The 69,346-nt window shown below is 39.3% G+C and overlaps 9 protein-coding genes across 11 annotated transcripts; 3 read left to right on the forward strand and 6 right to left on the reverse strand.

The window, feature by feature from the left end:
• The first annotated feature begins 2,392 nt into the window (after positions 1-2,392).
• On the forward strand, positions 2,393-26,730 carry LOC126372403 (nuclear pore complex protein Nup160 homolog). Its single transcript, XM_050018125.1, has 27 exons — positions 2,393-2,661; positions 2,750-2,855; positions 2,939-3,155; positions 3,793-3,898; positions 4,178-4,373; positions 4,741-4,913; positions 5,500-5,663; positions 6,186-6,279; positions 6,626-6,777; positions 7,324-7,469; positions 7,955-8,036; positions 8,427-8,556; positions 8,794-8,996; positions 9,286-9,412; positions 9,773-9,869; positions 10,609-10,749; positions 16,201-16,416; positions 16,849-16,967; positions 17,764-17,936; positions 18,552-18,647; positions 19,899-20,031; positions 20,752-20,913; positions 21,401-21,570; positions 22,318-22,399; positions 22,981-23,114; positions 23,567-23,773; positions 26,467-26,730. The coding sequence occupies exons 1-27, from the start codon at positions 2,568-2,570 to the stop codon at positions 26,569-26,571; spliced, it is 3,825 nt and encodes a 1,274-aa protein (XP_049874082.1). The 5' UTR covers positions 2,393-2,567; the 3' UTR covers positions 26,572-26,730.
• On the reverse strand, positions 26,597-29,097 carry LOC126372409 (peroxisomal membrane protein PMP34). The gene is made up of 3 exons (XM_050018132.1): positions 28,634-29,097; positions 28,490-28,550; positions 26,597-28,278 (listed from the first exon to the last, which is right to left on the reverse strand). Exons 1-3 carry the CDS (start codon positions 28,688-28,690, stop codon positions 27,557-27,559), a joined length of 840 nt encoding a protein of 279 aa, XP_049874089.1. The 5' UTR covers positions 28,691-29,097; the 3' UTR covers positions 26,597-27,556.
• A 1,438-nt stretch (positions 29,098-30,535) lies between these two features.
• On the forward strand, positions 30,536-35,361 carry LOC126372405 (WASH complex subunit 5). The gene is made up of 10 exons (XM_050018126.1): positions 30,536-30,832; positions 31,024-31,126; positions 31,524-31,715; positions 31,795-32,006; positions 32,077-33,766; positions 33,832-33,959; positions 34,055-34,456; positions 34,535-34,764; positions 34,901-35,051; positions 35,125-35,361. Exons 1-10 carry the CDS (start codon positions 30,711-30,713, stop codon positions 35,264-35,266), a joined length of 3,372 nt encoding a protein of 1,123 aa, XP_049874083.1. The 5' UTR covers positions 30,536-30,710; the 3' UTR covers positions 35,267-35,361.
• On the reverse strand, positions 35,274-36,434 carry LOC126372408 (leukocyte receptor cluster member 1 homolog). Its single transcript, XM_050018131.1, has 2 exons — positions 36,313-36,434; positions 35,274-36,235 (listed from the first exon to the last, which is right to left on the reverse strand). The coding sequence occupies exons 1-2, from the start codon at positions 36,333-36,335 to the stop codon at positions 35,374-35,376; spliced, it is 885 nt and encodes a 294-aa protein (XP_049874088.1). The 5' UTR covers positions 36,336-36,434; the 3' UTR covers positions 35,274-35,373.
• A 240-nt stretch (positions 36,435-36,674) lies between these two features.
• LOC126372406 (uncharacterized) lies at positions 36,675-43,935 on the forward strand. Its single transcript, XM_050018127.1, has 5 exons — positions 36,675-39,194; positions 39,276-39,451; positions 39,651-39,855; positions 40,071-40,211; positions 42,150-43,935. Exons 1-5 carry the CDS (start codon positions 36,930-36,932, stop codon positions 42,303-42,305), a joined length of 2,943 nt encoding a protein of 980 aa, XP_049874084.1. The 5' UTR covers positions 36,675-36,929; the 3' UTR covers positions 42,306-43,935.
• LOC126372410 (uncharacterized) lies at positions 40,483-41,911 on the reverse strand. Its single transcript, XM_050018133.1, has 3 exons — positions 41,798-41,911; positions 41,312-41,491; positions 40,483-40,972 (listed from the first exon to the last, which is right to left on the reverse strand). The coding sequence occupies exons 1-3, from the start codon at positions 41,897-41,899 to the stop codon at positions 40,532-40,534; spliced, it is 723 nt and encodes a 240-aa protein (XP_049874090.1). The 5' UTR covers positions 41,900-41,911; the 3' UTR covers positions 40,483-40,531.
• A 207-nt stretch (positions 43,936-44,142) lies between the features above and the next one.
• On the reverse strand, positions 44,143-54,647 carry LOC126372412 (chromosome transmission fidelity protein 8 homolog). Its single transcript, XM_050018136.1, has 2 exons — positions 54,508-54,647; positions 44,143-44,492 (listed from the first exon to the last, which is right to left on the reverse strand). The coding sequence occupies exons 1-2, from the start codon at positions 54,525-54,527 to the stop codon at positions 44,174-44,176; spliced, it is 339 nt and encodes a 112-aa protein (XP_049874093.1). The 5' UTR covers positions 54,528-54,647; the 3' UTR covers positions 44,143-44,173.
• Positions 44,355-54,646, reverse strand: LOC126372407 (general transcription and DNA repair factor IIH helicase subunit XPB). Of its 2 annotated transcripts, none has more exons than XM_050018130.1 (16): positions 54,508-54,646; positions 53,521-53,602; positions 53,222-53,366; positions 52,780-52,920; positions 52,181-52,375; positions 51,839-51,987; positions 50,950-51,098; positions 49,521-49,687; positions 48,348-48,518; positions 47,833-48,053; positions 47,407-47,590; positions 46,570-46,913; positions 45,934-46,076; positions 45,624-45,707; positions 45,260-45,449; positions 44,355-44,492 (listed from the first exon to the last, which is right to left on the reverse strand). In XM_050018130.1, the coding sequence occupies exons 2-15, from the start codon at positions 53,576-53,578 to the stop codon at positions 45,267-45,269; spliced, it is 2,334 nt and encodes a 777-aa protein (XP_049874087.1). In that variant the 5' UTR covers positions 53,579-53,602; positions 54,508-54,646; the 3' UTR covers positions 44,355-44,492; positions 45,260-45,266. The 2 variants fall into 2 exon arrangements, with proteins under 2 accessions (XP_049874087.1, XP_049874085.1); XM_050018128.1 differs by lacking the exon at positions 54,508-54,646 and adding an exon at positions 53,694-54,330.
• Positions 54,648-58,044: 3,397 nt separating the features above from the next.
• Positions 58,045-65,002, reverse strand: LOC126372411 (uncharacterized). Of its 2 annotated transcripts, none has more exons than XM_050018135.1 (4): positions 64,511-65,002; positions 60,669-60,769; positions 59,069-59,252; positions 58,045-58,454 (listed from the first exon to the last, which is right to left on the reverse strand). In XM_050018135.1, exons 2-4 carry the CDS (start codon positions 60,767-60,769, stop codon positions 58,179-58,181), a joined length of 561 nt encoding a protein of 186 aa, XP_049874092.1. In that variant the 5' UTR covers positions 64,511-65,002; the 3' UTR covers positions 58,045-58,178. The 2 variants fall into 2 exon arrangements, with proteins under 2 accessions (XP_049874092.1, XP_049874091.1); XM_050018134.1 differs by having other exon boundaries at positions 60,669-60,786; positions 64,511-65,001.
• Between the last annotated feature and the right edge of the window lie 4,344 nt (positions 65,003-69,346).

Consider the following 69,346-nt stretch of genomic DNA (forward strand, 5'->3'; position numbering starts at 1 on the left):
AGCTGCTGGGTTAGCAGCCTCATCTTGAGATTGTTTATGTTGCGAAGTTCTAAGAACGTCAGCAAAAGATTTGGAGACAACGGGGTGTAATTTGGAAGCCTCTAAATATGAGATGCAGTTTTGAGCCATTGACACTTTGATATTTTTTTGTCGGGAAAATTCAGGACAAGCCTTACTAGTGGCAAAATGATAACCAGAACAAAGACAACATGATCCATCCTCTTGTTCTACTGAACAAGATTCGGCAGTGTGACCTTGCCCGCATTTATAACAGCGAGGCTTGGAGCGGCATTGAGCCTTTGTATGACCAAAACGGCAGCAGCTGTAACATTGAATGGTTGGATAAATGTACAAGTCGACAGTCAATGGAGTATAGCACATAAACACACGTTTTGGTAGTACTTGTCCATCGAAAGTTAAAACAACTGTTTCAGTGTTAGTAAATTCTGGAGACCCATTTATAATTTTTTTACTTTTAATTCTCCTAGCTTTAAGAACTTTCCCACAACCAATGGGGACATTCACATTATCCAAAATCTCATCCTCAGGCCAATCAGCAGGGACACCCCTGACAACACCCATCCGTGTGATAATAAAGGTTGGAATGAAAGCTCTCAAACTATGGCTGGCAAGGCAAGGATTTTCAATAAAGGCGTTAGCATCAGAATATGTGGAAAAGGCCATGGATAGTCTATTTCTGCCGATCCGTTTCAAGCTACCGTTCACTATGTTTTTAATCATATTTTTCTTTAGAACGCTACCAAACTGAATGGGATGCAGTGAAACAGGATCGTCAGGAGTAGACTGCTCCTTTTGAATGTGCACCACATAGGGTGCTAGGTCGGAAGAAACATATTTCCTACCAACTTGCTGTTGCTGCTGGGTTTGCTGATTAGTTACTGTGACTGTTGGTGGTGGAGGTGGAGGATCAGGTATTGTTGATAAAAGAGAATTGTCTTCGTCAGAATTGCAATTGCACTTGTCTACACCCGAAACGTTTTTACTATTTTTACTTTTGCGCTTTTTGTTGCAATGTTTGCAAATCTTTCTCAAGGGTCTTACACGTTTTCTGACTTGAGAGGAGCACCCGTCCTCCGTATCCATTGACGAAGTATCGTCAACAATAACTTCCATCCCTACATGAGGGACACGATGACGATCCCGGCCGCCACCGGGGTCGTCGGGGGGATCAACCCCCATAGTAAAAAGAAAAACTCACTTACCACTACACAGCAGCAAGTATTTTAGAAGAATATATATAAATATGAATTAACAGATAAAATAATACAGAAATACTCCACTGAACCCACACGAAATCAATTAAATTAAATTTTCACTAAAAAACACGACCGCCAATTTTGGAAGTTTCCCGCGCTTTTTCAAAACAAAGGGGTTAAGATCCAAGAACGTTTTAAGAATTTGATGAATGAAACGACGCCATTGTGGTAGAAAGCGGCGAAACAAGTTATGATCAAATGATGTTTTATTTACGAGATATTGTGTTTGTTTGTGTTGAAATTCATTATAGAAAATGATTTTATGATTTATAATGTTGTTTACATTTATTTGTGTTCCCAAATGACGTGAATTTATGATTATTGGTGTGTAAACAAACTACACCGGAAATACTATTTCTGTTTCGCGAGAATGAGAGAGAAAGAACCTCAGTGTTGCTGTTTAATAAAATGATCCCGATAGTGGGTAAAATATTTACGAGTGGGTAAATAATACTAAGTTGAAGTTCATAATTTTGTATGAAATTCTTGGTTGTTGTAAATTGAATTACGTATAAATAAGAAGAAAAAATTGTGTGTATTATTTAATGGTATACGCTATTAATGGAGAAGTAATCAGTATCCATGAGGTGAAAGGAAAGGTGTAAGGAAAGCCATATTGAGGATCTGATCACTGACATAGGAACCTATGAGTGAGTAAGAGTTACATCCAATCTACGTCGTCGCGACAACTCTTTCACCTTGTGACTATGCTTGTACGTGATGACTTTTTGATTCACGTATAAGATTTACTATAAATAACTGGTGCAACATTATAAATAGACTTTTATAGGTCACACAACGAATTGAAAATTGAGTCGCGCGACTGTCAGCGATACAAAAAAAAAGCATTTATAAAATTCAAAAATAAATAATAAAAATAAAAGAATATTGTTTTACAATCCAAATATGTAAAACGACACACACTTTTAAACACACTTTTACAGCTACGAAATGTTGTCTTCCCTTACAAAGCGGACCGGGTGAGATTGGCAGAATTCAAAAACTATGAAATGCCAAATTCAACTCTTCCCCGTCAATATGCCTACAAAAATATCTATGGAAGTCGGTCGTCTGATAAGTAGTATCTGCCAAAGTATCTGCTTATTAGTCTGTGCTACTTTGACTGACGGAAGTCCTTTGGGCGCCGAAAAATAACCTAAAATACGTTACCTTTTGTTTGTTTTCGATGTTAATAAAATAAGATTTATTTGTATTAGGATTAAAGTTAAGCATTGGATTTAAAGTGAAACCCCCTGCGTTATCTCCAATATCACTTTCTGTAGTTTAAAAATGGAGTTCATTGACGCTATACCGGTTACTTTCAAAGAAATTACACCAAATTATAATGTTCCTGAAAAATGGAAGGAAATCATACTTAACACGGGTGAGTGGAACTATCTACATACATATTTTAACGCATTAGGTACCTGAATAGAAGATCTAATTAAACATAACAATTTACGTTGTTGTAGGTGGTACCCACAGTACATTACAAGATATCAAACTGCCGCATAAAGCTGGGGGTTATTGGTACGAAGACTCTAAGAAAGCCAACACTAGAAACCGTCTTATTTACTGGTAACTATTTTTTGTCATTGTGTTTGTTTGTGTTTAATTTATTTCTAATTCTTTGTCATTTCATAACATCTATTGTTACCCAGGCAGACGACTTCAGATGCTATAGAACTGTCGGAGGCGTCCTTAGATGTAAACCTTTCATCATGTAATCTAAGATGCAAGGTGGCTCCAGGCACACCACCATTGAACAACATGACAATATATGAAAGGCGTAGTGCACAGGAAGTGGTCATATTAGCTGCTACAGTTTCCTCAGTTCACAGACTAGTTTTTCCTCACCCAGATGTATTGGATAAGAAGGTAAGCTATTTATCTGTTATTTAATAATATTAATTATTTATTTATTAAAATAGTTTCAAGATACATTATAAGTAAATACTTAGAGACTAAATATTTAGAGAGTTTATGGTTTTTGAATAGGAATTTCCACCTTTACATTTTATTTTATTTTGGACAATGGACAGTCATAATACAGCATTTACGTGTTACATAGTGATAAGTGAAGACAAAGAGTGCCCACAATTTACTTAAATAACAAAGTGATGATATGATCAGATTAAGACGCCTAAGAACAATAAGTTATATAGATTTGTTCGAAAATTTACTTCCACCCCTGCCTATCCGCTCGGGGAGACATATGCATACATACATTCTGTATAGTTTATGAGTAATAATGATTTGTTTCTGTATTATACTTAAAGCTGTAAGATCAAATGTCCTTTTAAAACCCAAATGTGTATGGAAATCTCAGCCACATGTGGTTAAGTAGGTATGTATTTGTTATATGAGCCATGTTAGGGGCATAATAATAACCCTGATCCAAGAGTGGATGAGGTTGATCATCTGTCTCACAACCCTCATGAGAAAAGAAGAAGATCTGTATGCAATTTATATGTTATATGTTTTTATGAAATAAAAGCTATATTCTTCATTTCAGGCAACATTTGGATCAATGAGTACAACATCTCCATCAATATTCCACGATATCAGTGCTTTGAGCAATCCAAATCATTACTACATTCTCAACCAGTTTTCTAATGCAAGTAAGTACTATAAGATTGCATAACATCGTGCCTGTCCTTCTAGTTGAGATCATTGTTATTATTAAAGCTCTTCCTTTCAATGTCACAAACAACAAGTTTGATAAGAATGTTACATAAATACATACTTTTGTAAAAAAAATCCTGTGATTTTTCTGATAAATGCTAATTGGTACAATGCTTATTATTTAACAGCTATTGATGCTTTCTCAAATTTCTTGTTAGAAATAAGCTGACCCATTTAAAATGTATGTAAAGAAGAATATCCATAATGACTTTTAGCAACTGGAGTAGCACACACTTGTGCATCTCTGCTGCGCGACAATGGAGAGGCGGTGTTTGCGCTGGCATTCGGCCACGGGGGTGAGGGATCTCTTCTCCTAGTCAAGCTGCCTATTGCTGGCAGTGCAGTCACCACTATACTGAAGAGAGAATCCACTGTGCCAAGGTTCCTGTCGGGAATCACAGGAGCTCTCAGGTGTGTATGAACAAAATATTGCTTGAGGAATTACAGAGCTTTTAGAACTGTAGTGTAGATTTTGAAGATAAAAATAGAAGAATGTTGTTTACCCAATTATTTTTTGTCTATTCTTGGAAACATAAATAAATATATGTTTTTGTTTTAAATATTATCTATGGCCTGCTACTGTGGCAAACGTCTTTTATTGCGCGTGGTGTGAAGTTTATCTCGGGCTTCGAGTAATCGCCATACGACGTTTAACTACGAAGACACCATTTGCTTCACTTACTAATCGAAACCCGCGAAATTACGCGCGTAATAGCGGAATCCGTTCAGAGCAAACTCCTTATATGCTACATATAACATCTTCTATTTGTTTCACCAGAGGAAAAAGCGCAACAGATGGGGTAGAGATATACGGCGTGGTGCTGACTGGTGGGTTAGCGGTGGCCGTGTGCGGGGACACGTGCCTGCGCGCGTGGTCGGTCGACGAGGGCGGCGCGCCGGCCGCCGTGTCGCCGCCGCTGTCGCAGACCATGGTGCGACCTAAGCCGCCTCGTGAGTCGCTTGGGAAATTAAAGATACTTAATTAAGTAACCATATGGTCTTAAGGTTCCTGAAGCCGGGCAGCAGCGGTATCGGTACTGGTTGGAGGTCGAGCAAATGGATTTTGGTAGGGCTCTAGCTAGGTCATCACCGTTTGGGAAATAGGTCGGTGTACTGCGGAACGGAAGGCGATTGGGGCAACCACCGTTCTACACGCCCTATCTATGGAGTATTGAAGGCGATTACTCCACCGACAAGAGCGCAGCTCTTAAATAAAGACACCTTTAACTATTGTGCCTGGAAATTTGGACTGCAGGTGATGTAATTATATGGTGACATACAGTCTCACCCTTTGGAACAAGGCTTGGTGGCAGCGCTAACGTGGATACGATGAATCACAATGGTAATAAACTATAGCTTATATAGATACTCCATGACTTTGCAGCCACTTTTGAGAATGATGTCCAAAAATGGATAAAACGAAACCAGATCGCGACTGACACGTTATCTCCCCATCGCCCAGTCCATCATGTGGGAGTGGACGCGGTCCCTTAGTCCTTAGTTGGCTTGGGAAGTTAGCTTACTTTGAATGTTGCAGCACACGGCCACATGCTGCAAAAGACGACGGGCGCCGATGGCAGCGCGGTGCTCGTCGCTTACCTATCGTTCCCCAACGAGTGCGAATTCGTCGTCATGAAGATGCACGACGGAGGACCCGGCGTCGTCAAGTTCTCGCATATTTGCCGGATTTTTGGGCCCCAGGTATGAAATAGGGTTCCATACCCAAAAGGTGAAAACGGTACCCAGTTGCTAAGACTTCGCTGTCTGTTTGTCCGTCCGTCTGTTGTCACCAGGCTATACATATATCAAGAACCGCAACAGCTAAACAGTTGAAATTTATGTATTTGTGTTACAGCTATAACATAAAAACAAAATAAATATTTAAGGGCCCATATAACAAACGTGATTTTTTGCCCTTTTTTTCTCGATTTCAATAATGGCAATGGGTAGACAGTAAATTTATGTATCAACCTAATCATAATGGTACGGAACGCTTAGTGCGCGAGTCCGACTCGCACTTGGCCGAATTTTACAGCAATATTAGATTATGTAAGCATCACTCTTTATGTTGACAGTCACTGGCCAATCAATAAACGTTTTTTTTGCTCGAATAATGACTCTTAAAAAGGCATAAAGTTGCAATTACTCCTGTGAAAGGGAAACTAAGAGGAGTAGGAATGAATAGCTAAAGGAGTTAAATTTCAACTAGTACCCTTGTTTCAGCTGGACCTCCTGGATTACACAATAGGCTATAGCGAAGGCAACAATGTTATCTGGGCTCTATGGAGCCAACCTGATGGGGAAACTGTCATCACTAGTAAGTTATATTTCTTTCTTATATACATATTACTTATGTTAGATTAGATTATTTATTTTATTAGAGTATAAGTGAAGATACCTTGTGCAGGTTTTTGAAGTCCATACTTTTGCGACGGAAATTCCACTTGATATCAACTAAAAATCATGGTCTGAATCATCACTCGAAGTTTTTGTTACGATGACACTAACACCCTGTATATCTTTTTAAAATTGAGCCTTCTAGTTAGCTTCTAGTAAACAATCAACCGAGACTGTTTGTCTTATCTTAAAAAAGGCATACTTTAAGCCTACGAGCGAGCGAGACAAACTGATGAGACGAGGTCGCTCGCATATTTGTACGGCAGGCAGCGCGCTGGGCGCGGAGGTGTCGTGGCGGGCGGTGTGCGGGCGGGACGCGGCGGCGCCGCTGCCGCAGCTGGCGTCGCACACGCACTACCGCGACCGACTCATGGCGCCCGGGCTCTTCCCGCCCGCTGTCATCAACAAGGCGCTTGTGGTAACGAGTTGACACATATTTTTTAAATGTCTATCCATTTTATTAAATATTAGTTATCAATTTCTCCAAGTAGGTATATGATTTAGTAATATTCTTCTTCCGTGTAAAGATATTATTGAGCTATCGATTTAAAAGTAAGGTTGCCATCAATCGTAACCCTTCAGGCAGACTAAAAGTACACTTCAATTTTAGGCAGAAATCTTAAACAACATTTTCAAAAGATTTTCGTTGGCGTATAACCCTATCCTTGATTCGTACAGGTTATTGTTTCATTTACTCATTCATCTTAAATTACCAGCCTTAATCTTTTTCGACGGCTAAAACAATGATAGGTATAACTTAAAATAAAAAAGCGAGGTGCCTGCTAGAAGCAGCACCATTATAGAAGTAATCCTTTATAAGACTTGAGAACATTTAATTCCCATTACAGGACTTCAATAGGTCTCACAAGGTCGTAGTGTCCATTCAGGCAGTATCAGCTGGAGCCCTTACTATTTCATATGATAAAAAGCTTTCAAAGTACTAATAACAAAGTGACGTCCCCAGATATACCGTCGTACATGGGGCGGCGAGTGCAGCGGCGCGGGCGCAGAGGCGGACGCGGGCGAGGCGGCGGTGGCGGCCGTGCAGGCGCGGCTGCGGCACCTCGCGGCGCGCGCGCAGCCGCAGGACCACTCGCATCTCATGCACAAGTTAGTTAGCTATTTGTTACTCTACTACGGCCAAGCAAAAAGAAGGGATATGTGTTTGACCCCTGTGTGTGCGTCTGTTCTGTCCGAGGTGTCACTAGAAGCGTCTCGATTGTCTGGTTGTTGCGTTAGATTTTCCACCTATCACGTTGGTCTAAGAGAAAGCTCGATGAGTTGTGGCTACTTTTGCGATGGATGTACCTCTGACTACTCCAATTGGGATGTAGATGTGAGCTTATGTTATATGTCACTGCTCAGCTGGTCGGCAGAAACACATGATAGAAGAGATGCGTAGAGGAATTGACTGGAAGTCTGGCCTATTATATTATTCCTGGGTATTATGTTATACACAATGTAAACTACATTACATAGATAAAAAAAACACTCAAGAGTGCTTTTTATATGAAAGACTGCAGCGTTAGCTCTGTCAGCTCTACTTTATTCGCCATCGTAAAAACGGACAGGTGTTAACAATGTTTTTGTCGTAGATGCTGGTCAGATTTGTACAGTTGGTGCATGCAGTATATGGAAGGACTTCAGAAACCCCTTGGTCTCATGGTTTCGACGCATGTGAGTATTTTATTATATTGTGTTAGTGATATCGTATCAAATACAGAGTGGTATGATTCAGAAAAAAAATTCATGAAAAGTTTAGTGTTTCTTTTTTTTAGTTCCATACTTTTGCGACGGAAAATTCCACTTGATAACAACTCAGAATCTTGGTTTGCATCATCCCTCAAAGTTTTCGTTACAATGTCACCAACTTAAAGAATTAACTTGGGAATAAAATGGGTTTCGACTAAATAATCTTACGTTACGACGTTCTTCCACGGAGACAGCATTCGATGTGTTTATTGGCCAAAACTAGCGGTATTACCGCACCGTGCACGCTAGATTGACAACGCGTTAAAAGTGCGGGCGGCAGTTATACCTTGTGATTGGTATGTAATGTTGTTAAAGGGCGCGGATTTAGAAAACGGGTGGTGGTGCGCGGTGGTGCGGCGCGCGGGCATCTCGCTGGTGCGCGAGCTGGAGCCGCTCGAGCGCATGATGCTGTCGCCCGACTCCGTGCAGCTGGACAACGTCTCTGGTACGTAACCGCTGCGGCTAAATTACGTACCATCTGTACCCCTGTGTAAACCCAAGCCAAGCCCAGGTGATAAAGCGCGATGTTTTATTTATTAAAGATGTTGATGAAGCTTCTAATGTCCAGTCAGCCATTTATGTGTGACGCGCGCGCATATAATCCCCAAAAAATTACAGTTTTATTATAATGAAGGTAGATAGATAGATAAATGTTGTATTATATTTTGGATGCTGTGTATAGGTGGCGAGACAGGCGAGCTGTCGACAGACGCGGTCCGCGTAGTGATGGCCGGCGCTTTGTGGGAGCGTGCTGCGGGCGCGGGCGGGGCTGCAGAGTTAGAGCGGCGGCTGTTCGCGGCCGCCGCGCCGCAGCACCGCCTGCTGCCGCGCCTGCTGCATCTGCTGCTAGCGCCGCGACCCGACAACGCTGCAGCAGCCACGCCGGTATGTACAGAGGCTCACACTGCTGGAGGCCGCAGCACCGCCTGCTGCCGCGCCTGTTGCACCTGATAATCTTCGAGAGGGTGCATATACACTGGACCGAAACTAACAGTTCGACGCTGCTGATACTCGTCCAAGTATTGCTAGTAGATAAGAAGCGTTTCACGTGGACTAAGTGGAATCGACTTAGGGCAATAAAACATCGCATCTTGTGACAGGCCTCGCCTCTCTTGAACTGTCACTAGACCTTGATTCATTGACGTACTTTAAAACACATTCGCACAATTTACAGACTCTGACGCCTCAGCAGATCGATGAACTCTCGTCTATTCTGGAACCAATAAAAGACTTGCAAAGCGCAGTCTTGGAACTCAACGACGCTCTGAGACTGGATGTACCGGATATCGACGTCACTAAGAGTAAGTCGTTCATTATTTACTCTTTGCGTTTCAAGGTCAAAAATCCGTGCACATTTAAAATTTTAACGGCTTCTGTGGATCCAGAGGTCCCGGATTCGAATTCCGGTGGGGACATATCACAAAAATCACTTTACGAGTCCTGGTTGGGTTAGGATATTGATCACCGGATTGTCCAAAATTAAGATAAAACGTGCTTCGGAAGATACGTTAAGTCGTTGTACCCGGTTACTACTTAGTCGTTACATGAGTCACGTCTGGAGCTTTTGGGGGCTCAATAATAATCCTGACACCAGGGCTGATGAGATTGATCCACCTCATAACACACACGATAGAAGAAGATTTAAAATTAAACTATTGCAGATGAAGATGAAGACTACAGCGAGTACGACAATCTATTCGCAAGCGACCTGGGCGTATCTGTCGTAACTGAAGCAATTCGACAAATGGCTGAAATGAGGTAGAGAATTTGATTTTGAATACTTTTTCACTTATTTGATAATAATAGCGGTTTGGATAGCGTCGATATTGTAGGAGCTGATACAGCGCAGCGTTAGCGATCAGCTAGCGGCAGCCTCTTTTCCTTTTATTAAGAAACATACTACCGCCACTTTTTATATTTAGGGGTAACAAACAGCCCACTTTGTAGAGGCTGTCTGGATGCAGAAGAAACTGTCTCCCATGTAATCCTGGAATGCACGGGAGTGTCAGCACAACGGGTACAAATCCTCAAAGGAATGGGATCACTCCGCGAAGCTTGTGAAAACCCCAGGAGGCTTCTGAGCTTCTGGAAGGAGTTAGGTTGGCTTACGTAGTCAACAATAGCACGCATAATGGGCCATCTTGAAAGTCTAAATGCGGAAAACAGAGACCATTATACATTGTTTTAAGTTTACGCGGTTATTATCATAATTAAAACACATAATAACGGGTTCTTACCGCGTTTAAATGGGGATATGAGACTCCCGATATTTCGACACTGTTGCAAGTGCCATGATCACGGGATGACTGAGTCTCATATCCCCATTTAAACGAGGTAAGAACCCGTTATTATGTGTTTTAATTCAGAGACCACTAGCTAAGCACCGCCACTTGTGAATAAGTCGATTCTACGTAACTGAGCAACTTTTATTTTCATATTCATTTTTGTAACTTAACAGTGTGTATGTGTAGTGTTTTTGAGTATGAAACATGTGCAGGTCTCGCGTGGTCCGCGGGGCGCTGGCGGCCCTGGGTGCGGCGCGGGGCGCGGGTGGGGTGCCGGGCGCCGGCCACTGCGCCGTGCACTGGCAGGCCTACCGCGCGCTGCTCTGGCTGCGGGCGCAGACGCTCAGGAGACCGTACGTCCACCATACTACACTTTAATCATTTGGCCAAGTTTATTGGCTGGTGACGTCGTCATTTTGTAATAGTTTTCGTGCAAACTCGATAGAAAATTCTCACTTTAAATGACTCAAACTTAAAAATATTTTATCATGATGTAACGCCAATTTTTACACAAATATATTTTTTGTCGAACGTTTCATCCGCTTAAAACTACTGCAGCTTTACACGACCTGTATAGCCGAGGAAAAGTAGCTTAAGAAAATTTCGGCCAGTTTCGACAAAAGTATCTCAATTGACTTAGTTGTTCAGCAAAATAAATTGATGTTCTTGCTTGTTGACATTTGTTTGTTGGCATTGCGCACTTATTTTTATATGCGCAATATTGCTTTTGTGGGCTCATGTCAATGAACTTTATTGAGATCACAATCAATGTTAATATATTTACAATAAATTACTTCAGTCTTTCCTGTTCACTCATCGCAATCAGTTGTTTTATTCCAAACTCCACAGCTAGCAATTATCGATACACTTCACACATACATTCGTAGTTACTTATACTTAGTAGGTATACTTACCTATAACTGGTGACCCCGATATTTTTGTTCGCGCCGCGTGTTACCGTTGCGTGTGATTTTAGTGTCGCGGAGACTGCACTGCACAACCTAATCAGCCTTCCACAAGCGGAAATCCCTGATCTGGTTTTCAAGAGGCACATAGTCTCCTTCACGACACTATGCCAGTAGATTGCGACGGCGAAGGAAACGGTGGCTGTCCCGGTGCAGGCGCCGAACTGGCAGCACTAGGCATCACGTCGAAGCTCCCAGAGTTTTGGACGGAAATGCCAAGGGTGTGGTTCGCGCAGTTCGAAACAATTATGGCTCCGCAAAAACAAGGTGACGAAGCAAAGTACGGCCTTGTCATATCCAAACTCGGCAAGGATGCGGTAAAGCAAGTGACGGACATCATTGTCTCCCCACCGGCCACACATAAATATAACGCCATAAAGGAAAGACTCCTAGCTGTGTATGAAGAATCGGCTGAGCGGCAGTTCCAGAGGTTGGTTAGTGAAGTAGAGCTAGGCGATCAGAAACCGTCACAACTGTTGAGACGTATGAGAGACCTGGCGAGAAATAGTCACGTGACTGAGAAAGCTCTACATAACCTCTGGATATCGAGACTGCCAGATCACGTACGAGCTGTTTTGATGGTAAGCCAAGATCAGAAACTTGACAATTTGGCAGCCATAGCCGACAAGATAATGGAAGGAAGATCAGCCGAGGTATCAGAAATAGCCGCCGGCCAACCACAGATTATGACAGAGCTGCTGAATCAAATCAGTAAACTAACCATGGAGGTAGCAGCCCTAAAGTCAAACATGCACCGACGAGAGCAACATCGAGACTACGGGCGCAACCGAAGTCGCTCACGCCCTAGGTCCATCTCCCGCCCAAGGATAACGCCTGACAACCCCAAGTGGTTATGTAAATATCACCTGCGGTACAGACATCGTGCACGCAACTGCGAATCGCCGTGCAATTGGAGAAAACAGTCGGAAAACTAGGTTCGGCGTTGACAGAGGCGGCCGTCAGCGCTATTTTACCATCAAACCGCCTATGCGTTACCGACCGCAAAAGTGGGTACCGTTTCTTGGTTGATACCGGCGCTAATATATCAGCAATACCCAAAAAAGGAAACAAATCACTAGCCGATAATATGTACAAAGTATACGCGGCAAACGGTACACAAATCAAAACATATGGTGATAAAACGCTGACACTAAACTTGAATTTGAGACGGCCTTATACTTGGACTTTCATCGTCGCAGATATTACACAACCAATTTTGGGAGCCGATTTTCTGGAAAAGCACAACATTTTAGTGGATATTAGAAACAAACGACTGATAGACGGCACAACTGGGCTTCTCACAAACGCAAAGTTAATGAACTCAGGTGCACCGACACTCCGAACTGTGAAATTAACTGAACCATACGCAGACATACTGGAGCACTATCCAAACATATTGAAGCCACTAAACGCACTGATACAGCCAAAACACAACGTGGTTCATCAAATCATTACTGAGGGACACCCTGTATTTAGCAAGTCAAGACCACTACCAGCCGATAGATACATGAGAGTAAAAAAAGAGATAGAACACATGCTACAAACTGGCATTTGTAGACCATCAATGAGCCCGTGGGCCAGCCCATTACACGTTGCAAAAAAGAAAAATGGCGAACTACGATTATGTGGTGACTACAGGAGACTAAACACCATAACAGTTCCAGATCGCTATCCGATACCAAGAATTTTAGACTTCGTCAACCTGCTACCCGGAACAACTATTTATTCAAGAATCGACCTTCAACGGGCCTATAATCAAATCCCAGTACAAGAAGTTGAAAAAACCGCAGTAATCACACCATTCGGCTTATTCGAATTTCCTAGAATGCCGTTTGGTTTACGCAACGCGGGACAAACGTTCGTGAGATTCCTGAACGCAGTATTAGCAGGACTCGATTTCATCTTCACCTACATAGATGACATATTAGTAGCATCAAAATCGCAAGAAGAACATCGACGTCATTTACACGAAGTATTCAAGCGATTAGACGAGCACGGTATCGCAATAAATCGAGCCAAGTGCGAATTAGGTAAAAACGAAATAGAATTCCTTGGATATCAAATAACACAAGACGGCATCAAACCACTACCAGAGAAAGTTGAAGCGATAAACAAGTATCCGAGACCCAAAATTGTACAAGAATTGAGAAGATTTTTAGGCATGATAAATTTTTACAGAAGAAACATCCCCAAAGCAGCACAATATCAAGCACGCTTAAATAAATATCTAATCGGCTCAAAGAAAAACGACAAGTCAGAAATAAACTGGACACCTGACGCAATCGAGGCATTCGAAGGGTGCAAGGCAAGCCTAAGTAACGCCGTCACTCTGACGTCACCATCAATACATGCACCACTATCGCTTATGACAGACGCGTCACAGACTTGCGTGGGCGCTGTATTGCAACAGAAAGAAAACAGAACTTGGAAGCCACTCTCATTTTTCTCAAAAGGACTAAGCGAGACACAGTCAAATTACAGCACATATGATCGAGAATTACTAGCTATATACATGGCAGTAACTCATTTCCAGCCGTATTTAGAAGGGCGAGAATTGATAATCTACACCGATCATAAGCCACTATGTCATGCGTTCACAACAAAGCAAAACACTACCAGCAAAACGGCATCCCCGCGACGATTACGTCATCTCGAATTCATAGCGCAATTCACGACAGACATACGTTACCTAGCCGGTAACTTGAACCCGGTAGCCGACGCACTATCGCGAGTGGAACAGATAGATTGCCCGACTCCCATAGATTGGAGCGAGATGGCAGATAGCCAACAAAGTGATATTGAACTCACTCAGCTGTTACAGAAAAACAACCTCAGCTGGAAAACTATCAGATTGAATGAGAAAAAACAACTATTTTGTGAAGACACAAAAATCAACCCACGACCATACGTGCCGAAAACACTTCGAAAACAAGTTTTCGACACTATGCACAACATAACGCATCCAGGCGTCAGACTATCTAAGAAGATGATTACAGAACATTACTTCTGGCCACGAATGAACACAGATATAGGAAAGTGGGCACAAGCATGTGAGGCATGTCAAAAAAGCAAAACCAATAGGCACAACGTACTCCCCATCGGCACGTTTCCGCCGACAACACGACTAGATCACGTGCACATAGACATAGTCGGCCCGCTAACGGAATCAAACGGAAATAAATACATCGTCACAATGATAGACAGATCAACCAGATGGCCAGAAGCTGTACCAGTTTCGGATATTACCGCAAAAACAGTAGCAGAAGTCTTCTTAAATACATGGATAGCAAGATTTGGATGCCCAAGTACCATAACAACGGACCAAGGACGACAGTTTGAGTCAGACTTATTTAACGATTTGACCAAAGTACTAGGAATCAAAAGAACAAGGACAACCAGCTATCATCCACAAGCAAACGGTTTAGTCGAACGTTGGCACAGATCAATGAAAACCGCGCTCATCGCTCGCGGAAACACCGGAAATTGGTCAAAGGAATTGCCCATAGTACTACTCGGATTACGAGCAGCACTACGCTCAAAAGAAAACATAAGTCCAGCCCAAATGTTATACGGAGCAAATATTCGTCTGCCAGGAATGATAATCGAGCCGAAAAAGCAAGATTTATCACCAGATAGTTACGCCCAGACACTTCAAAACACTATGGCAAAAGCAACTCCATTCAACAGCGAACACAACGCCACCAAACATAATCCGTACATACATCCACATATGAAAGATTGTCAACATGTATTTGTCAGAACCGACGCCGTTAGAAAACCTCTAACACCTACATACGAAGGCCCATACAAAGTTCTAGAGAAACACGAAAAGTTCTACAAAATACAACTACCAACGAAAACTGCAATAATTACCATCAACAGACTAAAACCTGCATACATTATTACAGAAAAAGAGGTAAATGAACCTTTAGAACCAACAAAAATTAACAAAACTCGAGAAAACAACAACCAGAAAGTAGAACACACAGGCTGTAATAAGACACCACCGCTGACAACGCGATCGGGCCGGGTCGTTCGCCCAGTCGTACATTTCGCAATAGAACCAAATCCACAAAAAAGGCTGCGCAAAATACCATTACAACAAAATCCAGCCTAGCGACTACAAGTTTATCTTCGCACTAACTTTGCCACCATTGCTATCCTAGGAAAAATGGGAAATTGGGGTGGAAAGGAAGAGATCGTCGTGGCGCAAACCGCCGCTGGAGCGGGCGGATCAAACGCGTCAATAACCAACATCGGCATTGGAATAATGTTCGTAATATTCATCATCGTGTTGGCATTCCTTTCATACAAACAGTGCAGGAAGAGATTTTACAAAAAGGTACTACGTCACGTGGACAACCGGAGGGCGCAGGAAACCGCCCCAGCACCAACAATGAAGAAATGTTGCAGCAACCATGGCCATCAAACCGTATGAAGAAATTAACCTAAAAAGTGAACAGTAACATAGAAAATCCAGGAACAATTTTATAAAAAATGTTTTAGAAATAAGAATTACGTATTTTAAAGTGTTTTATACCTATCGATTGTTAGTTAAGTTGAATTTCGTATTATGATTTTTCTTTCTCAAAAGGGGGAACTAATGTGGGCTCATGTCAATGAACTTTATTGAGATCACAATCAATGTTAATATATTTACAATAAATTACTTCAGTCTTTCCTGTTCACTCATCGCAATCAGTTGTTTTATTCCAAACTCCACAGCTAGCAATTATCGATACACTTCACACATACATTCGTAGTTACTTATACTTAGTAGGTATACTTACCTATACTTTTTTAAAAGAATTGCTTCGATGTGACTTTTGTACCCGCCAGGTCGGCGAGCTCCGCAGAGGCGTTCCGCCTGAAGCTGTCGGCGCTGGGCGCGGAGCCCCGCTGGGCGGGCGGCGCGGCGGCGGGCGGCAGCTGCGTGCACGCGTACGCGCGCGCCGCGGGCGGCGGCCGCGCGCGCGCGCACCTGGCCGCGGCGCGCGCGCCCTCGCACTGGCACCACGCGCTGCCGCTGCTCACCTACCACCTGGCGCACCAGCTGTATCCTTTACCACTATCTAATCTCCTGTACAGGGTCACACCCGGACACTTCATACATAACACCTCGTTTTACACAGACGTTACACATGGACGTTATCGTATCGATGACGTAAGACCGAGAGGGCGAGGTAAACCTAGCTCAGCTGCTGGTGGGGAGCGGAGATTTGTCGTTCTATACGTAGTGTTATTGCTTATTCTATGCCAGTAGTGTATGTATCTTCTATACAGCGTGTGAGGGATGATTCAGACCATGATTCTGAGTTGAACAGAAAATAATCAAAAAAAAAACACAAATTTTCATAAATTTTCTTATTAATCACGAAATCTCAGATTAACTGATTCTTAAAATAATCTGAGTTTTGTAGTTAGACATTCGTTATAAGGATGTCATACATTTAATAGCCAAAATTAATTTCCTGAGCGAGCATTCAGATGGGCAGTGAGCGGCGGGTTCGAGTTCGGGTGGTGGCTGGCGAGCATCAACCAGCCGCGGCTAGTACAGACCTACGTCGCCATGCTGGAGCCCTGGTGCGAGTGGAATGCTTGCTCGCGTATGTTGTACTTATTATACAATAACGTAAGCTCACGACTATATCCCAATTGGGGTAGTCAGAGGTACATTCATCGCAAGATGAACGAAGTACCCACACCTCACCGAGCTTTCTGTTAGACCAACGTGATAGGTGAGCAGTAACGCCGTCTACAATGGTCGAGCCAGCTGTGATAGTGAACACTACAGTCATGAGCAATATCATGTACCCACTTTAGAACCCTGTCGCACTATCATGTTTGATATTTAATGAGACTTACAATTTAATTTGTCAAAAAGTTAATGTGACATGGTTTCAAAGTGTCTACATATTAGTACTCGTGACCGTACTTACTATAAATTAATAACTTATTGGTGCTAATCCGATACCAGGATTCGAACCGGCGCTCCCCGATTGAGAAGCAAGCCGGTGTACCACAGGACTACAGTGACGTTTATACAATGTAATAATAGGCTCCAATTTGGGAGGTGGACACATTATATAAATTCTATAAGCATATTTTGAAGCGTTTCAACGAACGTAATTAGATTGGACTACCCTAGAGTGAGCAACCAAACACTTCACACAAAAAACCACGTTTTACACAGACACTACACATTGACGTTATCGTACTTGCACACCTGTGTGTGTGGTGTGTGACGTTTGATGCCCATACGATTGAAGACTAAAGTAAGACCAGGGGGGGGGGGGGGTAGCTCAGCCGGTGATGGGGAGCGGAGAGTTGCCGCTCTATACGTTCGTAGTGTTATTCTCTATTCTATGCCTTGAGTCTGAGGCAAGGGTGACGTGATTGCAGGCCAGTTCATACTAGGCCTGTCCCTGCTGGAGTTGGAGCAGCCGGAGGCGGCGTACACTGCGTTCTGCAAGGCGGCCAAGGGCGTGAGCACGGAGCCCTTCCTGCGGCAGCTGGTGGCCGCGCCCGACGCGCGCCTCACTCAGCACCAGGCGCTCGTGCTCTACTACATGAAGGTAACATTACATGAACACAATGCACAGCCGTGGTCTAGTGGTTACAGCGTTAAACTCGCGATCTGGAGGTCCGGGTTCGATTTCCAATGGGGACATAATCGAAATCCCTTTGTGAGACTGTCTTTTGTTTGGTAAGGACGTTACAGGCGTTACAGGCTTGAATCCCCTGAACAGTAAGATGATTCCGTGCTTCGGAAGGCACGTTAAGCCGTTAGTACCGGCTATTAACTGTAAAGACACCACTAACCCGCAGTAGAGCAGCGGGGTGGAGTATGCCCCATACCCCCTCCGGTTGATTGAGGGCAGGCCTGTGTCCAGCATCTGTTTATGTTATGGGTACAATGCTTTGGGATTTCGTTCACCAACAGAATAACATAAGCTTACACTATTATCCCAATTGGGGTAGCACGATGTTCAAATAATGCGAACTACAGACACGGTGAAGCGGCCTGAACGCAGCGCAGATAGCGACGGCGTTTTAAGCCACTTTCTATAAAAGAACCCGTGCGGAATAACTAGAAATCTCGCTAGTATACAACTCCCTTGACACGAGAGGTGTTAATACGTACGCCATATAAATATTGAGTACATGTGACGCTAATGTTTGTCTATCAGGTGATAAAGCTGTTCGAGATCCACGACGCGGGCGCGTGCGTGGTGCGCCTGGCCGAGACCGCCATCAGTATCGCAGACAAGGATGACCCTAATTTGGTACGAACATTTATTTTTAATATGGAACTGAAAAAATAAAAAGAGTTGAAAACATGCAAGAAAATATATTGAATAATTTAGTCTTAAATTTTGTCGTTACACATCTATACTATAACTCCCGGTAAACTTCTTGAGCATCGAGTGTCGTAGTGGGGGAAAGTTCGCGCACGTACACTTCCGTGCAAAAAAAATGAACTTTATTTTCTTAACTTCATTAAAAAAAAACAATTATTATATTATTTAATTATGTAAATAAAACTAAACTTATATTATTATAGTTTATTAAAACTTATAATGGTGCTAATTCCTGTAAATACCATCTAATTTTATTTTAAGTTATATCTGTCATTTTCTTATCCGCGGAAAAGGAAAGGGACGGGTAATTGACAAGCATAAAATTTATGGAACACACGTCAATTTTAAGCACAAATCTAAACCAACCGTCTAAAAATTTTACATCAGTCAATAACCCGACACATTCATTTACTCATTCTTCCTAAAATTAAGAGCTGTGAATCATCCGTCCCTTTCCTTTTCGACGGGTATGAAAATGACGGATATAACTTAAAATAAAATTAGGCGGTGTTTGCAGGAATCGGGGCCATTATATTATTATATTTAATAAAAATCTAATCGTCAGGTAAGTATAATATTGATTAATGAAGATTAATATGAGGTTGAAACCAGCAATACCAGAGCTAGTGCTAGGTTTTGGATCTGTAGACATAGACCTCGTGCTAGTAACTAATTCTTAAACTTAAAAAAATGAGCAATAACAAAAAAATCCAACAAAAGAGCAATAACAAAAACATGACAGTTTCACTGCACGCAAGTGTATTCGGGAGTCAAAGGGACGAAGACAAGAGTGCGCGGGGGAAGTATCGACTGATCTACCAATAGCCGGTCGATGCGGGACTCACCCGCCCCCGCGCCCCGTACCGCACCACCAAAGAGACCTAAAATTCGGTTGTGCGCAGTCAAGGTCGATGCTCAAGAAGTTTGCCGGGACCTATACTCATGTTGAATAACGCCGTATAATAAGGAAAAATACTACGTATAGAACAGCAACTCTCCGCTCCCCACCAGCGTCTGAGCTAGGTTTACCTCACCCCCCATCAAAAATAGTTGAGTCGTCACACACACAGATACACGTGTACGATAACGTCAGTTCCTAGCCAGTCAGTTATTATAGTTACTCGGATACTCCAGTAGCGCCGTGTGAGACCGCGCTAAGTAGCACTTGTGTTGCAGGCCATGTTCCAGTGGCTAGTGTTCAAGTGGCACCTGGCCGGCGGGCGCGTGCAGCGCGCACTGAGCGCGGCCGCCGCTAATCCCGCCGCAAGTGCGCGCGCAGCCGCCGCTGCTACGCTGCTCACCACGCTCGGTATGTACTATAAGCTGCAAAAGTGCAATCAATTTATTGCAAAGTAATAAATTAACTGGTGTCACTTAAGACCTCCTGGTTACATGTCGTTTCTGTAATAGATAAAAAACAACTACAAAAACAGAAATTTTGTAATTATGACAACTAATGGTTCATAATTTGACCACTGTTTACAAATAATTCGTTGGGCTCAGTGACTGAACTTTTGCTCTTTAATTGTACACTGTGTACAATTGGATAGTTTCCTAGGTCAAAGATAAATTATGAAACTCTGATTATTATAAATAACGACAGATTTAAAACTGACGAAAAACATTTCCTTTTTTCTATTTAACTTATTTATGAATTTTAATCAAGAAAAACGTAATAATAAAGGCATTTTGCCACGTTTTTCTATGAGCTGTAGGATTGTAATCGGGTTGGTTTTACCTACTGGTTGGAAAGTCAAAACGGCAGTCGCTTTTATTAATAAACTCGAACCCTGAAGAGATGATTCTAATTAGGACGTGAACCATGTGAAAATGAGATTATGCTGGGTGGTTCATCATCTCTCAAGCATGGTAGTTTATTCAGACGTTTTGAAATTGAAGATTTGACAGGTTTTGTATGCTAGATAGCTGTGACATCGAAGTGAATGTTTTACGTAGTTATTCGTGTACCTATTTATGTTATTTCGAAGACAGTTTTCACGAATAAATAAATTGAATGTGTGCGTCCCAGCGTCGCGGCGCCAGCTGGGCGCGCTGCTGCCGTGCGGCGCGCTGGCGGGCGAGGCGGAGCGCGCGGCCGCGGCGCGGGCCAAGCTGCACGACGCGCATGCGCACAACCCCTACTACGACTTCCTCTACGCGCTGCACGTCTCCCGCCACCACTACAGGAAAGGTTTGAAACACTTTCGTTTTTTGAAACTAACATTCGGATGTAATTTGACAAGAAGCGAAAACGTCTGTACGACTTCTGCGAATCGAATAATCGCCTCGTCGTAATTGAAATGACTGGATCAAATATAAATTATAAAATGCTGATCTAGAAACAGAAGTCATTCTATGATGATCAAAATCAATATAATTGTTCTTTTTCACTTATAAATGAGTTACGACGTTTGAACACGTCCAATAAAGACGTAATGCTTTTGTTTTTTCATAAACATTCCATAGTCATGTTGACGTTTCGTAAAAAGGATCACCTACGCTACGAGCTTAAATCTGGGGTGCGCGAGGGAACTCAAAAGGCACCCAAAGAGACTAGGCGACGCTGGGTTGACCGGGAATGTTCATCCCAACAGGGGATAAAAGGATTAGAAGAAGTAACCTACCATCTTGGCTCGGTTCGTACGTTGTAAGGGTAATATTAATGTTAATTTCGGTAGCCGCGGCCGTGATGTACGAGCGCGCGGCGCGGTGCGAGGCGGAGCGGGCGGAGGGCGGCGGCGACGCGGCGGCGGGCCGCAGGCGCTGGCTGGCGGCCGCGCTCGTGTGCCTGCGGCTGGCGCAGCCCCAACACGCCTTCCTAGCCAGGCCCGGCCGCGGGAACCTGCAGGTAACCAAACGCCTTCTGTCGTGTGCCAACTGTCAGAATTATCATTAGGCCGCCGCCGCCGGAGGCTCGCGATATGGCTATCGTATCATGAGCCATCATGTAACGGTTACGTACTGTTAGATAAGTATGGCTATCGTGTCATAAGCCATCATGTAACGGTTACGTACTGTTAGATAAGTACGTGGCCGTTACATGATGGCTCATGGCACGATAGTCATATCGTGAGCTTCCAGCGGCGGCGGCCTAATGATAATTCCGTTACATGAGCCATCGTGTACGTAGCCGTAGCCGATGGCTCATGTAACGGCTACGTACTGTTAGATAGAATAGAATCGATCGACCTAATCTCAACTGATACATCACTATAATGAAGTAACAACACTGGCTTCTGTACATTGACAGATCTTATTAGCGCCGCGCATTGTAGCTAGTGTAAAATGTTCATCGTCACTAATTTAAGAGCCACGCTACTTTTTTGGGAAACATAGGGCAGTGGTTCCCCCCTTGCCTTCCACCTCGCAGTACACTGTCTGTGTACTGTGGGATGGCGCCCAGAGTAAACTAATTGTAGGTACTGAAGTAATCATAACGAGCTTTTGTCAGTTAAAGTCTGTAATAGTCCTGTCCTTTACTTAAAATAAGTGCGTGAAAGAGATAAAGCTAGATTTATAATAAAATTATGTTTGTGTCTGCCAGACTCGGTATCGATACGATCACGACGATTTAAACATATGAATCTTTGTTCAGGTGATCGGACCGGAGGAACTAGCGGCAGAGCTTCGTGAGGAAGATCCGGACTCGATGGATCCGGTGCAGCGGGCGCTACTGGGTGAGTTTTGTCTTAGCGACAGCTCCCCGACTTATTGTTAGAGGAGCACCGACCAGTCTACCGATATCATGGTCGGCGATGAGGTGGCAAAATTCGAACCCCGGTGGAGACAAATCACAAAACTCACTTTGTGATCCCTAGTTAGGACATACTTTGGAAGGGACGTTAAGCCGTTGGTCCCGATTACTACTTACTGATGTAATTACGTAGTCGTTACTTGAGTAACGTCAGTGGCCTTCGCGGCTCAATAATAACCCTGACACCAGGGTTGATGAGGTTGGTCATCCTCTTCAGAACTCACACTATTTATAGTTCTTATTCTAATAAGAAGTGGGCAAAAGGGCCGACTAGTACTAAAATGTAGAAAATACATAAATCAGACCAATGTACACAATTTAGACTAATTTATACTAAAATATGTGTTAGCATTCAGATTAAATCCGCACGAATTGAATTGAACAGGCCCTCAATGAAAGACTATTAGGAAAACATATATTTTCTGTCTCATCCACTCTTTGGGAAATCGTATGTTGTTTGTAAAGAAGTTAAACTATCTTTTTACCCAATTTCCATTCTTATAGGAAGTGAAAACATAGACTTCGACAGTTTGTATCCGAGGCTGAAAGAGGCAGACGCGGAGACTCTATTGGCGGTGACAAAGAGAGTGCTCAGTACTGACCAGTTCCTGCCGCGCTGGTTCCTCATGAGATATATGGTGAGTTTATTTATGTACAAGCTATTTGAATCTAAAAGTGAGTGGCATGCCGCATAGTAATATTTTCCGCCTTTCCTAGAAAAATACTTTATAATTTGTTATAATAATATATGGAGCATGCTCCACCACGCACCTGCACTGCGGGTTGGGACCTGAGAAGCACGGAATTATCTTTCTTTCGGACAGCCAGCTGATTCAAACCTGCAATGTTCTTATCAAAAAGGTTCCCCTGGTTGATTGAAGGGGGGCCTCCATGCATATAGGTTGTTAGTGACATCGTAACGAAAACTTTGAGAGATGATGGAGCCCATGATTCTGAGTTGATATTAAGTGGTATTTTCCGTCGGAAATTATGAAACTGAGAATAATAATAAAAAAAAACAATTTCATGAATTTTCCGACAGGTTAGCCGGGTTGTTATATAAATATTAATATAATTATTGTCGGGCCAGGAGGTGGACGGCGCCGGCTGCATCCGCGCGCTGCTGTGCGGCGGGCGCTTGGTGGAGGCGGGCGCGGCGTGCTGCGGCGCACTGCGGCGCGCGCTGCTGGCGCTGCAGCCGCACGCGCGGGCCGCGCCGCGCCGCGCGCCGCTGGCGCTCGCCGACCGCCTGCTGGCCGAGCTCGCCGCGCATCTGCAGCACCCCCCGCACAAAGAGGTCCCTACTACACGTCATACGTGCTTAACGCCCTTACTGTATTATATTGATAAGTCCAGCGATCGCAGCTTGATGACGCTGTGACGACCTCTCATGTACGACACGAGGATAGGCTCCAGAGGCGCGACAGCGCCTGCCCCGGCCGTACCAGAGTGGACATCCTCTCCCGGGCCGCGTAAGATAGCCGAATCGCCCCAAAATGTCAGTAAGGAGAAAAAATACAATACTTGGTAAACACCAAGACGAAAACACAGAAAACGTCGTTTTACTAAGCAACTGTTTATAGATAGTGATTATTATGAAAAAAAAGGAAACATGTTATGAATGTGTGCGTTACCCCAGCAAGAAAGTATCTCCTAGAGTTATATGAGTAGAACGTATAGTTGGTGCCTTATCTGCTGTAAATGTGCCCCACATAAAAAATGTGTGCCCCCTGTCGTTTCGAAAAAAAATCGAAAAAACGATTCTTGCTGGGGTAACGTTTTTCTAGCAGGAAAATTCTAAACGAATGATCGGAGAGAGAAAAACTGTGCATGGCCAGATAGCTTATATGTGTGCCAAAATGTGCCCCCAAAAATAAAATCTGTGCCCCTTCAGATTTTCGAGATATTGCATTTCCTGCTGGAGTAACGTTTTGATGAATAGTATATCTCTAAAACCATTGCATGTGCCCCTGTAGAATAAACATACGCGAGTAGCTCTTAATGTGTGCCCCTTTGTGCCCCAATTAGATTTTAGAAAATATTTATAGTTTTCAAGTTATCGCGGTTTTATGAAAACCCGAAAAAACATCGCAGCGCCTAAATGAGACAAGGCATAACTTCGCTGAAAACTGTATTCGGTCTTTCTTGACGCTAATAATAACCATACAAAGTTTCAAAAATGTTCATGCATGCGTTTTTGAATAATCTTGCTAAAAGTAAAAACGATGGTGTCATAACTTTGACGGCAAAATACAAGGAACTGGCACAATCCCAGATGTGTAGGTGTAAACCAAAATCTTGTGCCTTTAGTCAAAAATATATGGTGAAAATATTGAGCTTCAAATGTTACGCATTAAGTAAATATAAACAAAAAACCAAAATATGTAAACAACGGCTGGTTATCCGACCAAATCTGAATGACTACTAAAAAGCGACGGATTCATACATATCGATGACCTTCTTTACTTTACTCACTAACCGGTTCACACGTGTTGTGCCTGAGTACACTGAAGTAGAAAAGTAATAACTAATAAAATAAAGTTGTTATTGGATTATATTTTAATAGCTGTTTCTATGACCTTACACATGATTAAGTACATTTATAAGAGCCATTTTCAAATAAAATGTACATGTGACTAACATGCTCAAAATCGTGACCAAACTGTTTTGTGACATACCTGTATTTTTATACTAATGTAAATAATAATTTCCACATCAACAAGCTGTTTCATTTATATAGTCACAAGGTGCATTTAATATATTTTTTAATTAGCCCTCAAAACTTTTGAACGCGACTGTAAGGACAACAGCTTAGGTATAATACGTCCAATAAAGAAGGTCCTCGTTAAGTATGAATCCGTCGCTTTTTAGTAGTCATTCAAATTTGGTCGGATAACCAGCCGTTGTTTACATATTTTGGTTTTTTGTTTATATTTACTTAATGCGTAACATTTGAAGCTCAATATTTTCACCATATATTTTTGACTAAAGGCACAAGATTTTGGTTTACACCTACACATCTGGGATTGTGCCAGTTCCTTGTATTTTGCCGTCAAAGTTATGACACCATCGTTTTTACTTTTAGCAAGATTATTCAAAAACGCATGCATGAACATTTTTGAAACTTTGTATGGTTATTATTAGCGTCAAGAAAGACCGAATACAGTTTTCAGCGAAGTTATGCCTTGTCTCATTTAGGCGCTGCGATGTTTTTTCGGGTTTTCATAAAACCGCGATAACTTGAAAACTATAAATATTTTCTAAAATCTAATTGGGGCACAAAGGGGCACACATTAAGAGCTACTCGCGTATGTTTATTCTACAGGGGCACATGCAATGGTTTTAGAGATATACTATTCATCAAAACGTTACTCCAGCAGGAAATGCAATATCTCGAAAATCTGAAGGGGCACAGATTTTATTTTTGGGGGCACATTTTGGCACACATATAAGCTATCTGGCCATGCACAGTTTTTCTCTCTCCGATCATTCGTTTAGAATTTTCCTGCTAGAAAAACGTTACCCCAGCAAGAATCGTTTTTTCGATTTTTTTTCGAAACGACAGGGGGCACACATTTTTTATGTGGGGCACATTTACAGCAGATAAGGCACCAACTATACGTTCCACTCATATAACTCTAGGAGATACTTTCTTGCTGGGGTAACGCACACGTTATGAATTCCAAGAATAGGGGAAAAATAAATATGTAGATGAGTAATATCATGTACCCACTGTCACACTATCATATATTTAACATTTAATGAGACTTAGTATATCATTTGTCGAAAAAGTTAATGTGACATGGTATCAAAGTCACATGTCACGGTATACATATTAGTACTTGTGACCGTACAAAGGGATACCCCCTCTAGCCAATTGTCACAATCAGTTAATCACTTGTCGATTGATTCGTAATGGTTGAATTATATTGCGATTTTAGCGATAACTGGATGAAGCAATTACAAAGTAATTCTGATTTTTGATTACAGGTGTACGACGAGTTGAATCAGTTGGTAAAAGAATATACTGAAGTTGTTATCAGGACATCCGAAGATATGAAAGTGGCGAGAATCGAGCATGCTATTGTGAATTAAATTTGTATTTTAAATAAAAGTCATATTAAGTAAAATGTTTTTATTAACGTAACAATAAAACAAAAACCTCTTTGGAATGAGTTAGTGGTACCACACACCGCACAGCCGACACCATCACAATTTAAATTATACAAAACAAGAAAATATTTCTAATCGAAATCTCGGAAAATTGAGCAATTCTCATTGTATTCAATGGCCCCGATTCCTGTAGACGTCATCTAATTTTAAGTTATACCTGTCATTCTCTGATCCGCCGAAAAGGAAAGGGATAGATGATTGGCAGCTGTTAATTTTAGAATGAATGAATGAATAACCCGGACGAATCAAATATGTATCTCGCTCGTATGCAAACTGTTTGACGCGTGCCATCTATCAACTTAATTCTGTCGGGTTATCGACCAATTTAAACATTTTGGAGGCTAGTTCTAGATTTGTGCCTAAAATTAATGTGTGTTCCATAAATTTTATGCCTGTCGATTACCCGTCCCTTTCCTTTTCGGCGGATAAGAAAATGACAGGTATAACTTAAAATTAGATGGTGTGTACTGGAATTAGCCCCAGGTTCTGAATATTATAATTTAAACTACTCGTCGAGTGTCGCTGACATATCAATCAATGGACCAAATAAATAATAACAAATAAGAAAAAATAAATATCAATAATAATAAACTTGAATGTTTTGTCATGGCACTATCACTTACACTTATTATTAAAGTGTACAAATAATTTGGTATGAATTAATAATGAATGTCATTTTGTTCCAATCACTGTCCCATCACTGTTCCAATTGACTACAATGACATAAATAATATACCTATCACAAACAATTTTAATACTACCACCAATATAAGTTAGCTTATCCTCTAAAGATATCTTGTATCAATTTTATCAAGGACAAGATAATAATAAAAGTTACACACCTTGTTCACCAATTAATTAAATATAATTAGAGAATTATAAGTTCCTCTGCAAAAAATTGCATTGGTTAATGTTTAGTCAACCTAACTCTCATTATAGTCAATACTAAGCGAACAAGCTTCTCATAGATAAGAAACATGAGTGCAGCTGTCATGACAGTCTGCAGTAACTTGGCTTCCAGTCCTCTGAATATTGTGAGGGGATTAGATTTAACATCCTTCAACAAGGGCTTCATGCTAGTTCCAGCACGCAATCTGGACTGTATCAGTTGAAGTGGGTATGTGACTGTAGTTGCTACTGCTTTAGCTAATGCTCCTACCAAAAATGCTGTGTATGTGTCAAACCGCCCTCTAGCTACCAAATTCCTCTTCAAAGCTTCATAAACCATGAATTGTATGGCTGGATTTGACACAAGCAGAAGGGAGGGTACTGTGCCTGACCACAAACCTTTTGCCCCTTCATTTTTATAGAGAGTAAAAAGGCCTTGAGATAGGTTTTTGTATGAATTTTTTTCCAGCTTCATTCTAGTGTTGACAACCCATAGTGGAGAAGTGATCAGGACATTGATACTGCCAGCAACAATACCGAACATCAAGTCTTGAAGGGCAGATGTGTTTTTGGCACAAGATCTGCGAAGAGCATGGAAAGTATAGAAGTAAACAAAATTCGACACTGATAGTGACTGCAGAACAGGAGTCAGGCCTCGATACAAGGAATCAATACCTTCTTCGTTTGCCAGTTTAAGAAGCAATTCCCAAGATGATCCTTGCAGCTTCTTTGGGTCCTCCACTGAAAAGTAATATCACCTTTTATTTATTCAAAATAATTAAGTGTTTATGGTTTTTTCATTTCATTGTAAACAAAATATTGTATTGTTATTGACTTTGTTATATTTACGACTGTAGGATGTTAATATTACACAATAATGCATTTAGGTATGTTGTATTGAATTCTAAAGTGCAAGTGTGTTTTTGACCTATGACCAGTGTCAGTGACCCACCTTGTAATCTGGACCTTAATGTGTCCAAAGGATAAAACGCGGCCATTCCGACCACGCTACCCTGTAACGCAATCAAGATTTTTTATTGTAAATAGTTTTATGTGTATACTAAATTACGCTATGTATTTAATAAATATTACTTACCGTGGCACCGGCCAATGCATGTACAAGAGTTTCATAACTAAATAGAGAAGGAGCCATATTTGATATACAGCAAAGGTATATTAGATTGAACGTCTAACAAAGTTACTCTTCTTTATTGGATTATTACATTGCGATTTTCTGTAAAGGGCTAAAATGCGCTATCCTCTTAGTTTGCTCGCTTGCACATATTGAATTATCATCAAAGAGTAATACTATGGAATTATTGCTGAATGAATGAAATGAACTCTTTGGAATGAATGAATAAATATGATCGACGACAATTCAATTATCCATGCTGATACGATGCTGATGCTATGTTGCTACGAAATGAATACACACAAGTTAGTTTACATATTTGCACTTCTTTTGTTAAATTACTTTATATAATGCCGTGATCTACTACAAAAGCAAGCGCTAAGCCAAACAGTATAATTTGACAGTTGACAGCAGGGCTGCCAGATGAAAAAAAGGCATGATCGTACGTCAACTACAAAAAAATCGTATTCCAAGGAAATTTTAAAATGAAAAGATAGTACAACTTAAAAGTTCAAAGTTTTTATGAAAAATGAGAATAATTCTTTAAGAATCAGAAAAATAATGCAATAAAACTGTTTATTAGACTTATACTAATTTTCTGAGGTTAATTTTCTTTTTTTTTTTATTCGGAAAACTGCGCTATTCGTCATCTATCGCCTGCATCACTTGCATGTCCTCGGGTTTTATTATTCTTGGAACCAGTATCATGAGTGGCAGTAACGTCGGTACTTTTTACTGTAATTACTGGAAACAGCATTGGTAGGTTCAAGACAGTCCAGTTCCGATAGAATGGCGCCATCTAAATCGTATCTTTTTTAATTTCTTCTGCACTTGTGATTAAAAAATGCCTGCAACGTTGAAAAAAATCAAAGCTGCCGGAGTAACACATTTGTTTTATTACGAAATGATGCCAGGTACCGTAAAATCGTACATTTTCCGTACGATCGTAGTCTTGCGATCGCACATGAGTAGAAATGCCAAAAAATCGTACGAGTACGATTTAAATCGTACATCTGGCAGCCCTGGTTGACAGTAATCAGCTGGTTTTGGTTCTGTTCGTCTAATGGTTAAGTCGATTGAAAATGTATTTTATTACATTCCATGATAAAATCGCAGCAACGTTAGGTAAAATATAAAATTAATTATGTAAAATTGAGTGTTGAGAAAAGTCAAAGCATAGAACTATACATAATATATTAGAAAAGTAAACATGTAAAAAAAAATATATAAACAATTTAAACGAACGAGTTCTAATTCTAAGGGCCCGGTTACATCTATCAATCTTTCATGAATCATGAATATAAACTGCCTATATACGTCCCACTGCTGGGCACAGGCCTCCCCTCAATCAACCGGAGGGGGTATGGAGCATACTCCACCACGCTGCTCCACTGCGGGTTGGTGGAGGTGTTTTTACGGCTAATAGCCGGGACCAACGGCTTAACGTGCCCTCCGAAGAACGGAATCATCTTACTTTTTCGGACAATCAGGTGATTCAAGCCTGAAAAGTCCTTACCAAACAAAGGACAGTCTCACAAAGTGATTTCGACAATGTCCCCATCGGGAATCGAACCCGGACCTCCAGATCGTGAGCCTAAGGCTCTAACCACTATGAATCATGAAAATCAACCTTATTATTCTATGACCGTTATTTACATGGGCCATATTCTAATCGTGTTCAACAGTTCTTCGAACACCGGAAATAAACATCATTACCGTTAATGTAAAAATATCCTAGATCCTTTGGTGTTTTTGCAAATATCCAGTTAGAACTTTGAGGACGATTTTTTTTGAAGCTTGAGTTATGATATGACATGATTGATAGATAGATGTAACCGGGCCCTAATAATAAGTGGACGACTTGACGTTGACAGATGTATAATTTATCAAAGACCAACTTAGTCCTTGATATTTACAGTTTATAGGAGAGAGAGACGAGTTTACATTTTGTTGTGTTTACAATTTGTTGGCTTCCTTGTTCTTTCTTGCCCAATTCCCAAGTTCCCATGTCTTTTTAAAATATATTATAATCACATTCAAAATGAGGGTCTTTATGGCAGAAGATAATCTCTGTGCACAAAATTTGTTGAAATTAGTGTCTCACGGCAATGCCATTATAGCAGAGATATTGAGATTGAAGGATCATAAGCCGTCCGTTTATCTGTAAGTATCTACGAATAAATAATAAAAGTATACTTAAATTAAAATTCTACATGTACTTTGACGTGTTTTCACTTTATCTCCTATTATAAAAAGTCAATTTGCCTTTCAATATTTTATAATAAGTGTAGTACCCTTTCCACACTTTAGGCATAGGCATGGAAGCTTATAACATATTTTCTTTTCAATTACAGACTGGACACTAAAGAATTACAGCAAAAGTATCAAGATATAATTATGGATTTTAGCTATTTTAAAATTTCTGATGCTCAAGAAAAGAAAATCAGTATGAATATGGTAAGAAAGACACAGTCTTTTAATATTATACTGGTGCTAATTCCTGTAAATACCATCTAATTTTATTTTAAGTTATATCTGTCATTTTCTTATCCGCCGAAAAGGAAAGGGACGGGTAATCGACAAGCATAAAATTTATGGAACACACGTCAATTTTAAGCACAAATCTAAACCAACCGTCTAAAAATTTTACGTCAGTCAATAACCCGACACATTAATTTACTCATTCTTCCTAAAATTAAGAGCTGTGAATCATCCGTCCCTTTCCTTTTCGACAGATATGAAAATGACGGATATAACTTAAAATAAAATTAGGCGGTGTCTCCAGGAATCGGGGCCACTATAAATTGTGTTTATTATTGTGTAATGGACTATTATTTCTTTAAAATATTTTCAGAAACTTCAAGATCTTGATGATGACTTAAAAGAACAATACTTAGAATTAATTAATCGGTTCTATCTACTTTTCGAAAACATCTATCAATATATTGTAGATTTGAATTCATTTGTTGATCAACTAAATGATGGAGCTTTTATACAACAAAATATTGAAACTGTAATGAGGGATGTAGAAGGGAAACAACTTTTGGTAAGGGCTGTTGAGTTAGTGCCGACTGTGAATTTATAAAGAAAAAGTAAGTAATTAACTTTAATGGTTTATTTTTCAGTGTGAATCATTGTATTTGTATGGGGCTATGCTTTTAATATGTGATCTCTTTATCCCTGGCCCAATAAGAGAAAGATTATTGGTAGCATTCTATAGATACAGTACTAGCCAGTCTCAATCAAATGTGGATGATGTCTGTAAACTGTTGCGGGACACTGGCTATGATCAGCAACATGGGAAAAGGCCTTCTGACTACCCTACTGAATTTTTCAGGTAAGAAATAAATACATGAATTAAAATTTCGTAATTATTAATCTGTCTTTTAATGTGGGTTTTTTTTTAGTCGTGTCATAATTCGCCCCGACTTTATTGAAAAAGTTGTTGGAAAATTACGATCAGAAGACATTTACAATCAGCTTGCTGTGTACACCATTCCAGAGCACCAGGCGTCAGCGCTCGCCACGCAAGCCAGCATGCTTGTTGTCTGTTTGTTCTTTGTGCCACACTACTTACACACTGATACTTCTAAAATGCGCGAAATAGCAGACAAATTCTTTCCTTCAAACTGGATAATCCCAATCTATATGGGGGTAACATTAAATTTAATTGATTACTGGGAAAATTTCAAAGCTGCAAAACTAGCACTGGGAAATACATGCAACACCAAGATTGTCAAAGAACTATTTATGAAAAGAGGCAGCTCAGTTCCTATGTTGATAAGTAAAATGCACCATTTGTTGAAACAAGGCACATTAACAGATGATTTTGTCCTAGACAACATTAACAAAATATTAAATCTGCTTCTCAACTCAAACCTTGTGATAAGATGGCTGCTCTTACACAATAGTGATGTTATATTTTTTGATAACAACAAGAAAAGCAAGCAACTACGAGATATAGTATTGAAAGAATCTAATTATGATCCTCTAAAAATACTGGAGTTGCTTATAAGCACAGCAGAATTAGAATTAAAAGTAAGAGAAATTCTTAACAAGTTGTTAGAAACTCGAAATGATGTTTGGGATTCCAATAAAGCCCTTGCATTGGAAGGTATAAATAGTTTGTCAGAGCTTTTTTCTGGAGCGAAACCAGTTATAAAAGTTCAGGAAAATGAACAATTGAAATTATGGTTCGACAACATTGCAAAGCAGATATCTTCATTGAATGAGCCTATTACAAGCAAAACCATCAAGAAAATCACACAGCTCCTGCAGGCCTTAGATGAAGTTGAAGAATTTCATGGAATAAAAAGCACTTCAACAATTGTTCAGTTTCTTTCTGAAAGCAAAGATGCGTTAAAAAATCTTCTCAGAGCTGCGTCTTTGAAAGAGGATTCATTAGTTACTTTAGAAACAATAGCAGATGTCAGCTATGCCTGGTGTACGATTGATCTATATACCAAGTTTATGCAAGACAGTATCAAGGAAAACCCAGCTGTAACAAGCAGACTGAGAGCTTTGTTCTTAAAATTAGCAAGTGCCATGGAAATTCCACTTCTCAGGACCAACCAAGCACACAGCGACGATTTGGTCTCTGTCTCGCAATATTACAGTAATGAGTTAATTAAGTATATACAAAAAGTACTTCAAATAATTCCCGAGATGGTATTTAGTATAGTAGAAAAAATAATTGATCTTCAGACATGGACAATAAAGGAGGTCCCCACAAGACTTGAAAAGGAAAAGTTGAGGGAGCATGCACAATTAGAACATAGAATGGAAGTTGCTAAACTGACACATTCAGCTTCAACTTTTACTACAGGAATTTTGGACATGAGATCAACATTAGTTGGTGTTATAAGAGTGGACCCAGCAGAGTTGTTGGAAGAAGGTTTGTTAAAGGAATTAGATAAACATATAAGTAAAAAGTTTGTAGAATTTTTGGAACCACAACAGAAAAAGTCCCTTGCCACATCCAATAACTTACTACCTCGATTGCAAAAGTTAGCCGAAAGTATGGATGGCTACAAAAGATCTTTGGAATATATTCAGGATTACATAAATATTCATGGATTGAGAATTTGGCAGAAACAGGTAAGCAGGAAACAAAGCAACACAAATTTAAAATGTAACTATTTTACTCATCATAACTATTTTAGGTGTCCACCATAATCAATGAGAGTGTTACTAAAGAAATCAGCTTGCGTAAAGGTGTTGAATTATACAGTCCATCTGCTGGGTTCATGGGGAGTCTCGCCAGGCAAATCGTACAACTAACAGAGGCAAGGTAAACAAGCTACACTATCTAGCAAGTTACCAAAGAATGTTCTCATTATCAACTGTTATGCTATTTTAATGGCTAATTTGATGATTTTGTTTCAGAGTTTGCACTTATATCAGTATATGTTCCGCATGGTTTGATGTAAAAACTCAAAATGAAATTGTCAACACTAAAACGTTTGCTAAACTTAATGACGCCATCGGTGTCGTAGGTCTGCACGGACTAGACACGTTATATGGATTTATGATAAAAAATCAATTACAAAACATGCAACAAATATTTAGGAATGCACAAGACAAAATAGTTATGGTAAATACTAATATGGATGTAAAGGAAATTGAACAAATTATAACAAAAAACCAAAAAAGTTTGCAACAATTGACAGAAATGACTGTTCTTATTGGGAGCCTACAAGTGCTCAGGAGGCATATAGCATATCAATTGAACACCAGTTGCAAGTTTGATTCTGCACAGTTAGAAGCGTCTTTGCGAACTGTGAATGAGTAAGTAGTGCTTAGAAAATAATGTCGTCTCTTTAATTTAAACTGTACTTTAGTCTTTATAATTATCAAAATTTTTAGGTCGATTATAAACAAATTGAAAGTTTCAAGCAACTCAGAAGGAATACCAAAAGTTTCTTCAGCATTGATTCACCATTTAGAAGAATATTTGGTCAGATGTGGGATTTACGAGCCGTTCGACAAAATTTACGTAAAAAACGCTACTGAACTTCTGCATGCAGACATGGGTCGAATTATGGCTGTTCTTTTAATTTCACAATTATCAAGACTGCAGATATGTTATACTTCAGGTGCTTATGAATTGTTATTTAAAGTTACATGTAAGGACAACTACTGGAATTATATAATTGTGTTGTAAAAGTCCTGTTTAATAATACATAACACTCTAAACATACAGTACCTATTTCACATAACTTTTAATTACAGGAGATTTAATTACAAGAAAGGCTGGGGAGAATATTGATGGCTATCCACTTATAGTGGGTATTTACACTGTGTTACATCAGACTAGAACAGAAAATGTTGATGTATTTATTGATTTCATGTGCCATTATGTTAGGAATACTACAGTTTCAAAGTGAGTATTAGATAATATTACAATTGTGTCTTTAATAAGATTTCCTGTACTATATATTTTTTTTTATTTTTAGGACAAAATCATCTGATGTAACAATTGAAGGTGCATACATTGTGAGGATCATGGTACTCTTTTGTGAAACATTTAACATTCCTTTTACTAAACTGGAAGATAAACTACCCTTGGTTTTACTCACCCATACATTACAGAAATGAAACAATATTTCCGTAAATTATATTCTTAAGTTCTAATATATTGTTAAATAATACATAATATATTGTGTTTAAATAAATATTTACATGCTTAAAAATTTTTTTCTTCATTATCTGTAATTTTGTCTAGCTAATTCTGGATTAAATTGTGAGTTGTATTTGGGTTTCACTTTGTTAATATGCTCTTTTGGTTCGGCAGGGGTAGGTTCATGTAGCTGAGTTAGAAAAAGTTCAGTTTTACGTTTTTCTTCCATTTCCCTTTTCAGGCGAGCTTCTCTTAATTTTTGTAACATTTTATTTTTCTCTACCTTATCTTTTTTGTTTTTCTTAAGTATTTTTTTGTCCTTACATCTTTCAGTTGTTTTGAGGCTGTCACTTGTTGATTTTGTTGGTTTAGGTTGACTTCTTATCTTTTCTGGACAGTACTTTTTGAAAGCATTAAGGGGATCTAAACGTTGTTTAGCTTTCCAAGCAACTTCTCCATTTGTCACATCAAACTCCTTTGTTTTTGGCTTACCATCATCATCTTTTAAAACCAGCTTGTCATACGTGTCTTTAATATCATTTGATCGTGAAAATCTTGATGCTTCTGGTGCAACTTCATACCAGTTTTTCTTTCTGAGAGCTTCATTTGTATCTTGACCAAGATAGGTTAGATAGCCAATTTTCTTTTCATATTCTTCCTTTTTTTCTTTGACTTCTTTGTCATGTTCTTTATTGGTTGATTTAACAGCATGGTCAAGGTCTTCAAATAAATTTATATGCTGAGATGGAGTGGCACTTTGTTGAAGTTGATTAGTCTCTGTGATTCCCGATTCCTCAAGCTTTTGTTTGCTCTTTAACTTGAGTACATTAAGTCTAGCTTCACGATCTGCAGTCTCAATTCGCAATCTTTCCTGTCGCTCTTTCTCTGCAGCCTCGGCTTCATCTTTTCTTACTCTGGCGATGTTTTCTTTTGTGCGAACATGCCACCTGTAATACACAAGCTGGTTAGTTTTGTGAGTTAGCAAATAATAACAATATAATTATCACAGTTTTTCCAAAATTACCTTTTTTTGGGTAAAATATTCATGATATTTTATCAATCGCACAATTCGCACACCAAAACTTCGACTTCAAAACAACTTTTTTTTTAAGAATGAAAACAAATTGCCTACGTCATGTAATTCAATTCATTCGGTCAATCGGTCAATTGCTTTCTTTAGTTTGGTAGAATTGAAAAGCCGCTTTACACACGCAAATTAAAGAAAATAATTACCTAGTTAAACGTTAGTTAAATGATTTGATAGTTATTTTATAGAATTTAAAAATGTTTCATAGGTTTTAGTAATCATTATTATAATTATTTAAAGTGTAGTATATTTTTTTGGTAGTTCACAATTTTCACAAAGCAGTGTCCCGTAGTATTACTGTTTGGCTGTGTCATGTAAAGCGACCTTCATCAATGGACGCCAGTAAAGTAGAACGCTGTAGTAGGATTTTCAAGTAAAAGTTATTTTTTTCGGGAATTACTTAATTATTTACTATTATAAGTAGTAAATCAATCAGTTAAATAATGTAAGCGACTGGTGCAATAAGTACTTGAACACTTTATTTTGTGTTTATTTAATTTGTTTTTACATAGGTTATCCGTAGCTAAGTGTAACAACATAGAAATTGAAGTAAAATGGAAGCTGTGGAAGAGCCTCCAATGCAAAACCTAGTTGAGAGTGCAAAAGTGAACATTGTAAGCACAGGGGAACCTGTGTTGTTGGCAGATTCAAGCTTGTGTCACACATCAAATGGTGTCGCGGAGTCTCCTCTTGTGACGGCAGGCGCAGACTTCTCTGTTTCAAGTAGTGTTGTTACAACAACAGAGGTACCACCTGACACCGTGTCCGCCTCACAGACCCCCGACGTTGATACTACAGTCGTTGAAGCTAGTACTGCAGCTCCCACTACAGACATAGCTGCATCTTTTCCGCCTGAAGAAGAGCTCTTAGTTGAAATGGAGGCCACAAACGCAATAGAAAACTTGCTCGACAATAAAACAGAAGAAATTACAGAAGAGGTAATTGAAACATCAGAGGCTATCCTCTGTAGTGAGGTGGCTATAGAGGGAAATACTATTTTAGTGGATAATGTCGATACCTCTATTGATAAAGTCACTTTAAGGACAGAGATACTTGTAGAGAAAAGTGATAATGATGGCATTCCAGATCCAAATGACAGTGCCACCGAACATGATAATTCAAATAACATTTTAAGTCAATTAGGTCAAGGTATAGAACTAAGTGAGGCTCTAAGGTCTTCAGATACGACTGACAATGGTGAAAATAATAATGGCACTGGGAGAGAAGAAGTTTTCAACAAAGAGGAGTTGTTAGATATTTTAGAAGGAAATGATGAGGTCCCATCTAACAATGAAGTAGGTGAGATGTTGCAAATTGATGATCCACAAGTTAAAAAGATGATTGAAGCTCAGATTGCGCTAAAGCAGTTGACCAGATTGAAGTCTACTCGTTCCAAAAACAGATCCTCAGTTGAGCCTAAAAGTTCTGATAGAAAATCGTCATCCCCAAGGAAGAGAAAAGGTGGCAAATCTGAGAAAAATGATTCGGAACAGGCAAAAGAAAACAATAATGTCCAAGACAATAAAAATGACACAGTGGAAACTGTAGAGACTGAGAGAGCAGATAGTAATGATTGTGATAAGAAAAATGATAGCATAGTTAATGTTCTTGTTAAAGATTGGGATGATGATGAAGAGGCAGATCATTCAAGCCAACTATTAAGTGAGACCAGCAGCTTACTTTCAACCACTGATCAACTGATACAATCTCAAGAGTCTCTTACTAGTGGTGATGGACCTGCAACTAGAAAATCTACAGATTGTCCCCAAGGAGAAGGACAAGTAGTCAGCCAAAATAAAAGTGGTGATGAAGGCCAACCTCAACGGAGACTAGGGAGAGTTATCAAGAAAAAAGTTATTTTTGATCCTGACAACCCTGATACTTTTACAAAAGGTAAAGTTGCTGCTAAAACTAAAGATCCACAAACAGAAAAGGAGCAACCTCCACCTAAAAAACCCAAAGCTGAGCCATCTCCAAGGCGATCTACATCTAAATCTCCTACTTCAAAGTTACAGTGGAAGAAACCAACTCCAAAAAATACCAGTAAACAAAATAAAAGGTTAACTGAAATAGATAGATTACTGATGGATGAGGGGGCAGTTAACATGATATATCAGCTAACTCCGGAAGCACCCAAGGGCAAGAAAAATATGAGGACTAAAGCAGAATTTATTAAAAAGATTCAAAGTTCAACTCCTGACAGTAAAGAAATGAAGTTTCGGGAAAGGAAAAAAGAAATCAAATTGGAGGAGGCTGAGGCCAAAAAAATTTTAGGAGGGAAACAGAGATCGTCTTTGAGTAGCTCTGTGAAGTCTCCAGCTTGTGAGGATTTTGAAGCCCATAGCGCTGATGATTCTATTATTTATCGTCGTCACTCATCGAGTTCGTACTCAAGCGCATGCATGAGTCCGCGGCGGTTGAGCGACGTGGACCCCAGCGCCGTGCAGAGCGCCGCACGCGCCGCTCTCGCAGCTGAGAACGAAAATCTGCTCATTGCCAAAAACATTGATAGAGGAACAGATGTTTTTATGGCAGATGCCATTATCACTAGTAATGAAATAATAAATAAAGAGGATTGCTTGTCTCTGAAGGAAAAGTTAAATACAAAATTGTCCCTGGCAATAAGTAAGAGAAAGCGCGACAGCTCTAAGACTGATAAACCATCAAAACAAAAAAGGGTATCCAAAAATTCATCTGTAGACAAAGATAGTGCTGTAAAAGCTGAGAAAAATGATAATTTTAAATATCTTACAATTTCTTTTGACCAAAGATTGGCTGAAATATGTATTAGAAAATCTGGATCAGGTCTTAATGTTGAGGTAAGGAATTGCAATAATGAAGACAAATGTCTTTCTTGTTTACTAATGATGATAATTTGTAAATCACATCCATTTTTACAGATGCTAAAGGAGATAGAGCAAGCATTGTTGTTAATTGACAATAATAAAGAAATATCTGTTACATTGCTGAATTCGGAATGCGGCACTCTTTGTTCACAATTAGATTTGCAACCTCTATTGGGTGACGCAATGGAAACCAGGACCAACTATGCACATGAAATGGCAGAATCAGTTAGGTAATAACTGTACATTCCATATCCCTTATATTACTAGGTCAACTTAATTAACCTGAAGTAGTATTTGCATTCCCTTTTCTTTTTAAAATAGAGAACACAAATAATTTCATTTATCTTTGTGGCTCTGCCCACTCATTAAGAATTACGGATGTGACTTTATGTATGTAATGTTTTTAAAAGTGTTGTGTAAATGTTACAGGTCCCTATTAAGCTCAGTGGAGAGGCACAGAAAGTTGACAGTGAGCAGCGTGTGGGGAGAGTGTGGCGGTGTGGCACTAGCTTTAGTAGCACTGTCTGACGTGGGCCTGGCTGCCGAGAACGCCACGTTCGCGCTCAGCGTCGCGCCGCCGCTGCCCGGCGTGGCTGCGCTCACCACGCGCTGTGCGAGATTGTCTCAATCACTGGTTAGTATCATTTAAGCTACAAATAGCTTGTTTTTGTAGCCCTTATCATCACTCATATTCTTTTTACCTATTACTCACAAACTATGCTGTTATTCTTATAAATATGGAAAGCTGCAGTGTTAGATGGCATCTAACACTCCTTCTTCTCAAAGATTAAACTTGAAAGTTATTAGGACAAAAAAGGCCATACTTAATAAGGGAACTGTATGTTTCAGATTACTGATTTGGTGGTTTTTGGTCGTCGTCTGTCGGCGGCGGAGGCGCTGCAAGGCGGGCTGGTGAGTCGCTGCGTAGCGGGTGCGCCCACCGAAGCCGCACGCGCACTTGCTAAAGACTTCGCTGCACAGCCGATACAGGTAAACAGGACTTTATTTCTTAATGGACTGACGATCGAAAGACATCTCTACTGAGTTCTTTGCGATTTGGTGTTTATAAAAGAGTTGCTAGCAAGATACAAAGAGAAAATTAAAAAAAAAAACTGACTCAGATGAGACTTGAACCCGCAGTTCTTTGTGAGTTTCCTGAAGCAAGGGTAGGTGCTATAAAAACAAATCAGCTACATACTTATCCTTATAACAAAGGGTTGCTGTTACGGATCGATAAGGAGGAGTATACATACACATCTCGTTATACATAACTATGTTCAAATATATTTATTAAACAGCAGTTACGAAAGCTAGTAATAATCCTCGTAGCTGTCTTCTCCGACTCGTTGACAATAAGCTCTCCATCCTTTCCCTCGATACAGCAGTTCTGATATATAAAGATGTGTAATGCCGCCGTTGTGTACGCAGATGTGATGTTTCGGACATAAACACGATTGGTACAGTGTGTTCAAATCGTAGTTGAAATTGCCGCAAAAGTCTTCCGACTTACAGGGTGGCATGGAGGCACACTTGTATACTTGAATATTGTCAGATTCTACAGTGGTATTTTGTTTCCAATAGTTGGGTTCTGGGCATCGGCACTTGAATGTGATTTTCGGGGGCACCAGTTGTATATTTTTGTGATGGAGCTCGTCCAGTTGGTCGGGATCGATGCGGTCGTACGCTGTGTCCACCGTGAGCGGCGCGTCTCCGACGTTGCACGTCGACCAGCTGCTGACAGACTGGCAGAACTGTAATGAAAGATGTGCTGTTAGCATATGTTTAGATGTATGGTTTCTTTGAAAGTAAAAGTTAAATATGTACCAATGAATTCGACTTTATGAATTTGGATCAAAGATAATTGCTATCACGTAGTTTCTAGGATTTATGCCCCGTTAATGGCATTAAACTCGCCGTCTATTACGTGAAACTTAAACATAGCTGGTGAGAAGTGGGTGTATATACCTTGCAACACACGATGAATGTAAAGGAAGCAAGACATGATGTGTGTCAGGATCAAGGCAGATAGAATTCCATAGTTTCAGCTTAACCCTACAGTTTAGAGTTGATACATAAATGTGTAAGTTTACCTGGAAGTAGTCGCGGTTATTGATGGGTATGCGCGCGTCGAGCGGCGCGGGCGTGTCGCAGCGGCGGCGGCGCGGGCAGCGGCACAGGCGCAGCAGCGCCGCCGCGCGCCACGCCCGCGCCACCAGCGCCGCGCACGCCTGCCGCGCGCCGCACGCCGGCAGGCTGCGCTCACTCTCCTCCTGGGGAACACACGTTTCACGAATAGATGCCCTTTGTGACTTGATGGATCTGAGGAGTGTTATAGACTCTCAATCTGATAATGATAAGCCACTTGAAATGTACAGGACAGCTGAGAGTTCTTTACTTCTTGTTTTTGTGCGACATTGAATTGATTGTCTCTTCATTTTCAAAATGTGTAGTGTAAGTATGTTTTTCATTTCAATCAATACTTACTGCATTGGTTGATTATTCGTCGTATTCATTCGTTCTAAGTTAACGGTCCAAATATAAGGTCAGGTGTTAATAACAGTGGTATTCATACTTACTATACCATAATAATATAGGTCAGGCTCTACATTCTGATCACTAGTATTCGTAGTTGCAAAACTATGTGAAGCAAATAACAGGAGGATGTTAATGATCCACATTAGGAATAATGACTGAACTATTAAGGCGGCTCTGTTTCGAAATCGTTATTGGGTCGTGACCTACTGCGATAAGATAGCTTTATGTTTGCAGTAGAAAACTTATTAATAAATAGGTGCTAGTGTAGTTACTTATATTTCGTTTAAGACTTATGTTGGACCACAAACAATAGCATTTAGGTCCAATGACTTGTATGCAGATCTGAATGTGGCAATTATCAACATTTATTAACAGACTGTGTTATTGTTTCAGAGTGTGCTTCTGAAAAAGCAGTTATTGAATTTAAAGAAAAACAGCGAATCGGAGTCGACATTCCTGTCCGGTCTAGAGAGGGAGCGCGACCTCCTCGTAGAGTATTGGACCTCTGTAGAGGGACAGGAGGTGCTTCGAGCAGCTCTTACCACTTAACTCGCCATTCTGACGTCATCTCACCACGCTTGATGCGCGTAATACATCGGCAAAATACACGGGGACTACATCAAATGCCCCTGCAGACTACTAAACATTATCATTTATATTGTGCAATTTTAATCTGTTCAATCAACAATTTCACCGCAATATACCTGTCAGTTTTATTATGTGGCTAATAAATGAATATGAATATTTCAATGAAGACGAAAAAATATTCTTGTATCAATAATAATAGGACCTGTCGATGTAGTCACAAGGATGACAATATTTTAAAGGGAAATTGATAAAAATATAGTTCAGGAACTGTTGCCTGTCATGTGTAGATTCTTTAAAAACTGCTCTAAGATACGTATTTGTGACAGTTACATTCCCAACCAATTCGATGAAATGATTCAAGTATTTGTATAGATTTCTGCATATTTTATGCATATATAGAATCACCTTTTGCTCATTTTTCTTTTAGAAACCGAAATTAAAGTAGTTTTTAAAGAATCGGGCGTTGTTAGATTAGTTGTATATGATTATATTATGTTATAGATGAAATTGTTTATGTCTTTGTTTAGATGTTTATGAGTTTATAATTTTCTAGACTTAAGTTTTAGTTTCTATTTCCAGCCAAAGTTATCAGAAATGAAATATTCTCCTGCAGTAAAACACATTTGGTAGTTGAAAAATATTTTATGTTCAATAAGCACTGATTTCGTGATTAGTTTTCATTTCTGAAGTGATTTCACTGAAGTTTGTAGCACATTGGGGATAAGCATACCTAAATATTTCTTTTAATTTTAAAACACTAGTAAAAAATCACTTGTGACTGCTCTGTCCTTAATTTCTTTCCATATTTTTAGTAGACGATTTAGTTTTAATTCTTTAAGGTATATGTAACTATTTTTAAGTGTAGTAATAATTTATTTTCTTTCATTTTGTTAATTAAAAAGAAAGTGCCTTTCATGTTTTTACATATTAATAGTCATTTTCTGTGCAGTGTAGTGTATTAAACTATGTGTGCAATCGATTGTAGATGAAGAAAAGTAAATTCATTTTTTTTTCAAAAATGAAATCATATGAAGAAATACTTACCAGTTTTTAAGTTTTGGCCACTTAGTACAAAATGTTTGGTAAATTAATCACACGCGTAAGTTTAATTAAAATTTGGACGCGATGATTAGTAATTTTTAAATTATATTAGATAGCAATGGTAATGAAACGGATAAAATAATATGGTATGTGTGACTGAACGAATTAAACGATCGAGTGCTTTTTCGTTGGTAATGTATCAGAAAGTTGTCTAAATGTATCATAAGATATAAAATTGCGAGAGCTTAACAAAATTTTCTCACTTCAATGAGAGAACCAAATTGATGTAAAAAATATTTTATATAGTTTAACACATGCATTAAGGTTCCTACAGGCGTTAATTTTCTATACTGAAATGTAGTAACAGATTATATTATTTGGCACATTTATAAGGTACTTGGTACGAATTTGAAATTAAACTCCTGTAAAAACTTGCAAAGAGGTTCTTGGGTTAAATAGTTTTAAGACACAAACAAATGTGTAATAAATAATATTGTCATATCTCACATTGTGAATTACTTTATGTAATAATAAATGATAATAAATTTAATGACGAGTTATTTTTTATTTATCGATTTATGTCATGAAATACTCAATTCATATGCAAATGATGATGGGTGAAAAGCTGGCTGGAAGCCTGTATTTAAGAACGGCTCTACCAAATGTCTTAGAATGACTTATGGCTCTATTCACCTCTATGGGGTTAACCGGCGTTAGTAGATGTATTTTTGTGTGTTTGTGTCAAATAAAACAATGATTTACAAACTTACATAAATTTTAATCAAAAATCAGACTCTCTCAGCAACATTAGATATTATGGGCTTAGGTCTAGACTTAAACAACAATTTCTTCTTAACAATAGCCTTCACTTTGTATTCAGTTTTATCGTCTTTCGTGATCTTCTCGAGGACCGCCATTGGCTGTTCAAGTTTCATTTCTTTGCCGTTGAGGACGTGGTGTCCAAGGATGAGGACGGGGTGACGGTTCCGGTTGAAGTAGTGAAGGTCACCAACGACAGTGGGACCTGCTGCGCCTTCTTTTTTCATCTGAATGAGACCCTGTAGTTCCACAATCGCCCACTCAGGTATTCCCTTCTCATCTTGTTTACTGAAAAAGAAATAGAATGTTAAGTTGATTTTAAATTTAGATAATGGGACAGGGATAGGTAGGTTTAGGGTGTTGCCAAATAAAAAGAAGTTTGAAAAACATCAAATTTAATATTTATATATTCTTTATAACTCATACTTTGATCTATTGTAAACCCTGAAACATACAAAATTAATGTTAATTACGTACGAAAAAAAGATTGCATTGGGATTTTTTAATTTTGTGTTTTCAGTATCTAAAAACGAAGCTTAATTGCGGGTAGTAATTATTTTACATTGTAGGACATTTAATATCTTTAGGGTTCCATTGGATAGAAATATGCTACGCGCAATTTATGTTTGCTTGTTGTATTTATAACGCAAGCAACAATGCTTGCTGTGTGGGTGTCTCACAACAAACGAGGAGTGCTCAAGTCGATTACCATTGTCTATCTACAATCTGATCGAGAGCTAACATTTTAACAAGTACAAGAGCATATAACATAAACGGAATGTATACGTCCCACTGTTGGACACAGGCCTCCCCTCAATCAACCGGAGGGGGTATGGTGCATAATCCACCAAGCTGCACCACTGTTTGGGCTAGTAGCCCGGGACCAACGGCTTCGCGTGCCTTCCGAAACACGGAGTCATCTTACTTTTTCGGACAATCAGGTGTTTCGAGCCTTCAATGTCCTTAACAAACAAAGAACAGTCTCACAATTGATTCAAAGTGAGTGTTGTCACTCATACAAAATACAACAACATACAATAAACAAGCATACTTACAATATATTTAGTATCGGAACTTCTTGAAGAGCGGGTGCTTGTTGTGCTGCGCGTTGCGGCGGTGCTCCAGGTAGAGCGCGTCGTCGGCGCCGGCCAGCGACGCCAGCGAGCCGGCCGCGCGCCGCGCGCCGCCCGCGCCCGCGCCGCCCTCGCGCTCGTCCTCGCAGTCCGTCTCCGACGCCGCCAGCACCTGCCACCAGCTTACAGTTACCACTCAGACAATCCACCTACACATTGCTGCTGATTCCCGCAGACAGCTCATTTTACTTAAGATATACGTCAGTTTCTTATCCATCGAAAAGGAAAGGGACGGTTAAGAAGAAATAAGCACTGAGATTGATATAATAATTGTAATATATCTTACTTGTTGTAAAAGCATGCCTTGCTCCTCGCGAGTTCCATAGAACAAGTCCGCTTCCTGATCCATGCCCTTCAGTTCTGTGATAACCTGCAAGATAACTCTTGTTCAATTTTACTTACTCTCTGTTGAAGAATCTATTTAATTAATTCGCCGATAAACTATTTTTAGAGGGATTGTGACTTTTCTAACCTCATGGACCATATGAACAATGGTTAAGTCAAGAGTGTAGTCGTAAGATATTGTCTGATTACTTGTGTCTCTGTTCACCCCATTAGGCATTATGGGCGTGAGTCTGTGCATGTAAATGTATTACCTTGTAGCTGTAACCCTGGTTGACCAAGAACCGTTGTCTCTTCCTACTGTACGCCATTTCCAGCGTGTCTTGTGACACGAGGGTGTAGAAGAAGGCATTATATTCTTCGGCCAGGGCTCCCTTCTTCGCTCGTAGGATACGACCTGTGACGGATTCATAGTTATAACTATCAAGGAAACAAATGCCTAGGACAGTGTGCGAGAGAATACAGTGTTATTTTGTTTTGAGATAAAACGGATCAACAAACAGTACTGTGTAGTGTGCTACGCCTCGGGCATCAAACTGCACCTTTGTTGGTAATCGGTGACTTTTATCTCTCGTTGAATAAAGCCTCATTACCAAAGTTGATAAACGACGTTTTTTAAAAATTCATGCATTTCAAATGAAAAATATATAAAAGAACACTCCATACAAAAATCTCATACTTACCGTGTGCTGCCTATTGCGTAAATGCGAGCGAGTCACAGCCGGCGATCTTTCCTTACTCCTTAGCGGCTTACGGCCATTTAAGACTAAAGTGAGATCCTGAGGGGGGTGAGGTCAGCGCACCATACGAATTGGCGCGAGCGGACTGTTACCGTTCTATACGCAATATTATTCTTTATTCTATGGTTAAGTGCAAGTTAGGTATCTTACCCAATCTTTGCGCCTCTTGTCGTCGCGAGCCACCGTGGGACGATATCTGAATCAACACGTTCGCTTCAGGCAGATCGAAGCTGGTGTCCGCGACTTTGCTCACGAATATCGTGTTCACTTTCGGATTGAACTTGAAGTTCTGCAGGATCTGTATCCTTTCACTCTGAGACGTGGGTCCGTAGATGTAAGGCTTGTTCATTTTCACCGCATAGTGCCGAAGAGCGAAGACGTTGTCTGAGAATACTATGGTTTTGTCACCGCGCTTCTCATGATAGCGGATCAGGAACTGGCAAGCTCGGAACTTCGATGGGTTCATTACGTACAGCAACATCTTTTTGTTTATCCTGTGGAAGATCTCATAAGTATTAAAAAATAATTAAGCCTAAACATTATTTCATTAATGATTTCATCGAGGGCAAGCAATTTACATCGAGACCTAAGTTAGCTTGTGTCATTTGGCCTCGTAAAGGTTCTATCGAACGGCCTCCGTGGTCCAATGGATGAGCGTTGGGCTCACGATCCAGAGGTCCCGGGTTCGAATCGATATATCACTAAAATCTCTTTATGATTCCTAGTTTGGTTAGGATATTACAGGCTTATTACCCGATTAACATAAAGCAAGATGATCTGTGCTTTTGAAAGCTTGTTAAACCTCCGGTCTGTCCGTCCGGTCGTCCCTAGGCCCCGGTTGCTACTTACTGAGTAAGTAGTCGATACATGAGCCATGTTAGGGGTATTTGGCGGTTAAATAATAACCACCACAACCGGGTTGCTGAGGTACCAACCACAATCCACTTTGCAACCTACAGGGTAGAAGAAGCTTCTATCTGTACTCACTTCTGTATGAGGTACTCGCGGTAGAACTCGGGCGTCATAGGGCACCACACCTCCGCGCACTGTACGCGCGCGATGTACCCGTTAGCCTGCAGCTCCAGCCAGTTGGCCTCGTATAGCTTCGGCCCGATCAGGAAGTTCAGGTCCGCGATCTTGTCGTCTTCGCGGAGCAGCGTCGCTGTCAAACCTGGAATAACCAAAGCACCTCATAAGATGAACCGAATACCCACACCTCACCGAGCTTTCCGATAGACCAACGTGATAGGTGGAATGACCAAATATGCTAGGTAAAGTGACTTCTCCGCTCAAGAGCATTATCTGAGATGATTAAGCTGGTGACGTGCTGGAGAGAAATGGCGAATATAAGAAGATAAGCGCTGAAAGAGGGAACTACATCGAGTAAGTTTATGCAAGTACGTGTGTACGTACCGAGTTTGCTGTGCGAGTGCACGATGGTGAGCACGCGGCGGAACATCTTGGCGGGGATGGTGTGCACCTCGTCTAACACCACTAGACCCCACTCCTGCGCCTGCAACCACTTCATGGTTTGCTCCGCTTCCCACGAGCGCCGTTGTCCGTGTGTGATCATGGAATATGTCGTGATGAGAATGCCTGCACCCATCGGCTTGTCCTTTGCTTCTGATGTGAATCTGGTTGGGGAAAATAACATTTTTGTAATTCAGGATCTGGAAAAATTTGTTTGTAAATCTGAAAAGGAGATCATTGTGTTATAAAATCAGAAAAAAGGTGTTAATTTATATTTAAATGACCGTTGCCGTTACAGCGCATTCAAATATATATGCGAAAACATCCGCTGATTGGCAAATCATTATACTACGTAGACAAGTGCAACCTTCCAATGACATACATGTCATCTATAAAACAGCTGGAACAGTTTCTTTTATTTGAATATTAGTTATTATAGAGATACTGAGCCATGTTACCTGCAGATCATGCTGTCATCTGCGGTGGACCAGCACTTGAACTGCTGCTTCCACTGCTCCACGGACACACCCGAGTTGCAGAGCACGAGCGCGCGCTTCCGCACCGTGCACACCGCCGTCACACCCACCAGGGACTTGCCCGCGCCGCACGGCAGCACTATCACTCCAGATCTGTGGAGTTTGAACAGGCCACATTGAAGCTTTGCATCTAAAAAAGCAGTATTGCAATTTGACATTTGCGCATATAAAAGTACCAATATTGCTTTTTAGATTAATTGTTTTGATGTGGCTTTTGTAACCGCCCTGTCCAGTCATGAGCAATATCATGTACCCCATGGACGGAACGGACGGTTACAAAGCACACGACCTTGGCTTGACTTGTTTTCTGAAAAGACATAGAAATGAGAGAGCTGTTTCACCATATATGCTATCTAACGACCCTTAGCTAAAATACCAGTCGTGCGGCTGCTGCTGCCGCATTGGACTTTTAAAAGCTGTCACAAGAACGCTGTTTAAGTCATCTGACAAAGACATAAAGCCCTGAGAGGATGAGCTCGATTAGAACAAGATAAACTTTTAAATGCTGTTAAAGTTTACTTGATTATGATGACAGCTATCAGAACAGTACATTTTCATGTCTTTTTCGCACTAGGCTGTATACTATATTTCAGTCCTGCTGTCATTTTAATTGACTTAGTGCCTCCGTTTCCGAAAATTTCCTGTACTCTTCTCTTGGTAGGGTTGCAGCTTAGCGGTGGGTTTGAGATTGATGTCGATGTCCGGATTGATACTGTTATTTAGTAGCCTATCTATATTATTTTTGAGGTCGCAGGTTCGAATCCAGCACATGCCTAAACCAATGATTGTCGAATTTGTTTTCGAATTCATGTTTGGATCATAAATGATTATCACGTACTTAGCAGTGAAGGAAAACATCGTAAGGAGACCCACATTCCCAAGAAACGCATTTTCGGAGGTATGTGATCTAACCTGTATTGGGCTGGTTTTCCCTTCACGGGTTGGCAGGTAAGACAGGCAGTTGCCTCTGTAAAAAACCGGACTTGTCAAATCTTCAGGTTAGGTAAGCAGACCCTGTGAGAAACGGGATAATGCTAGGGAGATAATGATGATGTAGTGACATATATTGTTATGGTATGAGTGATGGTGACGTACCTAGCGCGTCCATTTCCGAACATTTTTCGCAGGCTTTTCTCCTGATACGGCCGGAGCACGGCGGTGGGCTTGAGGTCGATGTTGATGTCCGGGTTGATGGTGTCGTTGCGGAAGTCATACTCCGCTAGTAACGGGTGCTCCAGCTCGATGCAGCGCTTTTGTATCACCTGATATTATAGCAAGGTGACACTGTCAAAAGCTTTATTTATACGTTTGTAAAAAAAAAATAATAAGTTTCCAAAACATTATACATATCGAAGGACAGTAGTAATTTTAGTAGGGTAAAGTATGGCGAAATGTATGTAGAGGGATTATCTAAGAACCTTCTGCAATAGGTATAATCTTTCTCGAGCTCTTGAGGAGGTCGGTGGCGCATCGGTAAACGCGCTCGGTATGCGATTGTTGAAGTTAAGCAACTTTCGCAAAGGCCGGTCATAGGATGGGTGACCACAAAAAAAAAGTTTTCATCTCGAGCTCCTCCGTGCTTCGGAAGGCACATTAAGCCGTTGGTCGAGGCTGCATTAGCAGTCGTTAATAACCACCAATCCGCACTGGGCCCGCGTGATGGTTTAATGCCCGATCTCCCAATCCATCCATAGGGAAGGCCCGTGCCCCAGCAGTAGGGACGTTAATGGGCTGATGATGATGATGGTATAATCATACTCCACATTTTTTTTTCTTTAATATTTCATACTTTCTCAGTAAAGTAGGAAATCATTTATCCTTAATAGACGTTAGTGGGCGCATCAGGTTTTATTTCTGTTGGCAACCCAACAAATTTTATTTTTTACTAATATTTTATAATGGCAATTTTAGTGGTCTCTTCTAAGAACTATACTAGCGACTGTTTGTGTGCTCCTCAAATAAGTAATAATATGCAAGTCGCATGACGCCAGACAAAGAAAAAAAATATATAAGTAATAAAAAAATATTAATCAGTAAAAATGCATTAGTGGAACCACAATATTATAGTACTACAGAACAAAATATACAAATGAGGTGCACTCTGTACCGACAATTGGGTAGTTTCCTAAGACAATGATAAATCATGAAATTCTGATATAACTAAATAAAGACAGATCTAAAGGTGACAAAAACATTTTCTTTTTTCTATTTAACTTATTTATGAATATTAATAAAGAAAAATGTAATAATAAGTGCGAAATTTTGTCACGTCTTTCGTCTTTTGTTTTTTTTTTCGTCTTTTGTCTTTTTTTGTCTTTCGTTTTTCGTAATTTTGTGACGTAACAGGGTGCTTTTTCATACACATAGTAATTTCGTATTTTCACGTTTATTAAAAAGTAACTGATTTGACTAGTTGGAAACTAGTCTTTTTCTGTAATGACTTATAAACCATGACTCAAAAAGGGGATAACAAAGGAACGAATTAAATGAGATACTTAGTCTAAAATTAAAAAGATAAGTTTACCTCAATTTTGTCAGGGTCCACTTCGAAAGCGACGGCGGCGTTCGCGGCTATCTCTGTGGCTTCGTCGTCGTCGTCCTCCTTATCCAGTTGTTGGTAGAACTGACTGATATCCTCAGGCACTCCTGCACTCGTTCCTGGTTTCTCTTCACCTGTACACGTGAAAGTATAATACTGAATATCTGTTTCATTTGTGGAATTCTATAGTCTCTGCTTACCCCGGTGGGAAATAGGCGTGAGTTCATGTATGTATGTTTCATTTAACTTTTACTAAAGGTTATTATGTTTTTTTAAAGTGTCTATGCGGGCCTTATTTCATGTACTTTAACACTGCGCCGTAGAAGATTTATTGTGGTCGCCGCTTTGTACTACTGTTCACCTCTAAGCCCTACCCTCTCTAATATATAGTGTTATATTTGCGGGTGAGATGTTTGAGCGCCTCTGAAGTCATTAGGTATCCTCCAAAGGTGACACAGCGTTTGCTCAATGGGCTTACACTTTCCTAGAAAACAAAGGAACTTTTTAGGAAGTTTTTAAGGGGGTTTCAGCCTCCTTTCAGGGCTCCTTTTAAGCGGGTATTTCATAAAAGCCTGAAATCTACTGCTACTGTTGAAGACGGGCAGGCATTCGGTCAGATAAATAACACGAATTTTATAAGCGGCTTTGTTTCAAACGCGTAGTCGAAAATGTATAATGCTGAAGGGCCTGATAGGCAACACAAAACTTTAAAACTGACAAGAAGGCTATTATAAACCACAACAACGAATAACAATGAAGAGTACTCACCCACAACAAAATCGTACGCATGTTAGGCAGGCAAGAAAACTGTGTGAGAATTCATATTTCTGGCGTAAGTTAAAAGTTTATAAATCGATATAAATAATTATTTTACCAGGTTTAGAAGCGGATGCAACAGGCTTGTTGGGTAGAGCTGAGGCCAGTAGTTCGTCATCGCCATCACGCCTCAATCGGCACTGTTGTATCACTGGATCTTTCAGTAACTTTTGAAGAACTTCCACATGCTTGCTTTCTACTAGATATCTGAAATGTAAGATAGATTTATTTTACGACTGGTCTTCAAGTCACGCATGAATTACTATTAGATAAAAGCATTTATTTAATGAAAGAAAAATCAATATTAAAGTGGTTTGATGATTTGATAATTAATTAGACAATTAAGATAAATATCTGTCATAAAAAACGTAATATACTGGAAAAGTAAAAATTAAATTACCGGTTATGTTTGAGTACAAGCTTCACCTTTCCATAAGACAATGTGCAAAGCTGTATGAACTCAATAATGCCTGCAGGCACCGCACACTTGCTCAGTCGTTGTAGGTACTCAATTATGTCACCAGTTTGTAGCCCCACCGACACCGCCGCGTACAAGCTATATGCTGTTAACTTGTACTCGTGTATGTGTTGTGGTCTGTGAAATTGTTTATAAAACTATATAAAAAGAAATTGTAAATAGTGCAGGCGTTGAAAACTGCAAAAAATATATAAATTTTCATTGTATACAATACACAAACTAATCTAATCTTGCCTACAAGATCCCGCTGCTGGGTAAATAAATACCTCCCCTACCACTTTCCATTTTTCACGGACCTGTGTGTACTCTGTCTGACCAGTCCCTCTGGCAGGCGTCCAAGTCGTCACACCATCACTTTTGAGATCCACCACAACACACATACCCACACAAAAAATAACAATTACAAATAGGACAGAAGAAACACAATCTCAAATGAACCAAGTAAATTGCTGCCTGGTGTGCAAACATTGAAGCAAAATTAAATAGTGTCATCAACATGCAAATAGGCCAAAAGGACGTACCTGCAGACAGGTTCAGCTATGGCTATCAAGAAGTCGTGAGCGTGTTTATATACAGGAGAGAAGGCCTCTAAAAATATGTGTCCATTGGGAGCTACCCACAAAGGCCGGCTGGTATTATCTGGTTTCAATGCCATCTGACTCCTGGAATCAATATCATGAAAGAATTATGATGGTCTAGATGTGACACCTCAAAACTATGTTGTTCTGGTAAAATTAGATTTCTATGCCTTGTTAAGACTCCATGAATTTCAATTCATTTGATTATTTATTACAAAAAGCAACATACAGTGATCTCTCATAACAAGTATTTATGTATAACAAAAGTTAAGGAGTCTCATCTAGACTGACAATTCCTATTTTAATCAAAAGGCAGCTTGGTGAAAAAAGGAATTTTCATTCTTCTTTGCAACCGTTTTGTTTTTGATTATAGTAATTTGCATACCTGTAATCTTTGGCACCAAACTCATCCTCAGGCACCTGGTCATTTTTCTCAGCATCCTGCATGGCCGCTCCAGGGACACCCACATTCTCCGTGTTGTCATCATCTACCAGGTCTATTGTCTCTTCCTCTATTTTTTTTTTCTTGCCTAATAGAATTAAATGAAATAGAGTTACAATTACAAAAAGCACTTTTTTCACATTTACAATGTGACATTGTAACATTATGAGAGAAAGAAAACACCAAATCATTATTATGATGCAAGGCAAACTCACTAATATTACAAATTGTAATGCACATACCTGATCTATCACTTCCGCCTTTCGAGTCATATTTCTTTAACTTTTTAGGCGGTCCCATTTTGGAGCTGGCGTTTAAACAAGTCTGAAAAGTAAATATAAAATGAAAACACTGTACCTATTATAATGAGAAACAGAAATATTATAAAGAATATTTATATATTTTTGCTACTTACCTTATCTGTATAACTCCAGTACTTTCATTATTTTATATATATGTATACAAATGCTGTTACTATTACACAGTAAAATAACTCGTGTTTTTGTGAAAAAATGTGACAAATAAAATAAAATCACTACAATACGTTTAGTCACTGACAAAGTATTTACTGACTGACTGAAACGAAATACGCGAGTCGCGAAAAATCGCACTGCAATACGGCTAGTGAGTGTTGTCAATCGGTAGTCGACTATCGATAGTATCGAAACTATCGACATAAAATAAAGAACGTAACTCGCGCACTTTGTATCGGGAACCGAATTAGATTTGCCTCACCACCCCCTCTGGGTCTTACTTTGGTTGAAGGAATAACGGCACTGAAGTGGCTGTAGAAATTACGACGGGAATTGCATTTGGGCTAATTTTACACTACTTTTACGGTCTATGTCGCTCGAACTTACGTAGTAAGGCGACACACGTTAAGAATGAGATTATTATATGAAGTGTCCGAGGTGTGGTATCGATGCGATAGAACCTCGTAGATCCAAAACATTACAATAACCAAAACTTCGAACTACAGATAGGATTATCATTTTTAGATGAGAACTATCGATTATAAAACTGTCGACATCTCGCGACCCTAAATACAGTATTAGGTGACACTGACAGTTCATCTGTCATACTGCAAAACTAAACCGGTTGTTATTATTCCCAAATTCCCATGGATTAGACCGATTAGACGTTAATGTCTTCAAGCGCTTTATTGTGAAATAACGAATGCGCGATTCATAACCTAAAAGCTGAAAAAAAAATATATATATAATGCTTACCAGTCAACGTAAATCTGCATTTTATTATACTGTTATCTTGTAGATATATTTATTTAGCTAGTGGTCACTCGATATAACAACAAGTCGTTTTACTATTTTGGATTAATTAATTTTAACACTGTTCTTAGTTATAAGTTAGCCTCGCTCTTTGTTATTTACTTTGACAGATAGAGCAGCGAGCGAGCGCTTGCAGCGCTGTACGTACGATACAAATCTCTTAGTAGTCTGTGGATACGAAACGAATATGAATGCGGGTAAATTTCACCGAAATAGCACCAAGTGAATATAATTTAGTGTCAATTTTAAAGGTCTTTGATTTCAAATATCTTGAGCACAAACAGGAAAAATGAAAAGATTTTTATGCGGTGAGATGACACGAATGATATTGACTTCCGGTGTTCTGAAACTTACCCGCCTATGTTTAATTTAATTTCCACTACTGCTACTGCAAATCTTGGAGGAAGAATTAGACTATCATTTCTTTTTTCTAAGATTGCAAATAGTTACCTGCAAGCTTCGGTCCACCCGAAGCGTGCAGGTAAGTAAGGGTTTAGTTAAAGAATAGTAGGTATTATGTTTAAAGGGTAGACAGAGCCATAAGAATCAGAAGTCCTAAACTTAGCATAGAAAGAATTTTATTGATAAAAGTCTACTCCTTCGGGAATACAGGCGTGTTGCTGATGTTAGGGACGAGCTTTTTGATTATATAGGTAGATCATAAACGTGTGCCTTTCTATTAGTGAAATATATTTTCAATTATGTTATGTAATAGCATTAGATAACAACATTATTGTATTGGTCCCACTTCACTATTCTTTGAAACTAACTTCTTTGTAATAGAATATTATTGTAGATTACAGCTAAATACTTTTTGCTGTGAACTTTTTTCTTTTTTGGAGGAAAACAAACGACGACGATATTGATTGGGAGGGAAAATAAAACTTTGGATGGCGCAACGTGATTGCAACTTGCAATGAAAGGGGACTTCTCAGTTAGCGGCATTATTACAGTATCATTGAAATACGTAAATAAATTCACAGTAACAAGTTATCAGATAACTACAGAAATATTTTAGCTGATCTAGAGGGATTGTTCTTTCTAATAATGGTCGGCGGCCTTCAATATGTCTCAGTGGCTGTAAACTTTCCTTTGATTTCTTGTAGAGCCCACTCCATTAGGCGAATTAATAGAAAACTAAAATGAATTAGGCAGGTATATAGAAAGTGTTAAAGATAAGCAACAGTGAATTAATTTCCACGGCAAGTGGCAAAAATACGACGTATTTCGAGAGAAAGAAGAAAATAAAAATCAAGTTTTTCATTATTGGTAGGTCATAATTTAATGCGGTTTTTTATTATTAAACATTGGCTTCTGCTTTTACTTATTAATATGACAAATGGAATATTGTTTGATATCTAGATTAAATATCTATTCTGTGATACTATTTTAAACAACTTTTATATTTTTATTAGCATTTTGTACAAGGACTGCTACGTCTCGGAAATGTAATGAGACTATAATAATAATAATAAGGTACTACAAGCGAACATTCTCACGATAAATATCGTTGAAGGGTTTAGGAAAATAAATTAAAAATGTTGCACAATTTGCACAAATCCATGATAGCGACCACTCGGCAAAAACTTACGCAAAGTAGTTTACGCGTTACTTGTACTTCGTTAGTGATCAATTTTGTTATCTCTAAATCTTTGCTCTTTACGTGTTCCATTGTAAACGCTGCATCGATATATTTAAGTAGCATGTAGCCATAATAATACTTTCTGTTTTGAATGGAAATGTGCCCCATTTTTGTAAGCCATATTTATATGCTAAAGGACAGATAGTCGATTGTATATATAATGAGTAAAAAAAAAATTGAACTCTATTTACCCGATTTACAAAAAAAAAGGAAAATAGAATAGGTACTGAACTAGCTGCTAAAATTGTAGAAAATCTTAACAAAGTTTATTGTTTTTCATGTTGTATTTTAGTAAAAAATAATTTCAGATTGTTTAACCATCAACAAATCAAACAATATAACAACTCACAATGAACTATCTGCCAATCACATGACAAAATAAAGTCGTGACATATGAAGGTATAAATGTAAATGAACATTGCTTTTCCTGGGCAGACTCCAGGTTTCTGTCTATCTTATAATAGATTTACTTTAAACATAATATGCACTTGACGTAAATATTTTCAACAATGAATGGCGCATTTCAGTCGTGTTGAGCATGACTAGCCGCGTTTAGACGCTGTAAGGTCGCGCGCGCTCTTATATATTATCAGTACAATATCATCGATATTTTTAAGTTTGAGTTAAGCACAATAACGTTTAGCGTAATCAAACCACATTCTCGGTTGTTATTTGATTACGACAGCATTAAGTCACAATCTGACGTCACTGGTAGTGTGCTAAGAAAAGCAGAGGCTAAACGCGGCTAGCAACAATGTGATGGTTTAAATTCCGGTCACACACATCCTGCAAAATATGTCAGAATTTGTAATTTTTCTATCTACATTGAATTGGAAATTTGTATTGCATTGCAGGGTATGGGTCACCGGCCTTATAATATAAATAATAAATATCTAATTTAAAACTAAGTCAATCAATATTTTTCCATTTAAACAATGTCTATTCGCTAATGAGATTTCTATTCATCTGCTATACATCACTCACTAATCAATTATTGTCAGCACGACAATCGTCAGCGGCAGTCCGGCGGCGGCCGGGCGAGGGCGAGGACGCGGCCGCCCGGTGGGTGGAAGCAGCTCTACACCAAGTATTGACAATATTTCAACATAAATATGGAATGTAGCAAACACTCAATTGAAAAGACCCACGGATTTCGGCATTTGGCCATCATTAATCTAATATTAAATTAGAGACAATATTTACAATAAAATAGAAACTATGCTTTGTAAATTATATTTCCTCGCGATTACTGTACTGATATGCATTCTTTTATATCATTACAAATAAATATAAAAGTTGTTTAAACACAGATTAATAGCTGCTGGATAGAAATTAAACTTTAAAATAGGTTACTTAAACATGACACTGTACACTGCAAGACATCAGCTCACTATTGACTGACCTTTTTCATAATATACAATATCATCGAAGGTTACAATCGAAAGATTCATTAAATATTATACACTTTAATTGTTTCTATTTGAATTAATTTTACCTAAGACAACATACTTCAATGTAGACTTTATAGTGTTATATCTTTTTTATTTTATTTCAGTCTTAGTTTTTGCGAAACTCAAAGACGGTGCGAGGAACACGGACGCACACTTGCAGCGCCATACACACCTCCAACACACTAGCGGGCAGTAGTGATACCTCGTCTCATTTCTTCTCTTCAATAGAAACAATTACCTTTACGTCTAAACCGATTAAAATATCAAGACTAGCAACGGTCGCGGCGGCGGCGGCCCCGCCGTACACTCCACACTGTCCGAGCTGCACTGCACTGCACCAACACGACCCATCGCACATATCACAGAGTGCGCGCGGCTCCGCGCGGCGCCGGCGCGAGTCCCAAATAAATAAATACCAAGTCTATAATACTTCGGGACGCGCGTGCACTCCGGCGAGTCTGATCGTCCCGATAATGGAATGTAAGCGTGATATGGTAGAGGGGTGCTGCGGCGCGGCGGCGTCACGCGTCGGGCGGCGGCGAGGGCGCGGCGCGGCGCGGCACCATGACCACGGGCGGCGGCGGCGCCGGCAGCAGCGCGGGCGCCGGCCGCGCGCCCATGCGCACCCACCAGCGCGTCGCCTTCTGCAGCAGCCCGTCCTTCTTGCCCGCGCCCCCACCGCCGCCGCCCCCGCCCCCGCCGCGCCGCGGCGCCTCCGCCGCGCCCGCCCACTCCGGCACGTCGCTCACGCACTTGTTCGGTGGAGGCTGCACGCTGCTTCTCGTCAGCTCGTCTTGCTGGAAATGGACAAGTCACGTGTTTAGCATCTCGTGTCTAGTAGTTAATTACAGTAGGCGATATGATAGAAAGAAATATCTTCCTGAAAATGTTGCCGTTCCATATGAGGTACAAGAAAACGGATTGTATTAGCCTTCACAGAAAAAAAAGCTAGGGTGGTATATACTGTTAGTGATTCAGCCTACAATGTTCTAGCTAAACAAACAAAATGACAGTCTTTCTAGTGATTTTCAACAACATTCCTATCTGAAATAGAACCCGGTCCTAGGTCGTGACCCCAATGCTCTAACACTATACTACAGAAACTGTTCGATGGTATAATTAGTTTAGTTTTATAGTTCAATGTTTAAAACTCATTCGACTTTGGATCCGGAACTTTCAGAGGAGGATTTCAGATATTAGCATTTGGCAAACCTATTATTATCGCCAATATAATTAATTAGCAGATAAGGATAAGAAATTGGAAGAAAATGTCCCGAGAAGAACCAAGAGCAGTAATCATGTCAGGGGCTTTTGGCAGCTCAATAACCCTGACACTAGGGTTGGTGTTCGAATGAACTCTTTGGATAAAAATGCCTACCGGCTTTGATGAAGAAGTAAGTGAGTAATGTACCTGATAAGGTGCCCGTAACTGCAGATGGGCGTCCTGTCCATATTCTCCGTCGGGCAGCTGTATACTGGGAGGCAGGCCGAGGCGCTCGGCGGCTGCGGCGGAGCGCGCGCGCGTCTCCTGCTCCACCATCTCCTGGAGACGCCCCACCACCATCGCCTGCAGTCTCTGCTGCTTCTCCCATTCCCTGAAAAGCCACACAAAAATAATATCAGTATGTGTGTATATTTATTCTGCAATGCTACAAAAACATTTATGATTGTATGCATCTTAATTTGACGGAAATAATATTCCCTGTAAAGCCACAAGGGATCCTGTTTTAGGTTTTGGTAAAGGTTGGGAGTGTTTGTCGTCACAGGCCATTCATTATCAAGTCATAGGCTATTGTGACTTTAGATATTGTTTGTTATAGTCCGTAAAATACGTATATTGGAAGTCGTAAAGCATCGAATTGTGAGACCACGATCGTATACAGGGTATTATATTGTGAAGATAAATATGCTGAAGTCTGCAGGATCATTTTCCGAAGGGTCATTAAACACTGTAAGGTAATAAAATGCAATGCATTCACTCTTCTTCTAAACTATAAGCGATAAATTTAAAACGGTATTAGATATGTCCATCTGTTCTTCTAATGTTATAGGATTATGTATAGGATTTTTCTTTCAGGGATTCAATTCAATTTTATATAAGGATTCTCCTTAAGACGGTGAAAATGATAACTTGGTAATCAACGGCTCTCGCAGTGGCTAGTAAGGGAGTGATAAGTACCACAGTGAGGAAAGTTGGTTAAAATCACGTGTAGTTAGTTATTTGATTATATTTTGATATTACACACAACCGCGTATATGATTCTACTTAAATTTATCAAGGTACAGTTCAAAGTTTTTACAGTTTTTCTACAAGTGCAAATGCAAATTATATAATTACTAGCAGTTACGCGAGCATACCTCTGTCGCTTTGTTAACCCGAATTATAAACAACATAGTAAAATAAGACAAGAATATCAGAAGAAAGCAAAGTCTACTATTAAAACACGATATCACAATGTTGTGTTTACGTGGTGTTTACCCTCTCAGGTTCCCCTTTGATAACAGCGGTGTTATCAGCAAAACACGGATTAATTGTGAATATAAGCGTCGTGGCGACTGAACGTAATCTCCGTTATACAATTATGGTGAAAGACAAAGCAGACGACATTATGATCTACATGAACTTTGCACTAGATCCTTTGCTTTTAATCACGAAATAGTTATTTATACTTTTATTTCTATTCTTTAAGTACGTGCTACATTTATGTTTATACATACTTCAGTATCTATCGAATTTGAGAGAAGTCTCTCCTAATTAGTCATGAATGATACTTTTATAGTTAACTGTTACTGTTGTAGAAAGAAATTAGTTTAAGAATATAATATGAAAGCCGTTGAATTTTTTGCTCTGATTGAGTTGTCACCAGATTTACATAACAATGCATAATTCGTAGGTTTAGTATCATAATGCACGTGTTTAACTAATAAAAGAATGGGTGTGCGTGATTGGTATTGCAAAAGGGGTGATAAGAGGCTTCGAAACGTGTGAGAGAAAAGCTAGCAGTACTCACAATGCGGAATGGTGATGTCTGTGATCGTGCCGTAGGCGCGGCCCCCCCGGCGCGCCCAGCCGCTCCATGCCCGCGCACCCCGGCACTTGTACCGAGAGCATCTGCAAATCACAACACACTGCTCTCACTTATGTGGTCCTGGTACTCATTAACGTCGCCACTATACCTACTTCTTAAACAACCGGTAAGAGCGAAAACGAAATACCCATATGTGTTGATGTTTTCAGTTTTCGTTTCATGAGAGGTCTCTCATTGTTATCCATCTATAGAAATTATAAGTTACCACTATGGGTTCTTTTAAAGAGTTGATATCTTATTGTTATTACTATTACTGTTGCTATATCCTGAATAGTGGGGGAATGTTATGATTGTGATGATAAAACGCATCTGGATATTTTTGTCCTTTAGATTCAGAATCTAAAAAATATCTAAAAAGAAAATAGGACCTAAAAAACTTGATCTGTAGTTGGCATGGTATGATGTTATAATTGAATTATGTCGGAGGAACGAGGTTTTCCCTAAAATGGTAATATCTTAAAGTAAAGGAAAATCTGCAGTTTATGTGGCTGCTAGGTCACGCTATGCGTCTCGAATGTTACCTAAGCGATGACTGATTACCATATTTTGGCCGATCGTATATTATACATGCAGTTATATTATGAGCCTGCTAGAACCTAATTTGTAAGTTAAAAAGTCAAGACAGGAGTGAGTGTTAGAATGTGATTCAGGGTGGTGTTGACACAAAATTTAAAATTTCTATGCGTATCCGCGAAAAAAATTAAAATACATAATGGTGTCCGATTTAAAATAGGTTCTCACTGTTGAATTATTTAAAGCCTTACCACTTACGAGTAATGGGTTTTGTATTATGTATCACTCTAGTCCCGTAAGCAAATGGTGACTTGCGAAGGTTTTTCGACAAAATATTACTTGTACGTGCCTCCCTATTACTACTCTGGGCTTTAATTAACTATCTGATTAATTTCATAATATTTAATTGTTCGTAAAACGAACAAACTTTGCCCGTATGAGATTGTTTTTATCCATATTTAAAATAAATGCAAGCGTTTCAAAATCAGTCTACATGTAATGTTCTAGATGTGATCTCAGACAGGGTGGTAGTAGGTATGATAAGACACATAACAACATAAAGATGAACTAAGTAACCACGCGTGTGTGGTAGTATGGTACGGGCACCGTACCTACCTATATTTTTAATAAGAATAGATAAGTACCCACTTATATAAATAGTTACCTAACTATTTACATTCGGAGATAATGATAGAAGATCAATTTTTTATCAATAGGTAGGTGTAACAATAATCAGTACCAACAAACCAACATGTACTGTAAAACAGGTGTCTATTTATTAGTGTAGGTACTAAAGGACGTGATTATCATAATTCGAACATGAATCGAGATAAAATCGACTAAGACATACAATTTGACGATTTCAACACATTTTTGTTCATACATATACCTACCTACCTACCCTCTATCGATATGTAAGTTTGATAGATCGTCGTCGTTTTCCAAAATCTGCTAGATGGCGCCACTACCACTATATGCCAGAAGTGTTTGAATCCCTTGGTTTTTTTACAAAATTTTGTATGTTATATTATTTGTATTTATTAATACAAGTATTTATTAATTGCATTATTGTCATTATCTAAGCTTTGGTTAGTATATTTTCTATATTTTACAACCACATACATATCAGTGAATGTGGTGTGTCAGGATAATAGTAAGTAAGGAATTCTGTGGTACCTGCCTACCCATATGGGAAATAGGCGTGACCCATGTTTATATAACATTTAGTCCTTTAATCCTATGTTTATATAACATTTAGTTCCATTTCGACAAATATGTATATTCACAAAATTAGTCTTCTAAAATCTTTTAAAAAAATTAAGCTATGCTGTTGTAATGAATATTTATAAAACTATGATATAACAGGGAATATAGAACAAATTCAGTCTTTAGTTAGGAAAAAAATAATTTATTATATTTACAGGTATTTTTTTTAGCTTGAATGAAGTAGTTTGAAATAATAATTAATAATTAAAAAATAACATAATAACTATAACTTAATTATTCAAGGAACAATATGCTAAAATTAGATTGAAATCCAACCAAGAAAAAGGGGAGGGCTTTTGCCTCTGCCCAGTAGTAGGACATAGGCTATTGAAAAAAAAAAGAATATTGTAATAATAAACAGTAACATTACAAAGATGACCAATATAATTAACACAACAGTAAATAACATTTTTGCATTAAAATGTCAATCAAAGTTTAAAGAGTGGTGTACACCACAGAATCATCATCTGTAAATCACCATAGCATCTGTAATAGATGCCATCATTTTGCATACAATGTACCTATAGATAGGTACTTTATGCAATATAGAAACAAATAATTGAGAATGGAGGTCCCATCTTACAGATATATTTTTAAAGAATTTCTTGCAGATGTATGTTTTAAAAATTTTGGGTGGGTTTGTTATGTTGCACCAACAATAATGTTTATTTATAATTTGTTTAATTGTAATTGAGAACTAGTGACTTTTTGTAGAATAGACATGTATTTATACTCATGCAAACAAATTAATAAGTGCCTAACATCACACAAGAGAGTGATATCTACTTGAAGTGACTTGTAGACAATGTCTGTCTACATTATCATTTATTTATTGATATGCAGACTATCTTTGTGTCAGTACTACACTTTGTTTTTGATATACAGTTTGTATATTTTTATGTCCTTTATATCTACATTTTCTTTTAGGAATCTAGCTGATTAGTAAGCAAATTGTAGGAAATTTAAACCTTAAATAGATAACAATTTATGTGTCAATGGATAGCTTCATAGACCCGAAGTGTGTAGAAATTGTAGTCTGGCTTTTAAGTGTTGTTTGAGATGAATATAATATTTTGGTAGACAATTTTGGTACTTATAATATTTGGCAGACATTGGATTTCAAGTCATTAAAATTTATAATTATTAGTTAAAATAAGTAAGATCCATACATAACATAAACAGCACATATACACCCGTCTGCTGGGCACAGGTCTCCCCTCAATCAAACGGAGGGGTACGGAGCATACTCCACTATGCTTCTCCAATGGGGGTTGGTGGAGGCATAATTATGATTCAGGATTTATAATACCTTCAAAATCGTATTGTTATTTAGTTACATTATTTTTGAAAGACCCTTGGTAATAGTACTTTGAATAAGCTCTCACAGAGAATACAGGGTGTTAGGGACAAAATTTTGCAAACTTAAAATAAAACATTATAGGTACCATAGTGCTGAACTGTTAGTGTTAAGATGTCCATATTGATTTTTACTACAATCATTAGCACTTTGTTTTTTCTTACTTAAAAACAAAACATAAGTGTGTTTAGTTTGATTATACTCACTGGTGCCCATAATCATTTGCATCGCGAATTGGGCACGTATTATCGAGTTGGCAGGTCACGACTGTGATATGGCCAGAGGTGATTACGGAACTGTCTGTCATGAAAATTTATTTAAATTCACACAAACAACGTCTGGGTGTGACGTCGCTATCGGCGCGCCTCTTATCACTTGGCACGCTCCCGCCGTCTCGCGGCCGCCGGCCGTGCGAGTGCGACCGCCGCGCGCCGATTGCCGAGCTCACGGATTACTCGCCTCTACCACAACACATTCTCTTGTCCTCGCCTCACCCACATTCATCAATAATATCCACATTTTACATCGTGACTCTTTAACTATGGGCTCAGACACTACAGAAACATGGTTTGTTCGATACGCTACTCTTAAACTTGTTGTTTTATGATTATAAATGATGTTTACTTACTATTTGAATCAGTGCCGTCCACAATTCTTGTAGGTTTTCCACCTATGGATGACAGATAGTGATGTCCAGTCAATAGAATTTCGATGACACTTTAAATCGAGTTACAAATCGATCACTCAACCATGTACAGAACTTGATTATAAAACCACACTGACACTGACATCTGCAATTTTGTTTTACTGAAGCTTATAACATTTAAATTAAATCACAGGGCACTATACGGAGACACAACAGCCGTAATTTTACAATAATTTGACTATCATTCACTAATAAATAAAAAATATGTTTTTCATTGCAATAACACTATAAAAATAAATTATTTATAAAATAAAGATAACATATAAATTCCACTATCGCGTGTTTTGTGATAGAGTTGCTTAAAACTCTTTTTTTCATATTGGCAGGAAAACGCCTGCCATCGAGCGAGTCTTGTTGTTCAATGACGCGGACGCGGCGCGGTGTTCGCAGTCGCGTAGCGGGGAAACGGGCGGGCGGGCGCGGTGCGGTGCACCGGCTGCCCCGATGTCGCCGCACACAATCGCATTGCGGCACACAAATACAAAAACAATCTGTCTAGTTGCGCATGTGTGCTCAATCGGTAGGCGCGATGTCATGATACGATATCACTAACGAGTGTGAGTGGAGTTAGTGATAGTGAGCGTAGCGCGTGTGTACATATGGCTTGTCACACATGTAAATCAAGCTATTAGTGTGTTCGTAGTTTATATATACCTATAATTGTAATAGTGTACGATGACGCGTTTGTCGGCTCGCGAGACGAGACGGTTGGCATTGCTCAATGATTGAGCTGTAGTCATAGAGCCGTGTGGTACCTATACACATAAGCCAACATAATTCATAAAATAATAGTACTTACAGAAAAATATACTTGAGATCTCTTACTTTAATTAGAAATAAGTAATTAAATCACTTGATATATTTATAGGTACACCTATGAATACAATTAATTGCTGTTAATATGGTAATATAAATGTAAGTAATAGAACTATATTATAAAGGTGGTACCTATCTAATGATTTGTAGGTATAAGATTTACTTTTGTAACATATGGAGTATGGACACTAACGACTGGAGTTAGGATGATACCTCTTATTATTATTATGATATGCGCGTAAGTAATTAGTATAAATCAACAAGTAGATCTTTTCATCGATTTTAACCTATATCATTTATATTTACAAAGCGCATAACATCACTATTTTTGCAATGGTTTGTTTACTTTGTTTCATTACGACAATGCACTGTTTGTAACAGTTTGTAATAATTTGATGAGTAGCGTTAAGTTAGCGTTAGATATTTTAAAATTAAATAAAAAAGTCCTAGAGATTTAGGTACCTAATTATGTACAAATTAGTTGGCGCCTCTTTATTTAAAGTAACTTTGTTACCCGACGACGGGAAAGTAAAAAGGAGGGTTATGATTTGACTGGTTAGTATGTAGTATGTTTGTAGTACAGAGGTCTGTTCCCATAACTTCTAAATCACTATGTAAAATGAAATGAGCATTTTTATTGAAGTTTGGCTAGTACCTATTTACTTGATAATTACTTTGAATTGAATAGATTGACAGACATGAGTAGAATTTACAATCCCAACACAAGCACGTTATCTCAATAAATATAATACTAATCTAATATATATCATCAAATAAAAAAATAACTAGATACTTACTTATGGAAAAATTGTATTTTAGTAAGTATCTAGTACAACCTATGAAACAAGAAAATATTTCTCGTAAATAGGTAAGTACTTACGTACAAAAAAAATAAATGTAAGTAGGTTGGTACCTAGGTACATAGAAAATATGATAAATGTTTTGTCGAATTCAGTTATAAACCATTCTCAGGATATTGGGATAACATAAATAGCCATTTCTTAAAATTAACTAACTATATTCTCTTTATTTATCGTTTTTTTTATAGGTACTGCTATTAGCGGCCATGAAATATCGTGAAAATCAGTCCAGTGTTTCTTCAGTTACCTGTGCTTAAATGGCGTAACCAACGCGACTTTGTTTTATAACATCGAAGAAGAAGATAAAAGTTTTTTAAACATAATCTCACTATACTCCCAATGACGGACTTTCCAATCGGCGTTCCCCAAAACACGATACCTAGATGGCGTTGGTAAGTTTTTTATTCGTTTAAACTTCTAATTTCATGGATAAGACACTGCATCTTTTATCTTTGTTTTTGGGTATAAATGATGACCCTTTTTATTACACCAAGGTACAATTACAACTTCCACCCATTACTATTTTGACCAAAATAAAGAGGAGCAATAAAGGTAGCAACATATTTCTATACATACTGTGATCCAAATATCAAGCACCAATTTGTTTTATATAATATATTTCTGCCATTACATTACATTTTTGAATAATACAATAACCCCTTAAAAATAAAAATATCGGTGGCATACTTAAATAAAGACTAAATACCTTTAAACCTGTACAAGTTGAAAAATAGGCCCAATGCAAGTTGGACTCGCGTACAAAGGGCTGTGTATCACGACTTTTATGAATCGTCACTTATTATATATTTTGCATCGAATCGTATTAACTACTTGGCCAGACTAATGGGAAGCACTGAGGGCTCTCACTCGGTATAAAATTTAAGGCCTGAGAGGGCCAAATCGGTTGAACCATGGGTCACACACGCCAGGTGGGAGCGAACACCAACGTTGTCTGAGAGAATTCCCTATGTTCGACCCGCATTGTAAGTACCTATTTTGTAGCCCGTAGTGGGTCGATCGCGATGAGCGCTGAAAGAGTGACAACATCATCCGCTGGCGAGGTTAGAATCAGAGTCCAAATTCCGAAGTGTTTGCTTGTCAACACACGAGATATAAATAGGGGTCTCGTTTGGTATGAAATCTACAAACCGTAATTTCTTGGAACCAAATAACGGGTCTAGTAGTAAGTAAATAAGTAAATCATTTTTATCCCCCGTTTCGAAATCAAACTCTTTAAGCTCTATTACCTAGTGATTTTACTGCTTTCCCCTGGATTCAAAATAGACTTTTAAATATTAAGTGTCTGCCGTGAATGAACCATCGTTGAATGCGTATGGTTTCATGCGCTTACGCAGCGCGTTGATGTCTTTCCTATGAAATCCTTGCAAGCCGTACAAAATCCATGCCGCATGTCTATATTTATTTAACGGTCTGAATGAAACCTTTTGAAATGGGATAGGAAAATCATACATTTATGGATAGGAGTATAAACTTCTAACGAAAGTCTTTGGTAGGTACGTGTGAGACCTATGATAAAGTTCTATTCATAAAAAACTTTAACTCGTGTTATTTTTTCCTTACACCGATTCGTTTTTACTACGTTCGAATATTTAGCACCTCTGGTATGGTTTTATGTGAACTTGTCTCGATAGTAATGTTATTGCCGGGTGTATGACCGTTCGCACGCGACACCGAACACCCAAATTCTATATCGTCTTACGTAGGTACACGTGTAAACTCGCCTATTATGTACTTACCTACCTTCCTATGGAATCTTTATTTAGTAGTTTCTACAGTACTTATTCAGTTTTCACTAGTACTGTTAACTCATTATTACACAATAAGTAGACAATCGGAACCAAGCCGAACCTGTAGGTATCTCAGATACGGACCTAATATTTGTGCGCAATGCAATGCGTAAACAAATAGCAAAACTAAAGCGTAAGTTTGGGGAACGGGAGAACTACCAGAGGGGTTCATCTAAGAAAGCAATGTTGCAAATTGAAATTTGCGCATATAAAAGTAAGTGCGCAATGAAAACAACTGTCAAATAGCAATATTGCTTTCTTAGATGAATTCCTTCGATGTGGTCATTTTAACCCCCCCAGTATCTTATACTAACAAGCCTCAGATTATAAATTATTCTCATTTTAGTCATCATACAATTCTACCAGTTCTAAATCAATAGTTCTGTTGTATTAGCTTGCATAACACAGCATCACGTCTATACAGATGTGATAGCCCCGAAGGGGTAGGCAGAAGTGTATATAGTACATCCACTCCTCCCTAGCTTTTTTTACGTGGTTCTCATGTACCTAATAGGGAGCGAGCCACGATACCGAAGGGAGAAACCACGGGAAATCAGCTATCTATGATCTAAACATGAAATCCTGGATTGGAACCCGTGACACTACCATGGTACGTGGGTTTCTTATTTATTAATGTTTAATGCAGAGGGTCATCCCACCCTCATGGCCCTCCTGGGCGACAGGTTGGGTCATAGATGGCCACTGCATTTTTTGTAATTCTCTACGAAGATAGGTTGTCCGCGACATAAAGTTAGTATTATTTAGAAGATATTTTTTTATTTTGTTATAAAGAACGTCGAGGGTCCTGTGCCGAGGTTTTTCTTGCAGCTTCTTTTCCCCGGCTATACAGGTTGTGAGAAGCTGCAGTAGTTTTAGGCGGATGAGACGTTCGTTATCTAAAAATTTACGATTCAAAGTGTAACTATGTTACCTACTGAATAAAGATATTTTTGAATTTGAATTTGACCTGGTGAAACACATCCCCCCCCCCCCAGCAAGAACAAGAAGAATAAGTTAAATGTTGTATGTTCCTTTTTGTTTAAATGTAGGTATTCTTATGCCGTATGTTTGTACCTATGTCTCATAAGTGCTTTTGTGCAATAAAGTGTTGTATATTGTACTTAGTTCGGAACTAAATGGAAGGACTGAAACACTCTCGTAATAGTTACTTGATGATGAATGATGGTGACTTGACTTGTGTACGTCTTACAATGGAGAATAGGTACGAATGTAGGGTTGCTAGTACGCAACTCTTTCGAGGCGAGGTGGCTAAG

The sequence above is a fragment of the Pectinophora gossypiella genome, chromosome 14 (genome assembly GCF_024362695.1).
Source record: "Pectinophora gossypiella chromosome 14, ilPecGoss1.1, whole genome shotgun sequence".
Classification (NCBI taxonomy): Eukaryota; Metazoa; Arthropoda; class Insecta; order Lepidoptera; family Gelechiidae; genus Pectinophora; species Pectinophora gossypiella.

Excerpts from the sequence above, each read along its gene's own strand:
- LOC126372412 (XM_050018136.1), bottom strand. The coding sequence starts at position 54,527 with ATGCAGATTTACGTTGACTG. Across the intron at positions 44,493-54,507 it reads ATGCAGATTTACGTTGACTG|TAAACAAGATGAGAAGGGAA; the intron begins GTAAGCATTATA and ends TTTCTTTTTCAG.
- LOC126372407 (XM_050018130.1), bottom strand. The coding sequence starts at position 53,578 with ATGGGACCGCCTAAAAAGTTAAAGAAATATGACTCGAAAGGCGGAAGT. Across the intron at positions 51,988-52,180 it reads CTTGTACTCAAACATAACCG|ATATCTAGTAGAAAGCAAGC; the intron begins GTAATTTAATTT and ends CTTACATTTCAG. Across the intron at positions 48,054-48,347 it reads GATGACAGCATGATCTGCAG|ATTCACATCAGAAGCAAAGG; the intron begins GTAACATGGCTC and ends TTCCCCAACCAG.
- LOC126372411 (XM_050018134.1), bottom strand. Across the intron at positions 59,253-60,668 it reads AGACATCACCATTCCGCATT|GGAATGGGAGAAGCAGCAGA; the intron begins GTGAGTACTGCT and ends GTGGCTTTTCAG. Across the intron at positions 58,455-59,068 it reads AGTTACGGGCACCTTATCAG|CAAGACGAGCTGACGAGAAG; the intron begins GTACATTACTCA and ends GTCCATTTCCAG.
- LOC126372408 (XM_050018131.1), bottom strand. The coding sequence starts at position 36,335 with ATGAATATTTTACCCAAAAAAAG. Across the intron at positions 36,236-36,312 it reads AATATTTTACCCAAAAAAAG|GTGGCATGTTCGCACAAAAG; the intron begins GTAATTTTGGAA and ends TGTGTATTACAG.
- LOC126372406 (XM_050018127.1), top strand. The coding sequence starts at position 36,930 with ATGGAAGCTGTGGAAGAGCCTCCAATGCAAAACCTAGTTGAGAGTGCA. Across the intron at positions 39,856-40,070 it reads CGAGATTGTCTCAATCACTG|ATTACTGATTTGGTGGTTTT; the intron begins GTTAGTATCATT and ends TGTATGTTTCAG. Across the intron at positions 40,212-42,149 it reads TCGCTGCACAGCCGATACAG|AGTGTGCTTCTGAAAAAGCA; the intron begins GTAAACAGGACT and ends TTATTGTTTCAG.
- LOC126372409 (XM_050018132.1), bottom strand. The coding sequence starts at position 28,690 with ATGGCTCCTTCTCTATTTAGTTATGAAACTCTTGTACATGCATTGGCC. Across the intron at positions 28,551-28,633 it reads ATGCATTGGCCGGTGCCACG|GGTAGCGTGGTCGGAATGGC; the intron begins GTAAGTAATATT and ends ATTGCGTTACAG. Across the intron at positions 28,279-28,489 it reads ATTAAGGTCCAGATTACAAG|TGGAGGACCCAAAGAAGCTG; the intron begins GTGGGTCACTGA and ends ATTACTTTTCAG.
- LOC126372410 (XM_050018133.1), bottom strand. The coding sequence starts at position 41,899 with ATGTGGATCATTAACATCCTCCTGTTATTTGCTTCACATAGTTTTGCA. Across the intron at positions 41,492-41,797 it reads ACCTATATTATTATGGTATA|GAGGAGAGTGAGCGCAGCCT; the intron begins GTAAGTATGAAT and ends TGTGTTCCCCAG. Across the intron at positions 40,973-41,311 it reads ATAACCGCGACTACTTCCAG|TTCTGCCAGTCTGTCAGCAG; the intron begins GTAAACTTACAC and ends CTTTCATTACAG.
- LOC126372403 (XM_050018125.1), top strand. The coding sequence starts at position 2,568 with ATGGAGTTCATTGACGCTATACCGGTTACTTTCAAAGAAATTACACCA. Across the intron at positions 2,856-2,938 it reads AGAAACCGTCTTATTTACTG|GCAGACGACTTCAGATGCTA; the intron begins GTAACTATTTTT and ends ATTGTTACCCAG. Across the intron at positions 22,400-22,980 it reads GGTGCAGCGGGCGCTACTGG|GAAGTGAAAACATAGACTTC; the intron begins GTGAGTTTTGTC and ends CCATTCTTATAG.
- LOC126372405 (XM_050018126.1), top strand. The coding sequence starts at position 30,711 with ATGAGGGTCTTTATGGCAGAAGATAATCTCTGTGCACAAAATTTGTTG. Across the intron at positions 34,457-34,534 it reads TCTTTGCGAACTGTGAATGA|GTCGATTATAAACAAATTGA; the intron begins GTAAGTAGTGCT and ends CAAAATTTTTAG. Across the intron at positions 34,765-34,900 it reads GCAGATATGTTATACTTCAG|GAGATTTAATTACAAGAAAG; the intron begins GTGCTTATGAAT and ends TTTTAATTACAG.